Here is a 60,948-nt window from a genome sequence, read left to right on the forward strand (position 1 = left end):
TTCTCTCTCCGATTATGACCGGTGTGTGCCGACGGTGTTTTCTTTAGAGAACAGTAGCCAAGCCAAACATTAAAGCCCGTTGTAATAAGTTTCAGTAAGATGCCAAGAATCCAAGCAGGCAGGCTGCGTGTCGGATTCCCAAACAATGCTCCAGGACGTCTTCCGGGTGGATTATTATGAGGTCTTGTGCTGCTGTTGCTATAACAAATGTTACGATTGACTACGTCCAGCGGTCCAAGAGAATCGTTGAACATTCGATTTGAACAGAAGTGAGTGTATCTGTTGATGTCGACCAACATCTGGAACAAACAAATAAGCACGAACAGGAAGGCAAACAAATAACTTTGGCAGCTGCATGGCATCCTTTAGCCTTTTCTCAGTAACCGCGCTGAGAGTATCACGCCTAATAGAAACAGCAAATTATAACCGTGCACACTAAATAGGGAGTCTGTGGAATGATAAGCAGAGCTTTCAAGAACCCAACACAATATATATTTTATGCTTTCGACGGTACCACCGCGCACAGTCTGCACATTGACATAATAGGTGCACGTCTCTTCTACTCGCAGTGGTAACAATAGATCGGCAGCTTTGCTTCAGAAAGCTGAGGAAGAGAGGCGGGTCTCGCTCTCTAATATCGCACACCCGATTTGCTTGATGCGAGTGCAATATAGGCGAGAACCGTGAAGAATTGTGTTAATGCTGACTGCAGACGTCTACTACATGCCCACCGAGCACGGAAAGTCTTTTGACTTGTCTCCGTATCAAACAAAAGAAGTATTTGGAGAGAAAAGTAGATCTTGAAATGACTCCTATAATGCATGTTTGCTCAATATAGACGCGCAATAGACAACTACGATCACAAGAAGCCGTGATGTCAAGGCGAAGTGTGTATAACGCGACGATAGTGTCTGGCTACGCGAGGCTATTTCATACTACTCTATACTGCTCTGATCAAGCCCATCAGCTACCGCTTGTCTCTATATTAATTGTCCGCGAACGATAGCGATATTCAGGACGTGCTAGATGAGACAGCTAGATAATGTTCCCAGTTTAGCACTTGTTGATTCACTCATTTGTTTGCCGACGGCCATTGAGAGACGAGTCAAAGGCTCTTCATGCTCGTCGGGAATTTACAAAACATATGCAGTCAGTATTGTCACAATTCATCGCGGTTCTTGCCTATTTGCACTCCCATCAAGCAAACTCGAGTGTCCGATAGTAGAGAACCAGTCCCGCCCCTCTTCTTCAGCTTCCTGAAGAGCAACGTGCAAAGCTGCCGATCTGCTGTTATCATTGCGAGTAGAAGAGACATGTACCTATTATTTCAAGGTGCAGACCGTAAACTGTAGTATTATCGAAAGCAAAACCGGCGGCTGTCCGATATTTGATAGGCGTGTCCGATATACGGGAAAAGTAGCGGAAGTCACCGTGAACAGCAATACGCCAAGTGATCAAGCTGAATCTAGCACGTCGTGTTACCGTGTGACTACTCTCTACATTCATGCCAAGAAATCTTCGTCTGGTTTCCGGACGCCAGTATCCGATATTGGGGAGAGTCAGACAATTAGTCATGACTCTACTATGACAAACAAACCGAGCTCACCGAAAGTCACCGTCATAGTTGAGGCTGCGTTATTGACAATGGATGTAGATACCGGGGCATCTATGACTCTGATACTCGTGTACATATACAAACCATGTCTGGCACACGCTAGATTACTGAAAAGTGAAGTCAAGCTTCAGACATACTCAAGAGAAGCACGTTACGGCGATCATACCGCACGTCCGAAACAAGCCAGCGGTCTTAAGGCAAAACTGGCTTTCAAAAATCCGACTGGATTGGCACACGTTATCTAGGGTTGACGGATTGACTAGCCCACTAAAGCGGAATATACAAAGAAGTACCTGCAATTGCATGAGAAGAGAACTGGAACACTGAACAGATGGGAAACATGCATTACACTACGAAAGAATGCAGTGCCAAAGTTCCACAGACGGCGACCGGTCCCCTACACTCTACACAAAAAAAAGTAGGCGAAGAACTGGACCATCTACAACAGGAAGGAATAATTCGACAAATTGATAAGAGCGAATTGGCATCACCTATTGTTGTTGTAAAAATGATGGCGGGTCAATACGTGCATGCGGTGACTACAGAGTTAGTATCAACCCTTGCCTAGAAACTGAGTGCTACCTATTGTCTAAAAATCCACAAGATCTATTCTCAACCTTAGCAGGAGGCAGAGTGTTTACTCATTTGGATATGAAACAGGCTCTCTGAGATTCATTCACATCGACAAGTTTCTATATGGTATGGAATAGGGACACCATGAATTTGAGTTGGAATCAAAACAACAGATATATCACCATAGTTATATAATGCATAAAGCACTGCTGATGGTAATGAATAGGATATCTCACGCTTTGGTTATTTTTGATTAAAATTTGGTGGTTAAGTGGTTCCTAGGTACATTTCAGTAGCACAGAATTTGTAGTTTGTTCCTAATCCCCGTTCAGTAGCATAAAAATTTGACGGTTCAAAAAGGTCAGTTTGGTGAGCATGCACATGCAGCACGTGCTAAACGCGGCCATTTTCCGTGCTTGTAAGTGCAGCTTCTTTAATTGACTTGACCTAAGTCAGTCCACGGATTTTGCGTATCATGGAAATGGCGATTTGGTGATGAGGATGTTTAGATAGCAAAAGGAGGAGTCTTGTAACCTGACATTTCCGGTACAGCAACATCAGCTTTCACTTATCTACCAGTAATAGGGCAAAGTGCATTACTCTGATCTTCAAACTTCTGTTTGCTGCGCCCAAACTTCTAGTCTAATACGTATAAACACTCCATACACATGTAGGCTAATGTAAACAAAATGTAATTAGCCATAGTTTCGGTGGCCTCTGTTGTTCAGTAGATATATATGAAGGTAGACTAAAAGGTCAGTTCACTTGCACTACAGGAAACAGCTAATTGTAGAGCCACGCTTGGCTAAATTGAATAGGTGCTCGCTGATCTGACTCTACCTTGACAAAAGCTTTCTAATAATATGCGTAATTGCTCTTCGGGACGTCCCACTGCCTAGCTTCATGAGTTTTTCCATGGTACGCAAAATTTCTGGATGGACTTTAGTACGCTGTTCGTTTGACTCAAAAAGGAGGTAGAAGAAAAAACCAATTTTGGCATCACAACTGAAAACCGTTTAGGACAAACATACATGCAACACGTTGAATTGACAATTATTCTGAAATCGCTCTTTCATATGATAACAAATGGTCTTAGAAGAAATACGCATCGGAACTTCTCCAATTGCAATGGGTCTCCCGTTCTCTTTCGCTTTCAGTAATGCTACAAAACGGGATTCTAACAACAACGTTGAGATTGACTTTAAATTTATCGAGAAGCAGTACAAAAACAGCTATGCAAACATGGTCAGGAGATCCAAGCGCAGACACCAAAGTATCAGATGATAGATAAATATTATAAATACAAATGTAATAGTTTCTATACATTTTGTCTAATTCGTAGTGTTCTGCTTCAAAGCTTCTCCAACTTTAATGAGCCTCAAGTAATCCTCATGTCTTGGATAATGCTATACAACGAGCCTCTAGCAGAAAAATTTTTGATTGGCCTTTGAATTTCTGAAGCATCTGCTCAAGAACATGCAAACATCAAGCAATTCCAAGATTACGCATGCACCAAACCTCTCAGATAGTCAATCACAAATTATGAAACTTTTAATGTAATAGTTACTTATAGTTAGCAAGTTTAGAGAGTTTCAGGCACTAAACTTGGAGCTATACATCAATCAGAGTAAGCTTTACAGTCAACTGCTGCAACGCAACAAAAAGAGATATGGTTAAAATAGAATTGGTTTAAATCAGCGTTCACACGTCTCTGACAACATATCTACTTAGAAAGTCCTTGTAGGCTCAAATGAAGCAATATTGGAATGGTGCTAGATTATCTGGAAAGTAAATTAATAATAAGGTATTATTTGCATGGACGCTATAACTGCGCGACAGTCCATACTATGCATTGACAAGTGGATTTTTAGGTCACTCTCCAATCTCGATCACTACCCTAACTCGGGGAAGTCTGAAGTCTGCAGAGTTTGCTGTACAGAAAACAATTCAAGTCAAATATCGGTAATCTCTATAACCTGTATGTCCGAAACCAAATCCTCGCTACCAGTCTAATTGGAGAGAAACATAGCATACTTATCCAACTAGGGTTTATTCGATTGGTACCTTCCGAGAAGAGAAAATGACTAGAAAAGCGGGTTAGACTGTTTGCAAAGAAGGGCGATTACTAACGTGCGCTAACGCCCAGTCTATACTTTGAAGTAGCTAACTTTGCTCTTTGTAAGAACTTTCTAGCATGGTCCTGCATCTAGACATTGTCTAGACAATGCATTGTGTCGACGAAATCGCTGGCGAAGTACTCATACAATACTTTCATTGTCTGTGAGAGTTTGTTCCGTTTCTCTGTGGTTGCAAATGCTAGTTCTTCTATTGTCCACAGGAGAAAAGAATAAACCATTGCTGATCCTACGTGGAGATTCAACCTATGACTTACCTGTCGTTATTTGCGTTAGAGCTAGGCTAGCCAAGCCCTTCCGAAATGTAAGGTTAGCGCTGAGTCTAACTGGGGTTAGCGCTTGTCAAAACATTCCAGTGTATTCATATTGCGTATCACAGATAAATCAAAGTAGATTGCTCTACTTTGTGTTGGTCTGGCAGTTTTTTAGCAAATCGAATCCGCAGCACGACTTGCGGAATTCTGTAGTGAAAAAACGCTGTCGCATCCGTAAATTCAGTCAGCTGTTGCTGTTCTATCACCCACATGTGATCCCTACACCTGAGGAGAAGGCACTCGATGACGGAAAGCGGTCGGAATACATTTTAATTCTTGTGCGGGAATTGAGTAGTGTAGCTCGAGTACATCATACAATCAGTCCATTCTGCTAGAGTTTACACAGCTATTATGACTAATTAGAGTCAACTAGACAAGCTCAACATGTGAAAACACACCTTGGCACTGCAGCGTGTTATGATAAATTAGCGCAAACCCGAGTTGCTATTCTAAGTGTGACACGGCCTTAGATACTATCTTTTGCTCCTCCTACAAAATATGGTCTCCTTGCCAGGCAGTGCCAGGTACAAATTATATATATATATATATATATATATATATATATATATATATATATATTTGTCATTTACATTATAACCGCTTCCTGTCTAGACACGACATCTTTCAATTTAAGCTAAAGAGCATTCCCGGAAAACCACCAGGGCTTCAAAGCATATCGCTCACGTGATGAAGAAACTAGCTTCAGACAGAGTCAACATTCTCATCATTTCCTTCACAGACATAGAATTCTTCGTATTCTGAACTTGAATCTTCTTCTTTGCCTACCTGTATAATGATTCCCTCTATCGCTTAAAGCAACAAGTAATCAGACGCAATTAGCGACCCCTCCTCTATGCATCTAAACACTTCACCACAACTCCCACGTTGTCTCTTAGTATGGACTTTAGTTTACATAACGCAGGTTCTCGTGTGCCAAAAACCGACCGCAGCTATTCGCACAGTACCTCGCAAACTCTGCTTTTCACCAAACGCCTTGCTTTTACAAGCGATCTGCAACCGTCGAAATACTGCGTAGAAACTGTTCACTTGACCTAGAACTAGAGAAAAACGTGAATGCATGTTAGTTCCAGCAAACAAACATGAAACTTGAGCGTGCAACTACCAACATCTCCTAGTTAATCGAACGCTCGTCTTTGCTACAAAGGCAAAACTAGACAGTTTGACGTCCACAACGAACAGCAAACCAATTAATCCAAGAGACTGGTTGAAGCCAACTTTATAATGGGGACAAACTTAAACACCCGTATAATCTAACGTAATTTTATATGTCTCTCTATTGACAATATGGATGAGGTCGAGTTAGGTTACACAGCAATCAGTTTTTATTTGCCATTGGCGATATCCGTTACTCTCAATGCTGATAAGATGTTGAAGATGTTTCTCCAAATTACGCAATGTCACATTCCACAATTGAGACTAGACAGACCTGCTGTCCTGTCTGCTGACTACAACGATTATACAGGTAGTGCATGGCTCTCCCTAGCTCCTAAGATTATTCTTGCGGCTGTTTGTGGCCTCATAGGGGTATGCATATTTCTCTAAGGTACAACTTGCTTTCTCTGTGAGACTTCAAACAATCGCGTCCACGACCATAAGATTGGTATACCTTCCTTTGTTGCTGCTATAAGTGTCCTAACCTCCTGGCCACCACTTACCTAGCGCTTTCAATTTTTTACACTAGAGACAGCCGGAACTCTATGTCTCTAGATGGTCTTTTCACTTTCGATAAGCGTTGTGGTCTACCCCAACGCGGAAGCTTTAGACGGATGCAAACCATCTGTTCCAATTATTTTAATCGACTGCGTTCTCACTATGTCTCGAATTTGCAGAGGCGGGAACTAACGCGCCAGATAGTCAGCCAAGCGACAGATAGTGTACTTGACGGATACTCTGTGCAGTTCCTTACTTGCATTTTGTGGCAGAACGAATACATTTAGAACTCGTCCTTTTCTGTGAGCCAGCTCACAGTGACTATGTAATATCATCTCTCCAGTGTCAATCGCTATGCTGTTTGTCTTCATCTTTCCCTCTGCTAAGGCTGTCTGCCTTCGAGTGAGTCGACTGCCAACGGCAGGAATAAAAATCGAATATCTATGCAGGTTTGACGTTCATTCCGTCAACAGGAAAACTGAAAGTAGCACAGCTCGCTAGAGAAACCGTCGGCAGAAAGCTCTCCTCTAATACCGACGTCATATTCAATTTCAATTCGACCTGACGCGGACTGCTCCACTTCTGAGACAGTCTGTATACAATTTACAAGTTCAGAATACACCTCGAAATTCCCTCATCCAGATCGGAGATCGTCGGTTTGTCAGCAGAGCAGACGCACCGGCCAACAATAAACAAGGAAACAAACTAAACAACAACAGAAGCCAACACGACGTTGATGAGATGAAACTGAGCAGAGTTTTCAAACTGCTACACGATCCTGTGGCAAGCCTACTTGGCAAGTTATCTCGAGCCTTGGATGATGCGGGCGTCTTCGGTCACCCATCTCCCTGCTCTTTTTAGACCTCTCCACGCAACTAAACTCTTCATGCCACGCCGGCTATCAATCAACGATTCGGACGAAACAGATCGAGGCTGTGAGCCACAACAAGAGAATCGTGGACGTTCAAGGCAACAGGCTGAAAGCTGTTTGTTGGAAAACGACCCAAACAATATCATCTGCCCGGGAATGTGCGGTGACTGCTGTTACAAGGGGTGTACGAGCATGACCCGTGCTGCGAAGCTAAATTGTCAGTGCAAGCTTCTTTAATATATAGTTAAGCCTGTCGTGAACTTCAGCTGCAGTTCTTATGGCGACTATCCCAGCTGCCTTGATAGCTGATGCATCCATGCAACAAGATTCAAGTTGAGATACGTAGATTAAAGAGACAAAGACAGATATGTTCACGGCTCTAGCGTTGTGCTGCTGTGCTGTCTGTAACGTGTAGCTCTTATGCTAAAATAGTGATCATCAGTAGTTATCGAATGAAAGTGTGTTCAATTACACTTTGCCTATACGTATATACAGTTTTGATGAAACGGACACACGTATCCTATTCTAGGCATGAGCCACTAGAACGGAACTTGTAAACGTATCCTTGTATACTCAAAGGCTTGACTGTTGCACTTCTGGTCCGCATGATGGTATACAGTACTATAGATAGGCGTATGAAGAGCAAGCAGACAGTCTACGGAAACAGCCTGCGCGTTATCTTTCAAACAAGACCCGGATTATATGCATCTCGTTGTGTTACAATGTCCTATATTCGGGTGCTTGATATGTCAACTACTCTACTGATAATCTGTGTAGCCACCAGAGCTTTTTCTTCTCCATTGTCGCAACGTGTAGTGAAAAGAAGGTTTGGAGCATAAATTCAACGATAGGTAGGATGCAACAGAGGACGAGTTTTCGTGGGGGGGACGGAAGTGGACGCGCTTTGATGCTGTCACCGCCATGGCGCCTCACTTCGTGAATGTCGTCCCAGGAAACGAGATGACCAGCTACCCTGTTTCGATCAGCATAGGATGCAGTGTATCTTAGTCGATTGCTAACAGCAGTTTGCGTTGGTCTCGTGATTTCTTTTGCACAGGAGAAGATGATTAATCGGCGGAAATGACTGATCTTGAAATGCACGGTGTGCGGTAAGTACATTCACTACGAAGTACGGGCGCTTTGTATGAATATTCAGGCCTTCAGGTGTGCGTTGATTTTTTTGGAGGAGATTTATTGTCGTCTAGGGTACAGGCAGGAAGATTTATGTCTAGATGGTTTTGCGCCTTGCTGCCAACTTGTGAACTTCCTGTGCATTTAGCTCAACCGCTAGAAGGAAATTTGTTTGCCTCATGCTATTGCATTGATGTTTTCTTTTCACTTTGCAAGAGAAGCACCAAACCGTTGCTTGTAAGGGTGTCTATCGGTTGCATGAAATACGAGCTTCGTCGACTCGGGTCAGCTCTTGTGACAAACAATAGGCGAGGCTGACGGTAGTTGGCCTGACGTAGGCTTTTGAGCTTTGCCAAATGCTTACTCGTTGTTCCGTGTATTTCAGTCAGCTAAAGTTGTACAAGCACTCTGACAAGTTGTACAACGTTGTACGAGCACGTTTACTCTATTGCACCTGTAGCTGAACGTTGATACGTCGGGAAGAGAACGTCGAACACCTAAAGGGGTCCTTGTCGTGAAATCTTGCCATAGCAGTGCAAGTAACCCAGCGTGAGCATTCACATTCGATAACAGCTATAAAGTCAAGACAACCGATTGTTCTCGCTGATGTTTTGCGCTTTGGGATTAAACGGGTACTTTTGAAAGATAGGCTACGGGGTTGCTCCGTGTACTGTATTGGTGCACAGATGACGTGACTCTAGGACACCACCCACTCCTAGGAGCTGGTCCGCGTTCCATTTCTTCGCCTCACTCATTATGCAGCTGAGACCAACTCAAATAACATTTGTAGTTGCCTTTGAAGTCTTGGTACGTCAAAGTCATTTGAAGAATGTTTCAACTAGGATAGTGTATCAGGAATTGCAATATCGCCTTTCAATGAATGGTTGCAGGCGGTAATCAACAGTTCTTTGATTGCTTTGGGTAACGTCAATGATGCTTGATCAAACTTTCTGGAAATCTCCTCACTAACTAGAAGCAGAGCCTCAAAGTACTCAACTCAACATTCTTTTGTATTTGTGAACTGACGAGGCACAACACTGTCATCCAAACGTTGTGCAATTCTCAAGTAGAATCCTGGATCTAATATGGAATATGGGACACTGGCACAAAGCTTCAAAGCAAGCTACCTCTCCTATTTTTATATCAAAGTAAAGACTGATCATTCATAAATCATTTCTGTTAGATTCAAGCTAATTGGTTTAATTTTTGTACTGCCACAACCTCTCACAGGGAATCCAACAGAAAACCTCGGTGGGGTTTTCTTGGGGTTTCTTGGGGTTATACAAGAAACCTTTCTAGAACCTTGCAGGATTACTGATACAGTTACCCTGGTAGGGATTGTCCAAGACTTTTTTCGCTATTTTAATGTAAGTGAAAACAGATAATCTCGTCTTTACTGCAGCTGTGTCATAGCTAAGTAGTTTCTCTAGTTAATGTGTAGAGCTACTAGAGCTTTACTCGAGGAAGCAACTGACCTAGAGTTTACAGCCATGCAGGACTCAAAGTCAGTTGAAACATTTCGGTAGTTGACTGCAGTGAAGATGTAAATATTAATGCTACTAGTACTCATCTAGCTATCTAGAGCACCGCAGATTTGCAATTAATTAATTAGTTATTTAAACAGGGCAAAGAAGTAGCTATCTGCTTTATTACATGCCTTTATAAGAACTATATGCAAAAACAATATGATTAATTAAGTTGTGATATAGAACCAGGGGTTCTCATCTGAGTCGATCGATATCTGTATCATTTACACATTCATCATCTTCGTATGTCATCTCGGAAATAGCAAGTCTGGTCGCCGTCAATATACGTGATTATTTGATCACAATTGTCGCAGGCTTTGCATCCACATACATTTGTGCGTAGTATGTAGTAGCTGATTATTGAAGCAGGCAACTGGTAATCCACTCTTGCAGTTAACTACGCATCTCTAAAATTGCTACAGGAGCGGGAGGCTGCCTCGTCCATTTGACTGATTTCGTTAGTGACTCTGTTTACAATCCAGCCATGACCATGAGGCTGGGATTGTTGGATTAAGTTCCAGGCCGTGTTTCCAAAGTATGCCTGGTAATTAGTTCATCTTAAAATTGATATGTTGGTCCAAGGCATCTTTACTTGAAGCAACTCTTCACACACAGAATCTTGGCACAGAAGGTCTTGTAGGAGGTCTTGTATCTATAGCTTCATTTACGGACACATAAGTATGCTAAATGTACTTTACTGTCTGTCAGGCCACAGTCGTCATCCAAGCATTGCATATAGTTTGATATTTCAGCAACGTGCGTAATGAGTGTATGCATGTGTTTCTAGTCCCATTTACAAAAAACTCCTTTTGGCAAAAATATAGCTGTCCTTCAAAATGTTGACGGAGACAATGCTTTGATTTTGCAGTACTGTAATCAGCATTAAATAGCAATATACCATTCAAGTCTAGCAAAGAGTTGTATTGAGAGCAAATGTCTGCCATTGTGCCTAAAGATTGTCCGAGAAAACCGTTAATTTGTCTTGTTTTCAATTTTAAATTTCAATTGTTTTAAAAATCATCACACAGTGCTTCAAAAAGGCTTCACAAATATTTGGTTAGATTCAGTAGGCTAGTCTTAGGCTAGCTGTATTGGTAAATTGCTTGTAGAATAATCGATGATATCCCACATCCGATGCAATTGCATCCAAGACATCTAGAAAGATGCAGCAACAGTTTATCTTGTTGCATAGTGATGGCTCTAACGAGTGCTTATGGTCTATGTAGCTGTTGGCATTGAAAGCGGCTCTAGTTTTCGACGATCGCCTGGCACTTTTTTATGACTCTGACAGATGATGTACAGTGACAAGTTTTATCTTCAGATGTCTAGCTGTAGTTGCTCTAGTCAGTCAACTCATTTTTCATTTATAACGGTCTTTGGTGACACAGAATCAGGTCTATCCGGTTCGTCAGTAAAATTAGTCTGTATAATGAAGATTTAGTTAGTAGTACTTGAAGGAATGTACGGTACCATATTGTGCATACCAATTGTATACACAGCACTATATGCATGTTTCTAATCTATCGCTTTACAGACACTGGCAATTGCTGACATTCTGGCAATCACGCATGGTCGCACTCACGTGCAGCAATACACGCGTACTTATTTCCTACTAATAGTGCTCATGACTTGCTTGCTAGTCCTAGGTCGAGTGTACTTCTTGTATTATGCTTGATGGTAGTAACCTATCGTCCCGATTCCCAGTGTTTACGAACAAGGAACCAAATGTTATCATTTTGCATCCCTGCTCTAGACACTGTTTGAAAAGACTGAGTATTTCAACAAATTTTATAACTTCTGAGAAACACGTAAGTTTTAACGACTATTCGTACAATGGCAAATGCAACGTAAGAACTATGGTTGGCAGACCTTTTGCTAGCGGGATGGATGATCAACGCTATCGTTACCGGTACCAGCCAGTGTCTTAATTCAACAGTCGAAAACATTGTATAGAGTACACAGTGCTGCATGCGCTTAAAAATTAGTAGTACACAGCTATGAAAAGATCTTTTTAGCATTTAGATAGTCTAGCAATTAATTGCACATCTAATACTCAGCTTTGTACTTGAATACTACAGTTTCCCATTACATCGTAATTTCTGTACTAGAGTTTCTATTAGATCATAAGGTTCTAAAAGAAACCAGCCGACTTACACTAACAGCTGACATTATACAGTACCAATGCACTTCCGCTATCTATAGGTTACTAAAAACATAATTGCAGAGGTCAGAGGTTGACTATTGCTACCTGCTGAAAAGTCCCAAACCGCATAAATAGTTTTTATCACACTTGAAACAATTGTCTATAGAAGTTATATTGTTTAACACGTGTTAGTTACTTCATGTGTTGCTGTAGAAAAGCATCGCTTCTAGAGACCACACAATAGAAAAAAAACTATTAGAGTTTGGGATAAATGGTTAATCTTTTTTTATTATAAATACGTTTTAGTCGTTAGAAAATGCATTTTCATTTGTGTAAGTACCACTGATTCAAACAACGGCGAAGCTGACCTCGGAATCCGTGATGTCGGCGCTGTTAGTAGTAAAATACGCAACTGCGAGCGATCGGACAACTTTTGAAATGGAGATAAGTGGAAAATAGTTGCATTTGGAACCATCTAAAGTTTGGCATAGAGAAACTCGTGTCTTAGTGTGGATACACAGGGAGTCAATTTCTGAGCGTCTTTTGAGACCTGGCCCACGGACTAGTTTGGTAATTTGATCTTAGACCAGGAGTGCACTCACGGTGGTAAATTGGCCAACAAAACCTTGTAATTTTTTGTCTTCCAAAAGGTTAGAGAGAGAGAGAAAGAAATAGGGAAAGTGCATCCCTCTTGAGGGTGTAAAACTATTGAGTTTGTGTGTGTGTGTGTGTGTGTGTGTGTGTGTGTGTGTGTGTGTGTGTGTGTGTGTGTGTGTGTGTGTGTGTGTGTGTGTGTGTGTGTGTAACTGGTGTAGAAATAATAAGAAAGAGTACAACTGGATAGCACCTTGAGGGTTTAGCACTATAGTTCTTCTTCATTATTATAGACTGTATTATTGACTACAATTTTTTATTAGTTTATGATTGAGGCAAAATCTAGCTGTTGCAATTGATGAATGTATGGGCAATTGATAATCTTTTGAATGGACTGATGCTTAAGTAGTCTGTCATTTTCTGTCGTGCTGGTATAGGGTGATAGTTGATATCTAATTACTAACTCAAAAGATCAGACTATAAAGCTGTGGAACATTCGGCATCCTTCAGATACCGAAACTTTATGAGTAAGAACAATATTTGGCAATCGCGTCAATTTTGTAACAGTTTTGCTTTATAATGCAAGACCATCTGTTACAGCAGCAGCAAATTGGGATTATATAGGTGGCAAGCAACACCTACGTTATGTGAGTAGCTGTAACCCTGTCTTTAAGTGAGTGTAATAGGTTTTCTTATTCAGTTGACAAGCAAGCTGAAATGGCTGGTGATGACTCTCTGATGACATACCGAGGACATCAGGTGTTGAAATGTCTTATACGTTCTCGGTTTTCACTAGTCCATGTTACAAGCCATGTAGATCTATTTGGTTACCGTTGATTTAGACATGATTTTAGCTTAAGTAATGTGTATGTACTTTGGTAGCAATATTTCTATTCTGGCTGCTCTTTAGGCAATGTGATTGGTAGGATATTTGAGTAGATGGAGATATCAAATTTTCTAATTGATAATTTTTATTTGATTATTTAGTATATTATGTTCTGACAGGAGAAGTTGCGTCTCAACTTAGAAGTCGCATATGCTTTACTTTTAATTTGATGAACAATTAATACTTTTAGTGATAACAGTTAACGATTTGCAAGATGATGTTTGGAGTCATGGATACGTAACCTAGTTATTGTTTAGACTTTATATTGGTAGGTATCTATCCTATTCGTGACATTATGTTTCTCAGTTTGCTTTACTGAGAATTTTGTTCTTTTTGGTTTGTACGTGCTTTTCCGCTTGGACACTCATGCTTTACCACATTTTAGAAAGTACACTAAGTATACACTTGAGTTTCACTTGTTAAGGCTCTTCTCAGACACAGCTTAAATTTACTGCTTACTACTCTTTAAGATTATTCTATATTGTATGTGGTTCCGCAACGTACATTCGTGTGTCTACTATGTATGTATGTTTTTTATCTTTGACTTGCTACTACAACTGTAGACAAGTACAGTTCGTGATGCGTCCTGACATCCGTATGAGCAGGTCATTTGCTCTTCATCGTTAAGATAGATTTTGTATCATATGAACTGATCACATGTTATAAATGTAGTTGCTGAGTATGACTATTTGCATTTAGTGGGAGGGTACGCACGCATGGTGGGAATATGTGCCTGAAAGAAGAGACGTTGTGTACAACATGGAAAAATGTCAAAAACTGCTAACTGATATTAATGTTTGTTTTTAGTTTATTTCACTATTAAAATGTGAATTCTGCTGCCGTTCCTCGTTTGATTGTTGGTTTAACCTGATGAAAGACATTGATTCTAACTATAAGACAACATTCTTACTTTTATTAGACAAATAATGACATTGTGCAGAACTCTTGAAAATTCAAAACGTTTGTGAAATTTACTTTCTGTATACGTAGACTTTGATAGATTTAGTGGACAACAATGCCTCCTTTTTTGTTTGTAAGATTTATGCTACGGTGAGCAGTTTGTTTGGACCTTGTAACCGAATGTTCTAAATTTTCTACTTTGTGTGTACCTAGGCAAGGATTTTTTACCGAAAACCTTGTAAATAGGAAGCTTAGGCTGAGTACTTATTGCTGCGCACTTTATATACTGTAGTCTGAATGAGCTCTACTTTAAAAAGCACTTTTAGCAGAGGCAGAGGCAGATCGCGTAAAGGGCGCGCAAGCTTAATTTTGAAAACGCTACGTGACTAAATGATTAAATTGCGCATGCGTATTTTATTATACAGCGAGAAAGGCTGCACGTTTCCGGCCATGAACGAGTAGAAAACCTTTATTCGAACGTAGGAGACGTTGTATAGATGAAGAACAACCACATCCAGGAGAGGCTACCACTCTGGATTTACAGAGCCCTCTAGCAGGTACAAAAGTGTGTGGCTGCGTACTGCTAGCAATTCTGCATGAGATATATTGGTTATATGATTATAACACCCAGAATGGCTGAGAGCGCTTCTGAAGGAGGAACAATCTCTGTGTAGCTGTGTAAACTCAGAGCCGCAGTCTTCTACTCTGCTGCTGCTTGTGAATTATCAGATTCAGACAAATATACAGTACGATGACTCATTTAGATGAACACGAGTACCATAGATTTCCCAAATAGGGCCTATGTACTATATCATATCAAACTTGTAGTAAGTATTAGCGAGTTGACAACGACTTCATTTAGAGTGACGTCATAGTAATGGACAGGCTCCCGCCGTTTCGGAAATCCAGGATCCGCCACCGGGAGGATAACCACATTTCATATGAAAATAATGTACATGTGTTCTTGCATGTACTAAAATGTTTGAGGAATAATGCACCGTGGGCATACATGGCGTAGCAGTTGGAGAGTCTAACTAAAGCCTTTCCAATCTTTCTAAGCATTTCAAGCACAAGAACCATGTTTCTCTCAGGTTACCAAACAGTCAACTTAATCTTAGTGTTGTGTGTTGACGACGACTTTAATTATTTGTTTGTACATCAGCATTTCGATATGGTGAAAGCTGAAAGTGTTGAATAAAGTCGTGAGAGGTGAAGTGCGGGTGCCCATCACAATTTTTCGGCAATGGCGGAAGTCTATGCTGTGGTAGTAAAAAGTAAAATGGGGCATGGGCATAATTTGCAGTGTGATTGGTTCGCACCTCCAAACATGAGGATCACGCTACGACGGTGCTGTATGGCACAAAACCGTCATATAATACGTCCAGTTGACGTTACGCTGCGGTGCGCTGGTGTATGTTGAGGCGTCGTATTGTTAACCGGCCTTCAGTTGCTACAAAAAGCACCATCTTTATGCGGTCAGTCTATAATGCAACCAATTCTAAGCTCACTATCGTGACGTTTGACGAAAACGTCGCTCAAGCAGACAATCAGAGCAAAAAAACAAAGCAGTCAGAAACTGTTTAGTTTGCATGCCAGCTCCTATTTCTATGAGCCAGGATTGCACGATCCTCCACTGCAACTCTCCTGTGACGGAGGAGGACGCGGCAATGCAATGTGTGTGTCGGCATTGCAGTGACGAACACTGACCGGCTTACGTCGGTTTTTCATCAGTTTCACACAACTTATTTGCCGGCTTCTTGTGCAGTTGCTCGCGCACGTTGACCATTTGCCCAAAACGTAGCGGCATGGACGTCCACACCGACGTTGCACTCTTTCCTTCTTTCCAAAGTTGAGAATGCAGAATTGGTCGTCGACTTGTCGGTCTGTCTTAGTCGTCTTGTTTGTCTCGAGACAAGAAACCGTACGAGTGACAACTCCATCATCGCACACTCGATTGACCGAGCAGTTCCTTCCCCAATTACTCTTTACCCATCGGTAAGTAACTGCCGGAGGTCGACATAGGAAAGAACCTATTGTGTTTAAGCAAACGGCAGAGGTTGCACAGTTGTGTGTACCTGTCACACACTCGTCTATATCTACAGAAAAGAAACAGGTCTGGTATGAAGAATACAATAATATAATGAATTAGAATTCAATTTGCTAAAGTAGGTACCTTTGCATGTTCGTCTGTCATCAGCTAGTTCGTACCCCAAGCGACATGAGCAGTTGTAAGATCCTTTCGTGTTATGGCATATATGGTCACATAGCAATTCGTTATTGCATTCGTCAATGTCTAGGAGAAGAAATGTTTCATGAATGTTGATAGTCTGCGATTTTACTTGAATTGTATGGCAGCATCTCACCTATACACGTTGCGTTGTCTTCACCCAGAACGTATCCAGCCGTGCAATTGCACCGAAATGTTCCAGGTAAGTTGTCACACAGCTGCTCGCAGTTTTTAAGTCTTAGATCGAATGCTGTTGTGTTGCACTCGTCAATATCTGCAATTGAAATATGTGAAAATCAATGTAACTAACACTCTCTTTCATGATCGGAATCATTGTGATCAAATTTGGCGATCGATAATAAGTCTTTATATATTGTCATGAAAAGATTAAGGGTGGCGGGAAACCTTATGCAGTTTCTTGCAGTGATGTGTTTTGTGGTTTTCCTGGTCTGAACGCTAATAGACTTAAGCACGTGCATCAAGTGCTAGCAGATTGTTACAAAATTTGCACCATTGGTGTTTGCCTTTCTAGTCCTACACAAGTAATTGGACAATAGGGATTGTGCTGATTCATTTAGTTCACTGCAAGTAGACAATTTGTATACCTTCACATGTGCTGTTGTCGTTTAACAGCCGGTATCCGCTCCCGCAATTACACTCGTACGCTTCACAAGTATCAGTGCACAGCTGATCGCACGCGTGGCTTCCTGTAGCGCACTTGTCAACGGCTGCAAACAGCAATACACCAGATGTTAGTTGGCAACAAAATTTGACATGCTAAGGAATGAGAGCTGAATTAACCTTCAAATTGGCAATCATTGCCACAGTGCGTGCTTTCGCAAGAACACTGTCCTGGTGCTACGCATGATCCATGTGACGAGCAATTTCCTGTTCTGTTGTTCGAGTTTCACCAGACCATGTCGCAGAGAGGTCCCGTCCAATCCTCGTCACATTGGCAGCTGTCTAGACCCACACATTTCCCATGTCCTAGGCAGGCAAATCCATTATACGGGTCTACAGTTAAAGTTTGACAATTTGATGTAACGTTATTTACCAACCTGAGCAGTAATGAAGCTTTTGACATGACGGGACTGAACAATCTGCACCCGCCCAGCCCGAAATGCATGAACAAAGATCGGGAGCAATACATGTTCCTCTACCAGAACAGCCTTGTGTGCACTCGAACCTTTCGCAGTAATTGCCATAATAATTACTGTAGCACACACACGTCGTCTCGTTTTGACAGAAACCGTTTCCACTGCAATTGCGCATGTAAGGACAAGCAGTTGTTTTGTTGCAAGCTATTCCAAAGTAGCCAGTATAACACTGACACTGATTACTTTCCACACATTCGCCATTTTCGTGGCAACCGTTTAAATCGTTGCAAGAGAACAAGTTACACGCGCTGCCCTGCCAGCCTGCATTGCAACTGCATATTCCGTTCTCGCTGCATTGTCCATTGCCTGTAGAACATATTAGACCAATAGCAAGATGATGTAACGCTCGACTTCTAATATACCTGAACAGAACCCAAAAGATTCGCAATTCTTTGAATTACACGTGTCACCTCCCCAACCAAAATGACAAAGGCATTGACCTCCTCCAATGCATTTGCCATGAAACGAACAATTGGTAGGGCAGAAGGTGATGTCACCGCAATCAGCTCCGTCGTATCTTCATCATCAATATAGAATGAAATAGACAGCGAGTATGCATATATACCATATATGTGAGGGCCACGATTATACACGGTATGATCTGTTTCTTACCCTGGTCGGCATTTACAGACGTCTGGTGCAACACATGTTCCATGAGAAGGACTCGTGCAATTGTTTACATTTTCACAAAAGGCTGTAAAAGTTATGGCAACGGTTAGTGACAAACTAAACCCGAAACAAGATACAAATGTGTGTGTATGTGTGTGTGTGTGTGTGTGTGTGTGTGTGTGTGTGTGTGTGTGTGTGTGTGTGTGTGTGTGTGTGTGTGTGTGTGTGTGTGTGTGTGTGTGTGTGTGTGTGTGTGTGTGTGTGTATTGAATCTATTCGTACTGTAAAGTACTGTAAATTCTCCCTTTGTGTTTTTCACTCATTAATTTTTTGTAACACTTAGTAAAACGTTTAGAGAAACTGTGCATGATTATTAAAGAATGTCACTAATTTAGTTCATCATATGAGTCTGGTGTACTATGGATAGAAAACTCTAAAACTCTCTTATATTGATAGAAAGACCAATACTATTTTTACTATTTTAAATCACGATTTCTTTTAATAACAGCATCATTGACACAATGAGTAGGACATTTGAAGCTCAACAACGTTGTATACCTTTCTTACAATCTGGTCCAAAGTAACCGATATCACAAACACAGAATCCATTGTTGCATCTGCTGTTTGAGGGACAGCTGCTACATCCACCTGCAAACGATATTGGTAAACGAAAAGTTTATATCCCAATTGAAAATATGTAACCTTGGCTGCAGTCTTCGTCCATCCAATTCTTGACACAGACACACGTTCCGTTGTTGCACTGCCCGTGATTAGAACAGTCATTGGGGCATTTGCCTATACATATCACAAAATGTTTTACTTTTCTCAAAATTTTGCATCTTTTCTTGTAAAACACCTTGCTGAAAAGCTTGTTGCTCAACAAGCGTAACATCTTTTGTAAGACTGAAGTCAAGTACACAGTTTTCCAATAGAGTCTTGCTCAGGTCTTTTGCTCCACATAGTTGTTCAGCTTCCTATTAATATTGTCATGATACATGTACCATTGGCAACAATAAATGCTAGAATAATCTCGACAGACCTGGCGAACATCTTCCTTCAGTTGAGAAAGGCCATAGATAGGTCTGTGGCTTTTGTCAGTGTACGAGAAATCCAGTGGGTCGTCGTGATGAAAATTGGAGTGTGTCCATGACCACATTACGTCTCCATCGTTCTTTACTGTTTGATCAACTCTCCCTAAGCGAAAAAAGTTGCAATAACAGATATATGATGCGATGTATTAAATTTGTTTTCCTAGCCATACAGGCGTTGGCAAACTCGTCTGTATCTGTATACACTTTTCCGTCTGGACCAGTGAAATCGTTGATTTCATTATCGTCCATAAAACCGCATAGTCCTTCTGTTTTTTCAATAAAAGATGCCGTTGGACCGAATTCTGTATTCAAGTATTGGCGTTCCAGCATATTGCTATATCGAACCTCAACCGCGTAAGAAGCTCCATTTGCGAACTGAAAGACGTAAGTTGCAATAGAACCCATCGATCTGTGAGGCTCAATGTACATTTGGACTTGGCCTGATGCGAGTGTGTGTGTAGTTGGATAGGCATTCCAATCATTAGTAAGCAGGTCACCAGCAATTCTAGACATTCAGACAATGTGAGTGTTGCGCCGTTTGATTGATATTCAACATTATTTTTACCTCACTGTAGGAAGCGAGTCTGCACCATTTGTTGTATTGAGAGTACAAATAGTTGTCGACGTGTTGCCCGTTTTGATGGCTACAGCTCCTGTAAACGATGTCGCTTTGTATTGGAAAAATCGTATTTGTATTCCAAAGTCATTTTCCTGGCTTCTGCAATCCCAAAACTCTCCAATACCAAAGTAGTCAAAATCTATTCCTGAAAAGACAGACACAATGTTGTAATGTTATGGAATGTTATACAATAATTTTCTGCAACAATTCAGTGGATCAGTTAAAATACAGATGATTACGGTTACCATTTACAGGTTAAATCGATCAGCATAGTAATGCTGGTTTAGAATAATACCAAACGCTTTCGGTGCGAAAAGCGGCTGTGAGATAGTAACAGCCCAAAAAAAATTTGAATAGAGTTGGTATCGATCTAATTGGAATACCTTAGCACTTGGACTGTTTTTGATAAAATAGCCTTTCAGGCAGATCATCCTTTGCTATGTGATAACAGTTGTTGTCCTCATTGTACAGTTTTGTCTATATATACAGGTTGGGAAGAAGTCAGTCACAATTAAATGTTTTTCTCTTATGAGCTTTTTACTTGCTGTTTAGATTAGACACTTACTAGAACTTTAATAAATTAAGTGTAATGTATTGTACTCCCTTTTCGTAAGCAGCCGGAAGGTGTTGATTGATTGCTAACACAGCTCATCACCCGGATGATGTTCATCTGTTAAATTTGTCATCGATTGTTGAATAATGTAGGTCAACATGACACAAAGTCTTAGAGGGAGCAGCTTGTTTATTCATTACAAAGGCCGAGCACGGCGCACGGACTGTGGCATTAATCATAGTTAAACAACATCTGGTTCCTACTGTGCGTACCATCAACGGTTGTTAGATGAGGATCACCGGAACGCCGAACCCTTTGCCTTCGGTCACAGCATTGTCCCAGCCATCGAGGCTGACACGAACATTGAGGCTGCGATTCTCCAAATCTTGTCACGCAAACTCCTCTTCCAGAGCAATCTTGTAGTCCATCGCCTTTGCATCCACAATCGGGTTGATCGCAGCATGTTCCTTGCCAGCCCGGAAAACACAAGCAAAACGAGTCTTTGCCATTTCCGTCGATGATACCGTGACCGGAACAAACTAAAAATATGTACAATGTGACAACAACATCTTGAATCAAAATATTTAAATTACTAGCGCCGTCTGGACAAGCAGGCACCGTTCCAGAGTTTTGTGTGCATCGACCTCTTCTGCTGTCTAACCAGTCAGTCCATTTCCAATCATTCTTTGTATTTAGATTTTCTGATACGCATAAAGCGGCGTTGAAGTCGCATTCGCAGCAAAACTTTTTGCATTTGCTTCCTTCTTCGCTCAAGAGAATTTCTTGACAAAATCCTTGAGCATTCTCCCAGTAGCTGCATCCCGCTGAATAGACAGTACTGACAGTATTGTAACAATCGCAGTCTGGCGGTGCCTTGTCGTAGCACGACAGTCTCGTCTGACAGCAACGGTCCGTGGAATCGACCGGGTCTCTGGGTGATAGAGACCTGACTTGAAGTGATCGTTTGGGTACGCAATAACATCCATAGTTCTCCCATGCATTCGGATTTTGATACGTGGCACATTTAATGTGAAATAAAAAGTCGACGGTGATCTCTTTAAATTCGGATTTAGCTGGATCAACATTTCAAATAGAATGAGCTTATAATGTAAAATTTGTAGAGATGTGATCATGTACCTAAGTAGGGATATGGGTAGTAATAATCATAATCAGAAATCTCTGTGTCTGCTGCTATTGGAGGTACTCCTCCTGGGCATTTGTCTTCGGATGGTACCACACACGTCTCTGACTGACTGTCTTCAGTGCACTGTCCTCCACGAATGACATCGAAGCATTTCTCGAAGTTGGTGCACGCTCTTGTCCATCTGCTACACCACCTCTCTGATCCGGGAACTTCTAATGAATTTCCACGATCCTGCACAGATTTGTCGTTACAGGTTTCTTTGCAGTCTAAGAAGTAAATTTCGCTTGAAAATGGATTTGCTATATTGTCTAAAGCCATCGTAACACAATGATGGAAGAACCAAGTAGGACACTGCTGATCACTGTCTTTCGGTCCGCTTCCTGTTCCCGACATACACCGCTGTTGCGTCTCACACCAACCACAACCACTTGTAGATGTGCACGATGAGCAAGACGAGAAATGCGGACAAACGTTGACAGAACACGCAGAGCCGGCCCAACCACTAGAGAAATAGTAATTTGTTAATTGCAGTACCGATGGACATGATAACCTTTACCTTGCACATTGACACAGATTTGGTGCTATGCACGTGCCGTGTCCTGAACAATCGTTTTTCAGAGTACAAAATGGTTTTAAACATTGTGATCCAGCCCATCCCACAAGGCACAGACAAGGTCCATCGCTTCGACAAATTCCGTTAGGTGAACAATCGCAATCTTTATTCGACAACTCGCACGTGCGTAAGTCGGGTTGAATAACAAATCCGTTGTTGCATGCGCATTGGAATGATCCAACGGTGTTGATGCAAATGTGTTGACAAGGAGATGGTATCTCTTCAATGCATTCATCAACATCTGAAAGAGATAATGTCTAGATATTAGTAAACGCTCTAAAGTTAATTTATGGAAGGTTACTTGCAACCTTGAGTAACTGTAGTTTCAACGATGCACTCTCCATGAAGTTGTAAACCACCAGGGTAACCGTACGCGTCCCACGACGCATATCCGTAAGCAATTAGACCGAATTTGGCTCTCCGTATGTGATGAAGCCGATGACTTCCTATAGATACCAGAATGGAAGTACCTACTAGGCTTGTTTCAGGAATTGAGTGCCAAGTAGTGTCTGATGGCAATGGCTGGTCATCTAACCGCAGTCCAGATGTTTCATCGTTTTCTATTATTAGATTTACGTAGTTCGTAAATGCAACCGGCGAGGCAGCAGGTGTGCTGATTATATATCGGTGGCGATACTGCTCTATAGATGGTATTATTGCCATGAATGGATCCGACGTCACACCGTCGACAGTAGATCCTTTAGAAAACTGTACTAATAATATTGGTTCATCGGTTTCTATAGACGCAAAAGTAGTGCTGGAGGCATTCATTTCATAAAACTGACCAGAACTGAGCGTCGTCTCGACTATCCCATTCATTTTAACACTTGTTCCATCTCTAGCTGCCACCAAACGAAAGACATCACCACTTGTGCGAAGTGCTAAAGGAGATGTAACGAATGTAGTTCCTAGAGTTGTCACAGGTGGAATTTGCTCTGCTAGATGATCGCAATCAAAGGATCCTAGAGGTACAGTAGCGCACACATGTCCTCCAAATACAGACACGGGTTTGTCGGAATAGATTAGCGTGCCTGTCAGGTCGGTACCAGTTAGCTGCAGGGTTTGCAGTCTGTTTAGTGTATACGAAGCTTTTTCTCCTTGATCGTAGTTGTTCTTTCCGTCGGATGCTGTTGAAGATAGTTGAATTGTTAAGGTGGTGTCGTCGCGAATGGCTACAATAGCGAGAATGCTAGAATAGTCCCATGGCTGCAGTATTATGTATGAGGAAATTACGTATTCGTGTCCTTGAACTGAAGTTGGAAGTGCAAGGAAAGCGTCGGTACTATACAATATTTGATTTAAGCCATAGACTGTCATATCTTCCGAGCTTGTTACTAAAATGCCTTTTTCTTCAATTCCAGAAGTTAGGGCAATTGTATGCGGTAGCTGTACTGCTTTCAGTTCATTTGCTTGAAGAGCACCGGTCATCATTTCCCCTTGCCCCGGAACCTCTACTTTGTACGTCAGTGCTTTTGACGAGGTGAGAAAGAGCACGAGTGTTGGAGCTTCTTTGTAGTTACTCATAAATGCAAGTACGAATTCTTTCCCAGAATTACTGTTTTGCACACCTGTAAAATAGAGTACTCGCAGCAAGTGTGAAGCTCACTTGCTTTCGATTTACGTGTTCTTACAGCAATTTTCGTCTGATTTGTCATTGCAATCTACATTGCCATCACATCGTTTTTCTGATGATAAACACTGGCCATTTGTGCAGATAAATTGACCAGATGAACACGACTGCTGTGAAATGGCTAGTAAAATCACTAAACATTCAGACAATGAACCGTCGATTAGCTATTTTGAATATCTATTTGAATACCACTTATCAGCAATGATGCCAAAACACTTGTCCAGACTATGGCAAACGTAACAGAACGACTCATCTGTACATACAGCTAACAATTCTGATCAAGAGGCAGCGACAAGATCGTGTAGTGCGACTGTGGTGTGACTCAACAAGCGTTGCATATCGTTTAGCGGAAGCATTTGTGTGTTCAGCCAATTAACACCACTATCACCACAGCATCATTCTGTTTCTGACGTCCTTTATATGATAATGGCAGGTTAGTATTCGCTTAAATAAGTTAAATTCAGTAGAGCCAAACAACAACATAACCTAACATGACATGCGAGCGATGCCAAATGTTTTGCTGTACCTAGTGGTAGATCTCTATATATTTGCTGGTCGGGGTGTGTTGCATAAACCTTGAGAGTTTGGAGTGTTCCATAGACGAACAGCACTTTTGTATGTACAAAGTCTATTAAGCAATGGAAAGCTATAGATTTCATCAAGGTCAAGAAGCGGAACTGGAAGCAACATTCTTTGGCATCTGCCGCAGTACAAAAAGGATAAATATGTCAGTTCTAGTAAGTCTGTAATCGAGACTCCTGATTGTACTCTAGGCTATCACACCACAGTCGCACTACACGATCTTGTCGCTGCCTCTTGATCAGAATTGTTAGCTGTATGTACAGATGAGTCGTTCTGTTACGTTTGCCATAGTCTGGACAAGTGTTTTGGCATCATTGCTGATAAGTGGTATTCAAATAGATATTCAAAATAGCTAATCGACGGTTCATTGTCTGAATGTTTAGTGATTTTACTAGCCATTTCACAGCAGTCGTGTTCATCTGGTCAATTTATCTGCACAAATGGCCAGTGTTTATCATCAGAAAAACGATGTGATGGCAATGTAGATTGCAATGACAAATCAGACGAAAATTGCTGTAAGAACACGTAAATCGAAAGCAAGTGAGCTTCACACTTGCTGCGAGTACTCTATTTTGCAGGTGTGCAAAACAGTAATTCTGGGAAAGAATTCGTACTTGCATTTATGAGTAACTACAAAGAAGCTCCAACACTCGTGCTCTTTCTCACCTCAGCAAAAGCACTGACGTACAAAGTAGAGGTTCCGGGGCAAGGGGAAATGATGACCGGTGCTCTTCAAGCAAATGAACTGAAAGCAGTGCAGCTACCACATACAATTGCCCTAACTTCTGGAATTGAAGAAAAAGGCATTTTAGTAACAAGCTCGGAAGATATGACAGTATATGGCTTAAATCAAATATTGTATAGTACCAATTAACTCTGATATTTAGAGCTAAATCAAGAGAAAGACTCTATGCAAACGAGGGAGTTCCCCTGGCAGGCCTCTCTGTATATACTAATGGTGTGACGTATTTCTTACAATACAGTCTTTACATGCAGGCTCGCAAGTTTTGAGTCTGTGTACGCAAATACCTGCAAACAGGCCAGTTCATCTGCCTGTCGGGGTGGTGTGGAGTGCGGTGGGAGCTTGTGTGTAGAGTAGTGTCTAGACCACACGAAGACTCTTGAAAGCAAATTGGACTGCCCGTAATTACGTAAGAATGCAGGTTGAGAATTGCCCAAGAAAAATTGTGGAATACATTTCACTTTGCTTTCCTAGGAAACTGAAAGACAACTTCAGTTGGGTAGACTGTCTAGATACGCCAATCTGAGCTGCCCTGCACTTCATATTAGACCTGCCTTGCTACTCAACGTTACTGATTTCGAGGCAAACAGCAGCATGTGAAATGAGGGTTCTATACCAGAGTGGCAAATGCTCCACAGTTGACAGTTCATTTACCATGTGTATTGGTTGTAGTTGTCCAGACAATGCACCTCGAACAACCTGCAGCGGACATCAGCTTGTGATGTTCTAGAGGTTACAAAAATGAGTAAATGCATGCATTTGTTGTGCACAAAGCGCAGACTTGGACAATCCATGGATTGAACGTTATCATTAATCCATGGATTGCCTGTACCAACCGTGGATCGCCAATACAAACCATGCATACCTCTATAATCCTAGCTAACAATAACGGTGCGTGACCATTTCGTCCATTCCATTTTCAATTCTCGGCAACAATTGAATATTGAATTAGAAATTGAAAATAGCCTACAAGTTGCTTGCAATTTCAATATTCAATTCTATTGAAAATTGAAAATTGATTGATCGACGTACTATAATTATTTGCAGATTAAAATGAATATTGAAAACACACCTAATTTTTAACCAATTTCCTTTTTCAATGCAATGAAATATTGAAATTACAAGCACGTTAGTTGAATTTTTAATGTTAAATTCAATATTCAATTTAATTTAAAAATTAAATATTAAATTTTGAATTTGAGTGGCCAATTCGTCTATTCCATTTTTAATTTTTGAAGCAAATTGAAAATTCAATGTCAAATTAATAATTGACTTGCGTTGCTTGCTCTTACAATATTCCATTACATTGAAAATAGAAATTGATTGAAGACCAATTGTCATTTCAATATTCATTTACTTTGCAAGTAGATTCAATCTTTCCATCCGTCCAATTTTCGTAAATTATGAATATTAGAATAGAGCCTCCGATGCAATTTTCTTTCTCCGTACTAAATGTAAATAGAAAGTTACCCGCAGCTGCTAGCGCGAGCGATATCTCATAAACGGCATAATGACACCGCGCGGGCGGTCGCCGGTGACTTCAATATTCAATTCTATTGAAAGACGAAAGTTGGTTCTAGCTTAGCCACGCCCAGCCACGCCTCTGACACGCATGCAATGTAATGCAATTAAGAGATGAATGAGAAAGCCTCGACAGGCACGCGACCGACCTCTCACAACAAGTCGGTAAGCACTTGCACCTGGCTCTCGTCAACGGTCACGCTTAGGTGTGAGATATTCCTTGCAGCGATGAGCGAAGGAAGCCCGTTGCATGGAGGCACGCGTCTAGGCCATCTATAATCAACGAGATCAACATCTAGCCTACACTGGAAAGTTGACGTCTAGTCGATTTGGAAAGACTCTAAGCAACTATCTAGCTACAGGACACTTGCGTGGATCATCTAGACCACGCCTCAAATATCTGACGGGGAAGCCCCAGCCGGTATCTATCATCTCACGATATAACGGCAGGTCGTGCATTCTCTCCACTCTCGATCTCCATGGACGAAGTTGACGAAGATTTTGTTCGGAAGCGAGTCGAAGTGGGTCATAGTCATGCTGTCATCAGTGAAGAATTACAGACGATGTTTCCAGGACTTCGGGGACCTAGCGAACTAGCATGACTATTGCCCTCTTCGACTCTCTTCCGAACAAAGTCTTCGTCAACTTCGTCCATGGAGATCGAGAGTGGAGAGAATGCACGACCTGCCGTTATATCGTGAGATGATAGATACCGGCTGGGGCTTCCCCGTCAGATATTTGAGGCGTGGTCTAGATGATCCACGCAAGTGTCCTGTAGCTAGATAGTTGCTTGGAGTCTTTCCAAATCGACTAGACGTCAACTTTCCAGTGTAGGCTAGATGTTGATCTCGTTGATTATAGATGGCCTAGACGCGTGCCTCCATGCAACGGGCTTCCTTCGCTCATCGCTGCAAGGAATATCTCACACCTAAGCGTGACCGTTGACGAGAGCCAGGTGCAAGTGCTTACCGACTTGTTGTGAGAGGTCGGTCGCGTGCCTGTCGAGGCTTTCTCATTCATCTCTTAATTGCATTACATTGCATGCGTGTCAGAGGCGTGGCTGGGCGCGGCTAAGCTAGAACCAACTGTCGTCTTTCAATAGAATTGAATATTGAAGTCACCGGCGACCGCCCGCGCGGTGTCATTATGCCGTTTATGAGATATCGCTCGCGTTAGCAGCTGCGGGCAACTTTCTATTTACATTTAGTACGGAGAAAGAAAATTGCATCGGAGGCTCTATTCTAATATTCATAATTTACGAAAATTGGACGGATGGAAAGATTGAATCTATTTGCAAAGTAAACGAATATTAAAATGACAATTGGTCTTCAATCAATTTCTATTTTCAATGTAATGGAATAGTGTAAGAGCAAGCAACGCAAGTCAATTATTAATTTGACATTGAATTTCAATTTGTTTCAAAATTAAAAATGGAATAGACGAATTGGCCACGCAAATTCAAAATTTGATACTTAATTTTTAAATTAAATTGAATATTAAATTTAACATTAAAAATTGCACTAACGTGCTTGCAATTTTAATATTCCATTGTATTGAAAAAGGAAATAAGTTAAAAATTAAGTATGCTTTCAATATTCATCTTAATCTGTATATAATTATAGTCCGTCGATGAATCAATTTTCAATTTTTAATAGAATTAAATATTGAAATTGCAAGCAACTTGTAGGCTATTTTCAATTTCTAATTCAATATTCAATTGTTGCCGGGAATTAAAAATGAAATGGACGAAATGGTCACGCACCTTCCTCGTTTGACTGATTGATTTAACTTGACAAAAGACATTGATTTTAACTGTAGCAGAACATTCTTACTTTTAATAGGCAAATAATGACATTGTACAGAACTTTTGAAAATTCAAAAGATTGTGAAATTTACTTTCTGTACACGCATACTTTGATAGATTTAGTAGAGAACGTTGCGTTCTATTTTTGTTCGTAAATTTGATTCTACGTTGAACAGTTTGTTTGGACCTTGTAACCAAATTTTGTAAATTTCGTACTTTGCGTATATGCATGCAAGGATTTTTTTACCGAAAACATTGTAAACAAGAAGCTCAGGCTGAATACTTAGCGCTGAACACTTTATATATATATATATACTGTACTCTGAATGAGCTCCAATTTAAATGAGCACTTTTAGTGGTTGCAGTGGCGGATCTACATAGTATGGGCGCAAAAGACGCACGCGCGCCATTTTGAAAACGCCACGTGACTAAAGGATTAAATTGCGCATGCGTGTTTAATTGTGACCTTGCACGTTTATGGCCATGAAAGAGCAACACTTAGAACTCTTCTTCGAACGTAAGAGACGTCACATAGATGAAGAACAACAAAATCCAGGACTGGCTACCACTTTAGAATTACAGAGCCCTCTACCAGGTACAAAATTGAGTAGCTACTGATATCAATTCTGGGTGAGATGTATTTGTTATATGATTGCAGCACCCAGAATGGCTGAGAGCGCTTCTGAAGGAGGAACAATCTCTGTGTCGCCGTGTAAACTCAGAGGCACAATCTTCCACTCTGCTGCTGCTTGTGAATTAAATTATCACATTCAGACAAACATACTGTACGATGACTATGTTAGATAAACACAAGTACCGTAGATTTTTAAAATAGGGCTAATGTACTGTATCATATCAAAGTTTTAGTAAGTATTAGCTAGTTGACAACGACTTCATGTAGAGTTACGTCATAGTAAGGGACATGCGCCCCCGTTTCGAAATCCTGGATTTGCCACCCAGAGGATAACCACTTTTCATGCATATACTAAAATTTTTGGGAACAATTCACCGTTTGCACGTATCGCGTAGCAGTTTGGAGAGACGAAAGCTTTCCCAATCTTTCTAGGCATGTCAAGCAGAAGCGCCATGTTTCCCTCAGGTTACCAAACAGTCAACATAATCTTAGTATAGTGTGTTGACGACGACATTAATAATTTGTTTGTACATCAGCATTTTCGTACGGTGAAGGCTGAAAGTGTTAAATAAAGTCGTGACAGGTGAAGTACGGGTGCCCATCACAATTGCTCGGCAATGGCGTACGTCTATGCTGTGGTAGTAAAAAGTAAAACTGGGAATGGGCGTAATTTGTAGTGTGATCGGTTTGCCTTTCCTTGAGGACCACGCTACGACGGTGCTGCGAGGCACATAATCGTCATATGCGATGCATTGAACTAATAATACGCCCATTTGAAGTTACGCTGGTGTATGTTGAGGCGTAATATTGTGAACCGGCCTTTAGTGGCTACAAACAGCACCATCGTTATGCTGTCAGTGTATAACACAAACAATTCTAAGCTCACTATCGTAACGTTTGACGAAAACGTCGCTCAAGCAGACAATCACAGAAAAAAAACGAAGCAGTCAGAAACTGTTTAGTTCGCATGCCAGCTCCTATTTCTATGAGCCAGGATAGCACAATCCTTCAATGCAACTCTCGTGTGACGGAGGAGGATTCGGCAAAGGAATGTGTGTGTCAGCTTTGCAGTGACGAACACTGACCGGCTTACGTCGGTTTTTCATCAGTTTCACACAACTTATTTGCCGGCTTCTTGTGCAGTCGCTCGCGCAAGTTGACCATTTGCCAAAAACGTAGCGGCATGGACTTCCACACCGACGTTGCACTCGTTCCTTCCTTCGAACGGTGAAAATGCAGAATTGGTCGTCGACTTGTCGGTCTGCCTTAGTCGTCTTGTTTGTCTCGAGACAAGAAACCGTACGAGTGACAACTCCAGCACCGCACACTCGATTGACCGAGCAATTCTTGCCCCACTTACCCTCTACCCATCGGTAAGTAACTCCCGGAGGTCGGCATAGGAAAGAACCTATTGTGTTTAAGCAAACGGCAGAGATGGGACAGTTGTGCGTACCTGTAACACACTCGTCTATATCTACAGAAAATAAACAGGTCTGGTATAAACAATACAATGATATAATGAATTAGAATTCGATTTGCTAAAGTCGGTACCTTTGCAGGTTCGTCCATCATCAGCTAGTTCGTACCCCAGGCGACATGAGCAGTTGTAAGATCCTTTCGTGTTATGGCATATATGGTCGCATAGCGATTTGTTATTGCATTCATTAATTTCTAGGAGAGGAAATGTTTCATGAATGTTAATAGCCTTCGATTTTATTTGAATTGCATGGAAGCATCTCACCTATACACGAGGCGTTGTCTTCACCCAGAACGTATCCAGCCTTGCAATTGCACCGAAATGTTCCAGGTAAGTTGTCACACAGCTGCTCGCAGTTATTAAGTCTTAGATAGAATGCTGTTGTGTTGCACTCGTCAATATCTGCAATTGAAGTATGTGCAAATCAATGTAACTACCGTATTTCCGCGCTTTAAACGGCATGCCGGTAAAACCGGGGTTTACCAAGAACAGTGTCAACCCTTTCTGGTACCCTAAACCGGCATGCCGGTATAGAGTGAGGTATGCCGATATAGAGTGGGGTAGCCTTGGACTCAGGTCTCGAGTGCGCGACCACGTAATGCTAGTGCGCATGCCTGCTGATGGCGGACGACGTCCAGTCGACGACATCCTGCTCTTCCAAGAAAGGAAGAAAATCGTACACGATTCAGAAGAAGATGGAAGTTTTGTCGAGGTTGGCAGAGCTGGGTGGAAACGTGGCGGGAACAGCTCGGGAATGCGGAGTACCGAGAAGTTGCGTGCAAGACTGGTCGAAGGCTGAGAATCAGATCGAAGCAATGAAGAATGACAAGCAGATTTCAACAAGAAAGAGCAGAAGATCCTCCGCAATGGCTGGATCAGATGGAGCCAAGAGAAGAGCTTGGTATCCTGAACTAGAAACGGAGTTGTCGTCGTGGGTAGACAAAAGACGTGCTGAGGGCATAACTGTCAGTGGGAGATGTATCAAGCTACAAGCTCGAAAGCTCTATGACGATATGTCTGAGGACGAAGAAGGCGTTGACTTCCATTTTTCCAACGGCTGGCTGGACAGATTTTGTAAGCGCCATAACCTAACTTCAAGGGCTGTAACTTCGCAGGGTCAAAAAGTTCCTAGTAATGCCAAGCAGCTAGCAGAGGAGTTCTTTGCTTTCTTGGATGGAAAGTATGCCGAATATCAATATCCCCTGAAAGCAATTGGCGGGATGGATGAGACACCCCTCTACTTTGACCTACCGAGTTCAAGGACCTACGACACTCGAGGTGTGAAGTCAGTGAAGGCGAACACTACCGGCAAAGAAAAGGTACGGTATACAGTGGTGCTTTCAGCTATGGCAGATGGGACAAAGCTTCCCTCTATTGTGATCTTCAGAAACTTGAAGAACATACCAAAGGGAAAATTTCCAAAAGATGTTGTTGTTCAAGTCGCTACGAAAGGGTCAATGACGTCTGAATTAATGAATACCTGGAAAAGAGGGGTATGGAGCAAACGGCCTCAGGGTATGTTTAAACCTAAATCTCTCATAGTTTATGACAGCGCAACAAGTCATGTCAAGAAGACTGTCCTATCTTCATTCCATCAGCATTACTCTACGGATGTGGCAGTCATTCCAGGAGGAATGACACCACTCTTACAGCCAGCGGACGTTTCTTGCAATAAACCTTTCAAAGGTCTAATGAAGGATAAATGGATACAATGGCTAGCTGATGGTAAAGCTCATTACACCAAAACTGGAAAGAGAAAACCTGCTTCTTATGAGATCATAGTCAATTGGGTATCTCTATCTTGGAAGGAGATATCCGAAGACATCATCAGAATGTCCTTCGTCAACTGTGGCATTCTCAGAAATCAAGGAGATGCTGGTAACTACCACTGCAGACTCGCAAGTATATTTAATGACCTTCCACCACTGGATGAAGCTCTGCCATCAGTGGCAACAGAAGAGCACACCGGCATTTCCGACGATGAATGCTCTTCCCAAGAAAGTGACGACGATGACAAAGACTGTCTGTAGTACGTTACAGTAGGGAGTGCATGCTTCTCTTTCTGTATTAGTGTTAATGTTAAGTATGTCTGTTTATCCACACAAAGCTCTGCAACTTTCCATTTCAACACTTGGTGAAGGATGTTTGTAATTTTACCCCTCTAGACACCGGCATGCCGGTATGCCCCGGGGTATAGCGGCACTTGCTAGACCCCGTTATAAACCGGCATGCCGTTTAAAGCGCGGAAATACGGTAAAACTTTCGGTCATAATCGGAAATTGTGATTAAGTTTTGGCGACGGCGACTGATGATAAGTCTTTATATATTGTTGTATATATAAGGATTAAAGGTGGCGGGAAACCTCATGCAGATTGTTGCAGTGATGTATTTGGTCGTTTTCCTGGTTTGAACGTTAATAGGACTAACCACATGCATCAAGTGCGAGCAGATTGTTACACAATTTGGACCATTGGTGTTTGCCTTTCTAGTCCTACACTAGTAATTGGACAATGTGGATTGTGCTGATTCATTTAGTACACTGCATGTATATAATTTGTATACCTTCACATGTGCTGTTGTCGTTTAACAGCCGGTATCCGCTCCCGCAATTACACTCGTAACCTTCACAAGTATCAGTGCACAGCTGATCGCACGCGTGGCTTCCAGTAGCGCACTCGTCAGCGGCTACAAACGGCAATATAAGAGATGTTAGTTGTCAGCAAATTGGACATGCTAAGAAATGAGAGCTGAATAAACCTTCAAATTGGCAATCATTGCCACAGTGCGTGCTTTCGCAAGAACACTGTCCTGGTGCTACGCATGATCCATGTGACGAGCAATTTCCCGTTCTGTTGTTCGAGTTGCACCAGACCATGTCGCAGAGAGGTCCCGTCCAATTCTCGTCACATTGGCAGCTGTCCAGAACAACACATTTCCCATGTCCTAGGCAGGCAAATCCATTATACGGGTCTACAGTTAAAGTTTGACAATTTGATGTAACGTTATTTACCAACCTGAGCAGTAATGAAGCTTTTGACATGACGGGACTGAACAATCTGCACCCGTCCAGCCCGAACTGCATGAACAAAGATCGGGAGCAATACATGTTCCTCTACCAGAACATCCTTGTGTGCACTCGAACTTGTCGCAGTAATTGCCATAATAACTACTGTAGCACACACACGTCGTCTCGTTTTGACAGAAACCGTTTCCACTGCAATTGCGCATGTCCGGACAAGCAGTTGTTTCGTTGCAAGCTATTCCAAAGTAGCCAGTATAACACTGACACCGATTACTTCCCACGCATTCGCCATTTTCGTGGCAACCGTTTAAATCGCTGCAAGAGAACAAGTTACACGCGCTGCCCTGCCAGCCTGCATTGCAAATGCATGTTCCGTTCTCGCTGCATTGTCCATTGCCTGTAGAACATATTAGAACAATAGCAAGATGATGTAACGCTCGACTTCTAATATACCTGAACAGAACCCAAAAGATTCGCAATTCTTTGAATTACACGTGTCTCCTCCCCAACCAAAATGACAAAGGCATTGACCACCTCCAATGCATTTGCCATGAAACGAACAATTGGTAGGGCAGAAGGTGATGTCACCGCAATCAGCTCCGACGTATCTTCATCATCAACATAGAATGAGATAGAGACAGCAAGCATGCATATATACCGTTTATATGTGACGGCGACGATTGCAAACGGTATGATCTGTCTCTTACCCTGGGCGGCATTTACAGACGTCTGGTGCAACGCAAGTTCCATGAGATGGACTCGTGCAATTGTTTACATTTTCACAAAAAGCTGTAAATGTTATGGCAACTATTAGTGACAAACGAACTTCGAATATAGATTCATATATATATATATATATATATATATTGAATCTATTTGTACTGTAAAGTTCTGTGAATTCTTACCTTCTGTTTTTCATTCCTTTAAATTTTTATAACACTTAGTAAAACGTTTAGAAAAACTGTGCATGATTATTGAAGAATGTCACTAATTTAGTTCATCATATGATTCTAGTGTACCATGGATAGAAAAATCTAAAATGTTAGCTTATTGATAGAAAGACCTATATTGTTTTTACTAATGTACAATTTCTTTTGATAACAGTATCGTTGACACAATGAGGAGGACATGTAAAGCTCAACGATGTTGTATACCTTTCTTGCAATCTTGTCCAAAGTAACCGATATCACAGACACAGAATCCATTGTCGCATCTGCTGTTTGAGGGACAGCTGCTACATCCACCTAGAAACGTTATTGCTAAACGCAAAGTTTACATACAAATTGAAAATATGTAACCTTGGCTGCAGTCTTCGCCCATCCAATTCTTGACACAGACACACGTTCCGTGGTTGCACTGTCCATGATTAGAACAGTCATTGGGGCATTTGCCTATACATATCACAAAAGGGTTTACTTTTCTCAAAAATTTGCATCTCTTTTTGTAACACCTTGCTGAAAAGCCTGTTGTTCAACAAGAGTAACATCGTTTGTAAGACTGAAGTCAAGTACACAGTTTTGCAATAGAGTCTTGCTCAGATCTTTGGCTCCACATCGTTGTTCAGCTTCCTACACGATTTCTGTCATGATACATGTACTATTGGCAACACTAAATGCTAGACCAATCTCGACAGACCTGGCGAACATCTTCGTCCAGCTGAGAAAGGCCATAGACAGGCCTGTGCCTTTGGTCAGTGTACGAGAAATCCAGTGGGTCGTCGGGATGAAAATTGGAGTGTGTCCATGACCACATTACGTCTTCATTTTTCTTTACTGTTTGATCAACTCTCCCTAAGCGACAAAATTTACAATAACAGATATATGATGCGATCTATTTAATTTCTTTCCCTAGCCATACAGGCGTTGGCAAACTCGTCTGTATCTGTATACACTTTTCCGTCTGGACCAGTGAAATCATTGATTTCGTTATCGTCCATGTAACCGCAGAGTCCTTCGGTTTTTTCAATAAAAGATGCCATTGGACCGAATTCTGTATTCAAGTATTGGCGTTCCAGCATATTGCTATATCGAACCTCAACCGTGTAAGAAGCTCCATTTGTGAACTGAAAGACGTAGGTTGCAATAGAACCCATTGATCTGTGAGGCTCAATGTACATTTGGACTTGGCCTGATGCGAGTGTGTGTGTAGCTGGATAGGCATTCCAATCATTAGTAAGCAGGTCACCTGCAATTCTAGATAGACAGACGATGTGATTGTTGCGCCGTATGATTTAGAGTCAACATTATTACCTCACTATAGGAAGCGAGTCTGCACCAGTCGTTGTATTGAGGGTGTAAATAGTTGTCGACGTGTTGCCCGTTTTGATGGCTACAGCTCCTGTAAACGATGTCGCTTTGTATTTGAAAAATCGTATTTGTACTCCAAAGTCATTGTCCTGGCTTCTGCAATCCCAAAACTCTCCAATACCAAAATAGTCAAAATCTATTCCTGAAAAGACAGAGAAAATATTGTGATGTTATGGAATGTTATACATTAATTGCTGTAACATCTCATTTTAAAATAATGATGATTACGGTTACCATTTACAGGTTTAAATAGATCACCTTAGTGATGCTGGTGTAGGATAATGCCAAAAGCTTTTGGTACGAAAACGACTGAGCGATAGTAACAGCCAATGAAAACTTGGATAGATTTGGTATCGATCCAAATTGGAATACTTTAGCACTTGAACTATTTCTGATAAAACAGCCTTTCAGTCACATCATCTTGAACTATGTGATAACAGTTGTTGTCCTCATTGTACAACGTGGTTTAGACATACAATTTGAGAAGGATTCAGTCACAGTTAGATGTTTCTCCTATGAGCTTTTTACTTGCTGTTTATGTTAGAAGGCTACTATAACTATAATAAGTACAATGTATTGTAATTTCTTATTCGTAAGCAGCCGGAAGGTGTCAATCAATTGATTGCTAACACAGCTCATCAACCCGGACGATTGTTCATCTGTTAAATTTGTCATCGATTGTTGCATAATGTAGGTCAATATGACAGATAGTCTTAGAAGGAGCAGCTTGTTTATTCATTACATTTATTCAATAAAAAGGCCGGAGTACGGCATACTGACTGTGATATTTATGATAGTTAAACAACAACTGGTTCCTAATGTGCCTACCATCAACGGTTGTAAGATGAGGATCACCGGAACGCCGAACAGTTTGCCTGCGGTCACAGCATTGTCCCAACCATCGAGGCTGACACGAACATTGAGGCTGAGATTCTCCAAATCTTGTCACGCAAACTCCTCTTCCCGAGCAATCTTGTATTCTCTTGCCTTTGCATCCACAATCAGGCTGATCGCAGCATGTTCCTTGCCAGCCCGGAAAACACAAGCAAAACGAATCTTTGCCATTTCCGTCGATGATACCGTGACCGGAACAAACTAAAAATATATACAATATGACAACAAGATGTTGCATTAATATTTTTGTATTACTAGCACCGTCTGGACAAGCTGGCACTGTTCCAGAGTTCGGTGTGCATCGACCTCTTCTGCTGTCTAACCAGTCAGTCCACTTCCAATCATTCTTTGTATTCAGATTGTCTGCCACGCAGAGAGCGGCGTTGAAGTCGCATTCGCAGCAAAGCTTTTTGCATTTGCTGCCTTCTTTGCTCAAGAGTATTTCTTGACAAAATCCTTCAGCATTCTCCCAGTAGCTGCATCCCGCTGAATAGACAGTACTGACAGTATTGTAACAATCGCAGTCTGGCGGTGCCTTGTCATAGCACGACGCTCTCGTCTGACAGCAACGGTCCGTGGAATCGACCGGGTCTCTGGGTGATAGAGACCTGACTTGAAGTGACGGTTTGGGTACGCAATAACATCCATAATTCTCCCATGCATTTGGATTTTGATCCGTGGCACATTTAATGTGAAATAGAAAGTCGATGGTGATCTTTCTAAAGTCGGATTCATCTGGATCAACATTTCAAACAGAATGAGCTTATAATGTAAAATTTGTAGAGATGTGATCATGTACCTGTGTAGGAATCTAGGTAAACATGATCATAATCCGGAATCTCGGTGTCTGATGCTATTGGAGGTACTCCTCCTGGGCATTTGTCTTCGGATGGTACCACACACGTCTCTGACTGACCGTTTTTCGTGCACTGTCCTCCCCGAATGACATTGAAACATTTCTCGAAGTTGGTGCACGCTCTTGTCCATCTGATACACCACCTCTCTGATCCGGGAACTTCTAATGAATTTCCTCGATCCTGCACAGATTCGTCGTTACAGGTTTGTTTACAGTCTAAGAAGTAAATTTCGCTTGAAAATGGATTTGCTATATTGTGTAAAGCCATCGTAACACAATAATGGAAGAACCAAGCAGGACATTGCTGATCACTGTCTTCCGGTCCGTTACCTGTTCCGGACATACACCGCTGTTGCGTCTCACACCAACCACAACCACTCGTAGATGTGCAGGATGAGCAGGACGAGAAATGCGGACAAACATTGACAGAACACGTAGAGCCTGCCCAACCACTAGAGAAATAGTAATTTGTTAATTGCAGTACTGATTGACATGATAACCCTTACCTTGCACATTGACACAGGTTTGGCGCTATGCACGTGCCGTGTCCTGAACAATCGTTTTTCAGAGTACAAACTGGTTTTAAGCATTGTGATCCAGCCCATCCCGCAAGGCACACACAAGGTCCATCGCTTCGACAGATTCCGTTAGGTGAACAATCGCAATCTTTGCTCGACAGTTTGCACGTGCGTAAGTCGGGTTGAATAATGAACCCGTCGTTGCATGCGCATTGGAATGATCCAACGGTGTTGATGCAAATGTGTTGACAAGGAGATGGTACCTCTTCAATGCATTCATCAACGTCTGAAAGAGATAATGTCTAGATATTAGTAAAAGCTCTAAAGTCAATTTATGGAAGGTTATTTGTAACCTTGAATGACTGTAGTTTCAACGACGCACTCTCCCTGAAGTTGTAAACCACCAGGATAGCCGTACGAGTCCCACGACGCATATCCGTAAGCAATTAAACCGAATTTGGCTCTCCGTATTTGGTGAAGTCGATGGCTTCCAATAGATACCGGAATGGAAGTACCCACTAAGCTTGTTCCAGGAATTGAGTGCCAGGTACTGTCTGATGGCAGTGGCTGGTCATCTAACCGCAATCCAGATGTTTCAGCTTTTTCTATTATTAGATTTAAGTAGTTAGTAAATGCAACCGGGGAGGCAGGAGGTGTGCTGATTATATATCGGTGACGATACTGTTCTATGGGTGGAATCATTGCCATGAATGGATCGGACGTCACACCGTCGACATCAGTTCCTTTAGAAAACTGTACTAATAATATTGGTTCGTCGGTTTCTATAAAGGCAAAAGTTGTGCTGGAGACATCGATTTCATAGAACTGACCCGAACTGAGCGTCGTCTTGACGATCCCATTCACTTTAACACTCGTTCCATCTCTAGCTGCCACCAAACGAAAGAGATCACCACCTGTGCGAAGTGCTAAAGGAGCTGTAGCAAATGTAGTTCCTAAAGTTGCCACAGGTGGAATTTGCTCTGCCAGATGATCGCAAGCACTGAATCCTAGAGGTACATCAGCGCACACATGTCCTCCAAAGACAGACACGGGTTGGTCGGTATAGATTAGCGTGCCAGTCAAGTCAGTTCCAGTTAGCTGCAATGTCTGCAACTTCTTTAGTGTATAAGAAGCTTTTTCTCGTTGGACATAATTTGTCGTTCCGTCAGATGCATCCGAAGAGAACCGAATCGTTAATTCTGTGTTATCACGAATGGCTAAATGGCAAGAATGCTTGATTGGCTCCCCACTATCGTGTACGAGGCAATTACGTATTCGTGTCCTTGAACTGATGTTGGCAGTGCAAGAAAAGCATCAGTAGTATACACTATTTGATTTAAGCCATAGACTGTCATGTCTTCTGTACTGGTGACTAGGATCCCTTTTTCTTCGATTCCAGACGTTAGCGCAATTTCAGGCGCAAGTGATACGGATTTTAGCTCATTTGCTTGAAGAGCACCCGTTATCATTTCTCTATGCCCCGGAACTTCAACTTTGTATGTCAGTGCTTTTGACGAGGTGAGGAAAAGCACAAGTGTTGGACTTCTCCTGTAGTTTTGCATAAATGCAAGCACAAATTCTCTTCCAGAATTACTGTTTTGCACACCTGCGAATTAGAACTCGTAGCGAATGTGCAGCTCACTTGATTATGATTTACGTTTCTTACAACAATTTTCGTCTGATTTGTCTGTACAGTCTTCATTACCATCACATCGTTTTTCTGATGAAATGCACTGGCCATTTGTGCAGATAAATTGATCAGATAAACATGATTGCTGTGAGATAGCTAGTAAAATAAATAAAAATAAGAACAATAAAAACCGTCGAATAGCTATTGCGAATCTTCAACTGAATCCTACTTATCGGCAGTGTTAGCAGGTATACCAAGACACTTGCCCAGGTGACGCTAAACGTGACAGGACGTCTCATCTGTATTCAGGTCTAAAATTCTGAGCAAGAAACAGTGGCTATAGATCGTGTAGTGCCACTGTGGCCTGACTCAACAAAAGCGTTGCATATCGTCTAGCGGAAGCATTTGCGTGTCCAACCAATTAACACCGTCACCACAGCATCAGTTTGTTTATGACCGTCGTCTAGCCCAGAATGGGAGTTTATTCGATTAGCTTTAAGTTAATTAAATTCAGTAGAGCTGATAGGCCACATCTCCGACAGCAGCGCGACTGTTGCGAAATTCGTTGCAGCGACGTCTACAGCGAGCTGAAATCATATTGTGAATGGCACAACGCGCGTGTGTCACTCACACGCAAAGCGATGCGATGCACGCGCTCAAGCGTTGGCATAGTCTCGCGTAGCCAGACCCCTTTTTTCTTTTTTCCTTGTAAGGTACTGAGGCTCTCATTTGTTTTTGTGGCCACTTCCTCTTGATATCATTACTTATATGTGAGGCGATAAATAGGTAGTACGATTTGGGATGCTGCTGTTTACTGAGAGGAATTTGTCTAGACAGTTACCTAGTGTGCACTCACTGCGTCCTGTCTCTAGGACAGGGTATTCACCATCTACCACTTTGGCAATGACCATTACAAGTTCAAAACATAACGAAAATTTCATATTTTGTCTTAGTCCATAGGTAGCGTACGTACAGAACTGTTTATGTCTAGCACATGGATTACGTGAACGCGTAGTGTCAACAAGAATAAAGTTCAAAACTAAAAATGCAACTTTATAAACTAGCTCTAGGTCATATTAAAGTCTACTGCTGCTGCTACTGTACGTTACGAACAACAACCTTCTCGACACACACAAGAGTCACCGCAGCCACAGTTCACTTTGCCAGGACAAGAATCTAGAAAAGCACTTGACCATCAGCACACTCTCCTAGCACACCAACGCCACTAGAGCCACTAACCGTTGCACTGACACACCGGACAGCACTTTCCACGACAACCACAGTCTACGGCACACTTACAGTCGCCGCATCCACACTGGTCTCCTACAAGTACAAGTAAAAGAGACACTCAGACATTGATAGCAAGTGGTGACAGCGCGAAACACGTTTTTGACACCGTGTAGCAATTCTCTTACGTTTGCAACAGTCACAGAAGTCAGGCATCGCTACTGTACTCGACACTCGAACAGAATGAATTGAGATAGAACTGAATGAAGTCTGCTGGTGCTTGCAGTCAGTTATATAGCTAGAGAGGTGCTGCACAACGCCGGGCGAGTGCATTGGCGTGGGCGCGGGGTCAGGTGCGCAATGCGTGTGCAATGCGTGTGCACTGCGCGCTTGCAGTGTGCAATGCTGTGCACACGCAGCACAGGAAACTTCGATTATTTTGCAACTAGAGAGCTAGCTGCTGGTTATTTGAAATCAATCTCTTTGCTAGCATCGATCGATACTGTTTTTGTAGTCAGTGGCCACAATCGACGACGCGACGATTTTGTTTGTACACCTACTATCTAGGTCTGTGGCGATTGCGTCATGATTGCGTGCAGCAGTCGAGTTGCAATTTCCTCTATTGCTTTAGCACACAGACAAGCCTCGCCCCTGACGCACGTAGATTTTTAGTAGATGATGCACATGTAGTCTCTAGTTATAATTCTACAGAGAATTCTTTGATACCTCTAAGTCTTAGCTAATTAGCACTCTAGTTCGCAGCTTTGCGTACCCGCAAGCTGCACACGCATTGCACTCTGCGCAGTGCACACTCATTGCACACCCGCCGCCGCGCCCACACTATCATGCAGACCTTTTGATGTCTGATTCTTGTGATCTTTAGATTTACTTTTTAAAGTTTGATTTTTTAAGCACTTATGTGCTAAAAACTAGAAACTTGAACGCGCAGTTCCCTTTCTCAATTTCTAACATTAATACAAAATTGAAATAACTGAAGACACTTGACACAGCGGGGGGTTATCACCAACGCGTGTCTCAGGAGATTACATTTCCAACACAAGCAGGTGTTTGTTTTTACTTTAATTTCCGTCACGTGCTAAACAACACACAAGGTATTCACAACGCTCTTAATTTATCTTAATTTAGAGCAGACCGCACTTGGCAATCGACAAGTGTACATGTTGTGACTTTACCAATGGTAGGCATATATATATATATATAACTAACAGACTACAATACTTAATCGTCTAGTAAACTGCGCCACTCTGTTACCATACCATGTGCAAGCGTGGGCGTGGTAGAGCGTTTTGGCAACCTTAACGTTTACCTGTAAACTTTATTTAAACTCAATTCAACTCAACACATCCTAGCTTATACAATTCAGCTAGCTTATTAAACAACTTTACTGCAGTACTGTGCAATGTCAAAACACTACTCTAGTGTCAATGATGACCATGTACGCGTACACTAGATAGATCTAGCTGTATGATCTTACTTACGACCATGCAGGCATGTCACTCGATTAACTCCGGGCTGTCACTGCCGTTGGCCGTCAACCTGTGTGATGAAGCACCGGCTTGGGTTGTGTCAGAAGCAGCAGAAACAGGTGCAGTTCAAACACAGTTGGAAGCTCCGTGTCAGACAAGCTGTTACCGTGAGCCGCGTCGTTGCCCGTCTCTTGTCGTATTTTCTCTTCCTCGTTCCTTCAGGTCGTTCAGACCAGTGGCGGATCTAGGGTAGGGGTTGTGGGGGTTGCAACTCCCCTTTTGTTGGCCTCGGAGATAAAGCACAAGGTCTTGAAGCCGCAATGTGCTCATTTTCAGTATTTAATTAAAAATAACTAAGCGGATTCTTGACGAAGTGAGACATCTGGCAGCGAAACTCCAGACTCGTGACCAAGATAATTTTGTTGGGTAGGGAATGGTTCACTCAGTACGTAACTGAAAGAATGAAGGTAACAAGGCAGGATATACGCAACCTCTTTGACATCTGGTATCAAGACATTCTGCGACTCGCAGACAGGATTGGATCCGTTGAATCTTTTCCAAGAAAAACGAACTTACAGCGAAATCGGGGCAATACACCTACTAGTAGTCGGAGTCCGATTGAGCACTACAAACGATCCGTTGCGATACCCCTCCTAGACTTCTGCTTATTCAGATGCACGAACGATCTAATGGTGAGCAAGATAATGTCCGAGCATTGTTGTGTCTAGTGCTTACCCTTCTGGTTCGTTCCGACGTTGACCCAATGAATGGAAAGCCGATCTTCCATTCCCGAAGTCTCTATGAGGTGAAGTGAGAAGACGGCAGTCAGCATGGCAAAGCAAATACCACGAAATGCAAAAAGCAAGGAAAAGAGTGCAAGAGTGCTAGAAGGCCATACCCAACAATTTGGTAACCTTCTCCTGGTCATGGGAGCCTGTGACTCTCGGTTGTACCCGAATGTTCATCGTCTGCTATTGATAGCATGTAAACTGCCTATCACAAGTGCAGATGCAGAGAGGTCATTTTTTCTACTGAGGAGACTGAAGACTTCAGCAAGGTCTACCATGGCAGAGGAGCGTCTTGCACACCTATCAGTTATCGCCATGCATTACCAAGACTGGGTACCAGCAGACGAAGTTTGTACAAAATCATCCACGGAGATTGTTCATACAGTCTTTGTTTGAAAGAGACATAGTTGCACCGTAGTTTACTTAACATTTATTTAGCAGTAGTCTATGCATTAGGCAGTTAGATTGAGTTAGACAGTTTTGATGATTTAAGGAGTTTATAACATGACACATTGCTAGAGATACGTTGCCATAGTTGTTGCCATTTACTTTAGCTAAGCTGTAAGAAGCCTGGGCCATTTGCAACTCTAACGATACAAATGCGTTGAGTGAAGTAGGCGTGGTCTATCAAAATTTGCAACCCCCTCTTTTCAAAAATCCTGTATCCGCGCCTGCAGACCGTGGAGAGTCAGTGGAAGTTGGTCGTCTGACGACGTTGAATTCCAGAGCGTCCATCGTCTGCCTTGATTTGTGCAGTGCTTATGCAACCGAGCCATTGGACTAGATTCTCGTTAGGATATGGCACATTTTGCAGCGGAACATCCTTGCTGCTATCTAACGTACTAATCTAACGTATACCTCCAGTTCCTTCGTCGACTGCGTACGGTAAGCCACGACTGTCGACAGGTACGATCCTGTCGTCGAACGAAACTACTCCCTGGACCTCGAAACGACCGGTTTTGCAATAGGTCAGTTATGTGTGCAGTAAACTGACGTCCGTCTGAGGGGAACGAACGTACGTCTGTGATCGCACGTCGCCTTTTTTTGCTACGACTGTACCTGTTCGGTCAGTGCACTTTTCGGCCATTCAATTTTTTAGTTTGGTTAAAACTTGAAAAGTACATCGTGTATTTCAATTTTTGGACCAATTTTTTTACCCAAAATTAAAAACTAAAAAATTGAAAATTGATTTACTACATACAAGAAAATCAAAAATACAAAATTGAAATGACGGCTGCACTTTCCGGCCAAGCATATTCTATCTAAGTCTTCAGTGACAGCACCTAGACGTGATAAAGCAATTTGAGGATTAGCACTGTCTCCTTCAAGGTGTACACTCAAGGTGACAGTCTCAAGTAACAGGCTGATAAATAGGGATTAGCAGTAATGATCTAGGATTCTATAGGGAAGCGATTTTTTGTTCAGCTGATGTGGCGTCTCGAATTTGTTGATTGTACACACTTGCGCTGGTAGAGGGACTCAGTTTGTAACACACTTGCAGGTATAGAAAAGATGCACCTGAACTTGCACCAAATCGATTAGGATTGCTGTACAGGTTTAACTTAATTAAGCATATCACAGTTCACCTGCCATTGCCCTAAGTGATAAGCTGATTAGCTTTTGTAGCACAAATTACTCAACACAATAAGTGCACAACAGTGATAATTGAACTGTATAAATCAGCATTCAGATAACCATCTCCTGGATACAGTGCAGGTATTGTTCCTGAACATAATAGTAGATCTGACCATAGGTGTAACAATTAATTAATCAACAAGAACAAGGCGCTCGATTAGTTCAACAGAAACTCTCTCCATGTTCATCATGTGCTAATTATTAGCTTTGGAAATAATCATCTTTTAATTAAAATCAACCCCTGATAGCATGCTATATGTACACTTATGCCACAACCTTAATTGCTTTGTATATACCCGCAAGTCTGTTACAACTAATCCCTCCAGCGAAAGTCTATACGCGACGAAATTACGTCACATCAACTAAACAAGAATTTTCTTCCCTAGCTAGAGAATCATATAGATGGTTACTGCATAGTTATTAACTGCTATTTCATCAGCAGTAGGTGATAGCTATTTGAGCTGTTTGTCTGTCAATTGTCACCTAAAGTGTGTACACCTTGAAGGAGACAGTGCTAATCATCAAATTGCTTTATCATGTCTAGGTGCTGTCACTAAAGACTAGAATTGTATTTTGATTTTCTTATATGTAGTAAATCAATTTTCAATTTTATAATTTTTAATTTTTGGATAAAAATTGGTTCAAAAATTAAACTGCACGATGTACTTTTTAATTTCTAACCAAACTAAAAAATTGAAAAATTGAATGGCCGGAAAGTTCATTGACCCTGTTCCTGCTGCTTCTGACACAACCCAAGCCAGTGCTTCATCGCGCAGTTTGATGAGCGACGCAATGACAGCCAAAGTTAATTAATCGAGTGACACGCCTCCACAGACACACACACACACACACACACACACACACACACACACACATGCCTACTAAAGTCACAACATATACACTTGTCGACTGCCAAGTATGGTCTGCTCTAAATTAAGACCAGGCTCGAGCTTTCCTATCTCTTTCCCTATTTATATGCGTTGTCATAGAAGGTGCCATTGTTGTCAGAGATGTGCATGTACACTGTACTATGTATACAGTGCACACGCGGCCTGATTCAATGCCATGGTGTCGCAGCAGAGTACGTCATTTGCAAATCCGAGTAACATTATCTAGCCTAACACGTGATTGCAAGGCAACAATCACTTCCTCAGCCGTTAGAAATGAGATGCCAAAGCAGACACGTTGGAATGAGAGCCCCGCTAAAGCACCCCTCTGTGCAAAGTGCGTTGGGTCCTTTCAATTTTCAAGTAGTGCGAGAAATTGAACGGCAGTTCAAGTTTCATGAATATGGCGTATGCATGGATCATTGTCTGCAGCACAAGCGCGCATGAACTTATACGTTAGAAATCAAACCCTAGGGCACAAAATTAAAAATTAAAAATTAAAAAAAATGAAATTGAGAAATAAAAACATTAAAACTGAAATGTAGAAATTAAATGGCCCGACCATCAGCTGACCAATGTAGGTTGGATTTGGTGCAAATGCAATCAGAATCTAGAGAGAAAGTTTAATAAGCAAGAAATCTCCCATCACGGAGGCCAGCGACACGTACACAGTCTCCAAGGGACTGGTGAGGGCGTGTGTTCAAAACTCCCTCTATAAATAGAGATGTTCTCATACGATATTTTTTCACTTTCGAAAGGCGTTGCCTGTGTTGCTATGCGTAAGATCTAGACAGCACCCACCTGGATTTCACAACGTGCTGAATTTGCGGGGGCGCGAACTAACAAGCAACATATAAAACGTACTTGACGGTACACAGTCCCCTAGTTGCATCACTGTTGGGTGAGCAGAAAGTACGTTCCGAACCGGTCTCTTTCTGTCAACAATCAGTGCATCAGCCAGTTCACAGTGATCGTGTACAATGAATATCATGTCTCCAGTGTCACTCGTTACGCTGTTTGTCTTCATCTTTCCCTCTGCTAAGGCTGTCTGCCCCCGAGCGAGTGAACTGCCAACGGCAAGAACAAAAATCGAATATCCAGGTTTGACGTTCACTCCGTCAACAGGAAAACTGGAAGTCGCGCAGCTCAGTAACGAAACCCTCGCTGGAAAGTTCACCTCTAACACCGACGTCATCATCAATTTCAAATCGACCAGCCACGGACTGCTCCACTTCTGGGGCACAAACGGTTCTACAATTTACAAAGTCGAGAATACACCTGAAAATTACCTCATCCAGTTAGGAGAGCATCGGTTTGTCAGCAGAGCCAACACACCGGCCAACAATAAACAAGAAAACAGAAACAAACTAAACAACGACAGAAGCCAACAGGACGCCGATGACATGAAACTGAGCAGAGCTTTCAAAGAACTACTAGACGATCCTGTGGCACGCCTGCTTGGCAAGGTATCTCGAGCCTTGGGTGATGCGGGCGTCTTCGGTCACACATCTCCCAGCTCTTTACCTCTCCACGCAACTACCCTCTTCATATATCGCCGGCTATCAATCGACGATTTGGGCGAAATAGATCGAGACTGCGAGCCACAAGAGAATCGCGAACGTCCAAGACGAAAGGCTGATAGCTGTTCGTTGGAAAACGACCCAAACCATGACAACTGCTTGGGAATGTGCGGTAGACTTTGCTCGTGCTGGAGTGTGGTGTGTGGTGACTGCTGTTACCACCAGGGATGCTACGAGCATGACCTGTGCTGCAAAGCTAAATTTGTCAGTCTAAGCTGCTTAGTTAAGCCTGTCCTGAACTTCAGCTGCAGTTCTCATGGCGACTATCCCAAATGTCTTGATAATTGATGCATCCATGCAACAAGTTTCAAGTTGAGATAGACTATATAGACAACTGCAGATACGTTCACTGCTCTAGCGTTGTGCTGCTGTGCTGTCTGTAACGTGAAGCGCTTACTAAGCTAGTATAGAGATCATCAGTAGTTATGGACTAATATTGTGCTCAATTAAACAATTACACTTTGCAATTAAATTACAGCTTAGATGAAACGGATATATATAGCTCCTATTTTCAGCATTAGCCATTAGAACGGAACTTGCAAACGTCAATTGACTTAGCAAATAGCGTACTCTAAGGCTTAATTGACTCATGCACTTCTGGTCCGCGTGACTGTATACAGTAGATAGGCATAGGAAGAGCAAGGAGACAGGGCACACAGATAACGTGCCTCTAGGACACCACCCACTCCTATGGCCTGGTCAGTGTTCCATTTCTTCACCTCACTCATTATGCAGCTGAGACCAACTCAGGTAACATTGTCGTTGTCTTTGAAGTCTTCATACATCAAAGTCATTTGAAAAACGTTTCAACTAGCCTTACATATCGGGAATTGCAACATCCCCTTCCACTGAATGATTGCAGGCTGTAATCAACAGTTCTTCAATTGTTTTGGGTAATGCCAATGATGCTTGGTCAAACCTTCTGGAAATCTCCTCACTAACTAGATCAAGAGCCTCAAAAGAACTGAATTCGATAATATTCTTTTGGATTAGTGAACTGATGAGGCACAGCACCATCATCCAAACGTTGTGAAATTGTCAAGTACCTCGGTAGCACTGTATGGTTCAGTTGTGTACATATTTGAATAAAGCACCGTTGTTGAATAGAATTGCTCAAACATGCAAGGTGATTTCTTTGTTTACATTGTTTGTTATCAGGGGCACCTTCGTATAGGAATCGGTAAAGGTGTCAAAACATGTACAGTCATCAGAATCGAGGCTTCTATATAGCAGTCGTTCTAATGTTGCCACCAAAGGGCAAAATCTATGGAGGCATAGTGCCCCTACCACCCCATGCTTCCTATGGCTAGCAATGCAGTATGTATGTAATTGGGTAGATGTGTGGAGTGTCTATGTCCTGTCACGCTCAGAAACGCCCTAAGTGCATGCGGTCCAGTAGGAGCACTATTTGCATTCACTCATACATGAGTCTGGGATACAGATCTGCTAAAAGCGTTTTTAGCAAGTCTCTTGCAGTCTTTGAATTCCCTGCTGTAGCAGATCGATAAAACAATTAAATTGCGCATGCGCGTTGTTGCACCATAAATTCTGATAGCTCACCAGACACCACTAGACACCTCGTATGCTAACAGAATGTGGTGGAATAATGAGAGCGGCACTACAACTATATCAATGGAGTTCCCCAGACCCCTAAGACACAAATGGGCTCAGCCCTACCCAACACATGTACTCGCATGCACATGTGTAAAATGTACAACAATATATATATTTGTAACCAATAAATGTCTCAAATGTTAGTTTTCAATAAAATTCAAATAAACCAATCAAAGTTAAAACTGTACAGGTGTCATCAGACCACATCTGAAAATATACTGATCTCAGAGTACATCAGAAACCAACAAACTGAACCTAATGATTGCGATAACAAAAGCTACTACATACTAACAAACGGACTGCATCAATCATAATGATCAAGTGTGTGGAATTCTCGAAAGGTAAGAGAAAGAAGCTGATGCATGATATTCATCTCACCTCGATGGCTGGTGTACCTTGGGTCTTCTTCTTCTTCACACTCTTACTCAAAATTACTCATCTTCACACCCACAAGGATTGCCACATTGCTGCAAATTTGTCCAAAGATTAAGAAAGGAGTGAGGATCCTGTTCTGGTATGGTCAACATATCAAAAGAGCAAGTAGAGAAACACTGCCATCTAGGATCCTAAGCAAGAAACATAAACTAGACACAACAAAGTGACCAGAATGTATAAGACCTGGTAACTACCTTAACAAGATTAGGACAAATTGCAGATAACCAAATGCCCATGCACACATCTTCACCCTGGTAAACACATTCATATTAATCTTGATCATTAGTGTCATTGAAACCATCTTACCTGATATAATTTCAAAGAATTTGAGTTATTTGCTATCCATTGGATTAAGTCATATGACGTCACATAGCCAGAGCCACATGCAAAAGCAGGATATGCAGGAGCGGTGTAATCGACTTCTGCCCACTTACCAAACTTCTCCACTGCCCAGTGAGTTCGAAAGCTATGAAAGAACCAACAGAGAATGTATATCCTAATATGCCTATACAAGATTAGCTCCTAATATGGACAATGAAGAGCATATCAACTACACAGCAAGATTCGAGCATCAGTTAATTGAAGACCCATAACACGGACAAGACAAACAGTGTCATGTCGGACCTACACACAACATCAATAGGTACAGTGTACTATGAATCCTTAAGACAAAATCTCCTCACTGAACAACTGAATAGAACAGAATAACTGCAAATACACACTATGCAGACTTTAGTAAAGTCTAAGTAAAGTTATTAAATATTTAGCAATAATTCATTTTAGAAAAAGATGAAGTAGCCAACAAACTCTTGCTTGTTTACATTATGGTAACGTTTGTAGCTGGTTATTTTAATGAGAGATTGGTCAATTCCTGTGAACTGTTTGCCAATGAAACGCATTTCCTTTACCCTAAACAATTCAATAGTACCAGGAGCGTAGTGTGGTAGCCTCAAATTTCCAGACCAGAGAGCGCGCGAACTCTAGTCTGGACCAAGTCGATACTAAAATGATTTCGGAAATAGCTCTTCTTAGCCAATCAACTTCTACAACCCAAATCTCGGTTGTAAATTCTGATTGGCTTAGCAATAATTGGTTATGGCAAGTGCACTAGCACTGATTGCACCCGTGTAAAATCCTCATGGAAGGCTAAGTGCACACCAGAACAATGACTAAACTCTGCATGCCAGAACAATGATCAGACTCTGCACACACACATCTTAATTTTAGTTTCAGCTTCAGTTCTTTGATATTTTCAAGGTTTCGGGAACAGGACATGCACAGCAGCGTCGCTAGACCATCACCTTTGACAACTGGTCAAGCGGTAGTCTCACTAGTCGAGCGGTTAGACTAGCTAGCAGTCTGCCGAAGAATCAAAGAGTCGTCGTTTCATGCCGTCCACCAAGATATCGCCGCAAACACGGCAGACGTCTCTTTGTTCGTGAGATCTCATGGCATTTACAAATGACATGTTGATCTAGGTAAAACGATCCTACACTGTTAGACACCATTTACCATCGCTTTTGATAAATACTTTCGAAATCATTTTAGTATCGACTTGGTCCAGACTAGAGTTCGCACGCTTCGCGCAGTCTCTGGTCTGGAAATTTGAGGCTAGTAGTGTGGCATTGGCTAGACCAGGCTATAGCCCATTATTTCTAGGTGTGGTCATAACAATTGTGAATTGTAGCCTCGTGTGAGGACCAAAGCTGTATATAGCATATACACCACTTTTTCCAGTCTGGATCTGCCACTAATCTTATCAGTCAATTAGAAACCAATAAAAGTAGGCATGCTTATAAAAGTGAGCGTGTCTTGTACTATCATGAAGTTTAGCCCCCATTTCTAGAGGTCACGCTACGCCCCTAATAGTATGATTTCTCCTACCAACAAAGCCACCGCAATGAATACGAAAACAAGCCATTCACACAACACAAAGGCACGGTGGCTATCAAACAGACTCTATTTAATCAGCATTAATTACCTCAGTAAGGGCAAACAGCTACTAATAAGTTTTCATAACTTACTTGCCCCACCACACTTTATTATAGTCTTGCAAATGATTTTTCTCTATGCCCTGCAAAACCAAGTACATAACCGTTGACCATATACATTCACCTACTTTACTATCCATTAAATTAAAGCATACTTTTAATATTTCTTCAATGTGAACAAAGCAGTCGTCATCAGATTTAAGAAGATATTTAAATTTGACGTGTTGAGATAACCTAAAAATAATTAATTGAAATTTTAAATAAATTGTGTAATGAGCTGATGCTACAGTTAGTCTACTGTACCATTCATATGCAGCTTTCATCTTGGCTGGAATATTGCGGTAAACGTCAACAACGTCGACAAACAAGATGTCGCCATAAGCAGTAGCTTCGTTTTGTAAACGTAGATTTTCTTCGTTTATTGTTTCCAACCACAAATCACGGTCAATGGAGTATTGATCAACACACTGAGATTCTGTTCTATTTTCAACTAAAGCAAGCAAAACTTATCAAATTCCAAACTTTCACAAACAATTCGTAAACTGTACAACAACCTATTTGGCGTTTATACTTTGCCATACAAGCAATTTACAACATTTAATAATACTGTTCCACACTGATTCAACATAACCATCACCATGTATACAATGATTGTACACACACAGAACAATATCCACATGTCTTCATTAGGTTTGCAAACTAATCTGTCCAAACTGATCTGTTTGCAAGTGCAGGTATAAGCAAAGATACAGTGATACTCATTTGCAGTCAACATGCATAACAGCATGAAATTCCACCCTCATTTGTACAACAGGGGCATAGAAAGCAATGTATGGCCTAGCGCATGCTAAAGTGTAGACCAATGTAGCATTTGTTATTAGTGTGCAAGGTACTGCCATGAGTAAAAATATAGTACACATACTTATTTCATTGGCTACACCCTTAAAAGGGAAGTCGGTGCCATTGAGCATCAGCAAAACGTGCTTAAAACTGGTCTGGCCATGGCCGGACTAGAGGCTACAGATAGGTATAATCGAAGATAAATCAATCATTCACATAAACAGCTTCAAAAAAGTGACAAGCAAAGAGACAAATGAAAGAGAGACAACTAACAAAAGAACAAAAGAACAACTTCATGAAAAATCTCGTCCTGTATATCAACATCAGGGTTGTACCCAGCATACAAAAGGAACGGCGCTCGCTCCGCCATGCATTCACTTCCACTTGGTACAGGCCCACCATGCTTTACTGCATACGTAGACAGTGATTAGCTATGAAGATAATGGACTTGTATTTGTATTTTGAAAAGTGAGAAGTTGTCTGAGACTAACAAGTAGTTCCTGAGATGCTCGGTTTGAAGATAAGACCAATTAGGGCAAAGACTGCCATGTAGTATAAACTTAATTATAATCTAGGTACTCAAATATCAACAGTGGTTGTTAGCACGCCCCCTATGTAGGTCAGTATCTGAGGGTAACAAACAATTTTGTAGATATCTGGGCCTTCCTATACTACTAATAGGTTCTCAGCTTCTTGAGGTCTGGAAATTTTCCAGCGGCTGTAAGGCTTATTATAGCCATCATGTGGTCAAGCACAGTGAACTAAGACAGAGAGAAACTTTCTTTAAAAATAAACCACTTTGTTCTTTTGTGCCTGAGCATTTCATGACAACAGTTTGTGGCATCGAAGGGGTAAGCAAACCCACACCAAAGCTTTCCTGGAGCCTGGCACCACAAAAATTGGAATGGGCGTGATTATAGCAATTTCCGCCATGCCTTACAATAATCTTGGGGACACCCCTGAACATGTTACAGCAATCGCTTTTTAAACAGTACCCATCTCATGTAAATCCATACCGTTAGTCCCCAATTTGTTGATACATAACAGAAATGTTTTAACCCTCAAAGACATGAATAAATGTTCTACTAATACCACACCAGATGCAAGGCCCTGCATAAAATTAGAACATTGCCTACTTACCATGAGCTTCAAAAATAAAAGCGCCAGCTGCAAAGTACATTGGAACTTTCATCAACGAATTATCAAATTCAGGAAACACTCCGTGTGTATAACTCACTCGACTCACCTGCAAACACATAGTCAACCACGACAACAACTAAGTCTACAAACTCACATTGAGATAAGACACAAGTCCTCCCCCTGTATCAAGACTAACGTGTGCAGTAGAATACACAGCACTAGGATCATCGACTGAAAAACCTTCAGCAACAACTGTAGCACGATAATCCTAGTAAATTATAATTGCCACTCTATACCAGAAGTCGAATCAAAGTGTAAAGTAAATACTTTGGAAAGTATAAAGGTTGTAGAACACAGCTTGAACCGTATGCCATTGGTCAACGTGCCAGGATCATCAGGAGTAAATATAACAGAAATTATTTCTTTCTGGCACAAAAGACATACTATACTGCAAATATTAAAGAAAATAAGATAAATCTTACTTGGGTAGTTGTATCATATAGAGTAACATTTAGATTTGATTGAAATCCATCACTCAAATGATCATAAACTCCTAATCCAATGACTGCAACAGGAAAATTGACCTAAATGAAACAAAACATTATCATCAAGCCAATGATGCACTACCAATTTCAATAAGGTAGCCCGTTTCACGTTAGGTAAGTAAAGGCCTGTCCACACTGGCAACTGGATCGCAATCCGATAGTGATCCGTCCGATCCACATCACGAGGTGGTTTCGACTGCGATCAAATCACGATCGGTCGAATCCAATTAGAATTAGAAATAGTGGGCATTACCTTCACGTACGCTACACGTGTAGTCGGAACATCTAGCACTCCTCACTCATCTTTGTTCTCGCTCACCTTACGTCGCTGTATCAGCACTTTTCACAAGCAAAGAAGCCACACGTACGCATCGGTCATCAGTCACGTGATATGCAGTGCAGTGTGGACGCTCGCTAGCCCGATCGGATCGCAATCAGCAGGATCGCGATCCATTCTGGTCTAGTGTGGACAGGCCTTAAATCCTCGTGTACTTAAATTTTACTTAGACTGCATGTAAACGTTAAAGTCGATGAATCTAGATCTAATGCTGTACTATGTCTCAAGTCAGAAATGAGAACCAATGGTGTGCCTTCACTACTATCTGATTATGGTATGTAATTATGTAAAAGAGAGATGTCAGACTGTTACAACCAATGCAAGACTGCAAGTATGTACTATTTATCACACAACATTAATGCAAACCCGAGTTTCTAATCCTCAGCATTGCACCACTGCTGTTATAGGAAAATTAAACGTATTAATAAATACCTTGAAGCTACAGCAGATCTGTGTACATACCATAGAGCCACACACAATTGATAACACAGCAAAATATAATTGGACTTGAACCAGTCTCACGCCACTCTCGTCATTCCTGAATTGCGTTTCCTCGGCAGAGATACATAAGCTGAAGAATGCCAAGGGCAGAGTGAGACTAGGTCAAGTGTACAATAAAATTAAGTTAGTGCAGACCCTGAAATAAGGATTTCAAATTGATCGGCCACTTGGTCAGAGCCACAGCCGCCATTTTGAAGCTTCACCACATTGCATCCGCCATTTTGAAAAACAAATGATTAATTACATAACCCTTCTTTGAGTGTGATGCATGTCATGACTCATAAGTGTTCGTGTGATGCGAGGTGTGTCTCCTAAGCTGGATATGTTTAAGTTGAACAATGTTCTTTCATAAAAATATTTAATCAGCTCAGCTATAGCTATAGCAGTATTGTAGAGTATGCCTATATCGGAAGCCTAATTTTGCAAATGCCCTGTAACATGTGTAAAATACTGACGGTATTCTATCATAGTCATTTGTGGACAGTCTCACTGGCTGTACAGTGAATAATATTTTAGGCAATGACACTATATCTTCATGGGCCAGGTTGGGGAGAGACCTCTTCAAAACTCTACCCACCTGATTTATAACATGGCAACACACGGCAGAAAATGATTGGGAATCCATATTCCAAAGTGTAATCAACCTATTCAAAAGCAACGGCTATTGTGGAATGTGCAACTGTATTCAGTACAGACATGATTCCTGGCATGGGGCAACGTTGGTGTAGACACTATGGAAGTTGCATGGAATCCCAGATGCCACATGCTGTAGTATGTTCATAATCTGGTTGTGGCTTGACATTCATTCGGCATTAATACGAATCGTCTCATCATCTTTTCTGGCCTTGTTGAGAACTTGCAAACCTCAAACAATCTTTATGTTTATCTAAATTGCTATACCATATCGAAATACCACAATATCCTAATTCAATTATGATGCCTTTAGTTGAGTGGTCATGCTCTGTAAAAGATCTGCCAACTGCTAAAGTACACAACACAAGAATGATAAGGACTCAGGCCACCAACAGGGTAAATAGCACACTTGCTGAAACCACAGCTTCATTAGCACATCCTGGTTAGGAGTGACTGAATTACAGAGTAGAACGTGCATGTAGAGAGTGTTAGCATTGTTAAAGAGCACCATCACGGTGATGGGTTTTGCAGTGGGTAACTATCATCAATTATCATGTCAAATGGCCGTACAATCTTCTCATAGGTCGGTCAATGGTGTTGTTTGGTCGGACATTGGCCGATGGCTGGCCATTATTTCATGCTCTGTTAGTGCATGGGTCAAGATCAAATATCCTCGCCTTTTACAATCAATCGAAAACACATAGCTTGGCTCAAACCGTTCTGCACCTGACAGCTTGGTAGCAAAACTTAACAGTTTTATCTTTTAATACGTATGTTATACTTGCAATGTGATTAATTCGGTCACAACAATTAAGCAACTATACGCATGCAAACTTACATACCTTCAAATTTGGTACAGATAAAGCAATGCAGTAGTCTTACTGATAACTAACATATTGTTTCTGTCACCTAGTAACTGTAAAACCAAAAATTTGCACCCTATCAATTGTTTAGATGTTGTTTCCCATTCTTGCATGGCATCAAATTTTCATCTAAAAGCACTACTAATTTCTAGTTACAGTAGTACACCAAAATATCCATACAATACAAAGGAAGGCTGCACCGAAAATTGTCTGATTGGGGTAACATGCAGCAGAAAAAGACGGGCGGGCGGGCAGAGTTTCTATTTTTGAACGATCATCTAACTCAGAGTCTTGTTTGGAGGAAGTGCCTGTAGTCGGACAATTTTGAATCGGTGCTACACGGGTCTGGGAGGCCAAGGCCAGCAGTTCACACGCTGAGTACATCGTCTACTCAATCACCGAATACAACATCCTGCAATACCTCATGAAGACAAAAGTCACCAGACACACAGAATTAAAGGACTCGATCAGCAGCCCTCTAAACACGGGAGGGCGGGTTACCATAATCAGACAATTTTTTCGGTTCGGCCTAATTTAGTAGATTTCAAACCTCAAAATTTAAGTTCAACTCAGTCAAACCCAAAATGCTGAGACTTTAGAGTACATGAAGGTTAGAATATAATCGTGCAGGTAGAATTGAATACATTGGTTCAGTAGCAATTACTGACTGTTAATAAGAGTACAGAATGAAAAGATGCCAAAACAAAAAATGAACAAGCAATTAAAATTTCCTTAATTTTAGCAGAACTGTGTAGTCTGTATGCCTTCCAAACACAATGAGAGCAATCCAAACTAAATTTCCCCCAAACTCTGAATAACTTTCCTAGAGTCATATTTAAGAATTAGATTTAGTTACAAAACTAGGTAAACCTTGACTAAAATCTCACAAACAATGGTTACATCTTGCAATAATAAAAGATCAGCTAGAATGGCCAATATCAATAACTGATTCCAAATAACAGAATTGCTAGAACGTATTTAACCTTAGCAATCGTTCCTAGACAACATACGCTATAGACCATTAGTATTTACCTGAAAGTCATAACCTGCAGCACCATTAGGAACTTCAACTTCAGGCTCAGAACTCAATAATTTCACGGACATCACCGTGTGCTGCACAGCTAAGTAAAATAACTCTTTCAGTAACCAACAATACAAGCAAGCAATAAAGCAATGGAACATACTTGGGCATACCAAGTCCGATCGTTGACAAGCAAAGGGAGTGTGTCGTTTCGCAGGATGAATGTGGCATGACTGTGAACCAATAACAAATACAGCAAATATTCTGGAAACAAACAACATCAAAATAACTACAAGAAGCTATGTCTCTTGTCTTAATGTAGTAAACTAAAGGCAAAATCACACTTTAATATCTGCCTATGTGCAGAATTCCACAGCTCTTAACACTACAAAATACCCAGATTTTAATAATGCAATCTAAGTTCATAACAAAAGCTTATTATTGTTAAAGTACTCTTTTACCGCATTTTCGCACATTTAGCTGCATGCTGGTTTAAGCCGGGTATTACAAGGGTGCCGGGGTATATACCGGTAGGCCGGAGAAAGAGATGTGATTTGACCAACCTCCCTTAGACTGGACCCATAGATCTATGCTGCATCTGTTCTTAGATACTGATTGAACTACCAAAAATAAGACGTATACATTTTCATCTAGATGAATATTATCAACCCTACAATGATTTTCACTGTCTTAATCCTCCTCTCTTCCATATCTGTCAGCCCTGTGTGTTGTTATGCTTGCTCAAACCTAATCCCATACACACTGACAAGACACTCCACATTCTCTGGCAACTTTCCACCGAGCTCGTCATACTTGTGTAGAACTGCTAGATTTTTCAATTGTGCATATGTATGACCTTCTGCCACACTAGGAATATCCATTCCCGATATCTTCTGGCTGTTTGACTTTTCTCTTTCTAGCTGCGCTTCAGGGGAAGCTGCATTCTCTAGGTCAACAAATCAAATTGCGACACGTGTGCAGCAATAGATGAGCTTTTGAAAGTATCTCAATGACACAGAGTCATACAACCCAGACAAATAGACAGCAGCTGCTCATAAAAAAAAAAACTAAATGCAAAATTAGGAACACTTAGCACAGAAAAGTTACAATTTTACCAGTATTATCAGCAAATACCTAAGTAGAGAAAGATACTCAACCTAGCTTTTACAAACAAAAATTGTTGGTCATCAACACAGACTGCTAGCATGTAACACATCTTTCACGACCTTAGCCAGGATAAGCCAAAGGCTTTAGCATCCTCTAATTTCTTGAAAAAATCAAGGTGCGATCCTAGATATCAACAAACAAAGTATACACTCTGGTGTGTACTCGCCTAGGACAGAGAGCCGCGTAAGTCTATACATACTAGTGGTTTTTTCAATTGCATTCAAATTTCACTTTCTTGCAAGCTCAACTTGAAGTCAATTCTCAGCTTGCTCTAGGCACAAGCCCTAGTGTAAAAAATGTATGGTGTTAAGCTCGCAACAGACAGGTGGAAGTTTAAGGCTCTGGCATATAACTCAAACTGATCAACATCCGCGACCGTCTCCTCTATCTTTTAGGTGTGGCTATGGCCATGAGTCTTTGCCAAGATTGTTTTTAGATATTTATTCTACTACAAGAAATAAGTTTCACTACCATAGAAGTATAACCCTGTGCTCCAATATAGCCCAATAAGAAACAGATCATGGAGACTGTCAATGTAAATACAACATACCCCATGCTTGAATAGAGACACATAGAGTAATGCTACAGAGCAAAAGTGTTAAAATTGTGCTGAACCAAAGGACAAACCAAAAATGAAGGATCAGAAAGAGACAACTACGTAACCTTAGCAGAAAAAGAAACATTCACCAAAACCAAGATGAGTGAGATCTCAATTGACAATGAAGAAGACATCAAACCTGTGATTGCAGCTACTAGTAATTATATTGCCATTATGGGTTACCCAAGACATGACTGTAGAGAAATAAAATTATTAGAACAACTTGCTCCAATAATGCCGCATTGTCCAACATGTTGGAAACTCAAAAATCTAAAGGGGTCCAATCACAACAATACAGTACCATAATTAGACAACAAATTCTTGTAAATTAATCCAAACACAATCCACATGTCTCCAGTAACATACTCACACTCAGGGCTGCAGGTAGTCCACCTGTGTAGAGCCACCTGCATGTGGCATTGAGCTAGTGCATGCACCCAATGTGAATGTAGACTCCAGATTCATTGATATTGTATATTCCAAAGCTAATTTTAAGAGATCTGGAAGTTGGCTTCTGTGGAATAAAATATTAAAAAACTGAGTCATGTTGGCCTCAGGTGCATTAGTGCCTAGCAAAGCATGAATGACAAGAGAAAATGGTACGTATACTGAAGATTGGCCTTGCAACTTCCTTGAGCCAAGGTTGGCTCCATTGCAATGGTAGCAACAGCTCTGAGAATCATCATGCAGTACTTGGGTGACAATCTTTTTTGTCATAAGACCTTAATTAATTGCATGGCAAGAAGGCCACTGTGACTTACAGTTGCAGGACATTCACAAAAGCAAATGCAAAGACAATAACAAACACAATCAAACAAACACAAGCAATACAAGCAAACGCAAAGGCACAGACACAACACAAACACAAACAGCTTCCAATACAATCGTCCTACTTAGTGTATTGAAAGACGCATCCCTGCACTACACAACAGTCTAGTACACTGACATACCTGCGCTCAAAACGTCTCTTTACATCACCAAACCAAGTGTCTCTAAGAGCACGACGTAATTCAAAGTTACTTCTCGCAGATGGGATGACAACAGCCAGTTCAAATTCAGTAGAAAAGTCTAGGTCTGGTACAAGCAATTTGTAGCGGAACAAATGACACACACCAAAACAATAAAAGCACCTCTGTTCCTGAATACAATTTCGATTAGGACTGCTGGAACTAACATCAGAAACAAAATGCGAATCATAGCACCACGTGACAGGCCCTTGAGAACCCAGACTGTTGGTGCCGTGCGCGGACAGTAACCGCACTTTCCAAATAAACAACTAATCAGCACCAACTCGTTCTCATGCATTCTATATGTACGTAGGTATTGGATAAGGTTTTAAAAATAGTAATAGGTGCTCATTGCATTCCCACCTGTGCGAGCGAGCACGTACCAGACAGCTGCAGAGTGATATTTCAAAACAACGTCTAGAATACGTTGTTCTAGACGCGTAAACTACTGTTTCTTTAATTCGCTCGTGGGGTGGATAATTAGGAGTTGTGAGCAATGCACAGTAAAACGCTCATGCTTAACAGTAAGTGAGCAATGTTTCCATGACGATGTTACCAGTTCTTAACTTTCACTACATTAGCTAATTATTATTATGAGCTAAGAACAGCATTAACTGTCACAAAAACACTTATTACAGCAATTAGCTCAGACGCTCTAGAAGCT

At 41.5% G+C, this 60,948-nt stretch overlaps 6 protein-coding genes across 8 annotated transcripts; 1 reads left to right on the forward strand and 5 right to left on the reverse strand.

Moving 5' to 3' along the window:
* Window positions 1–15,964: 15,964 nt before the first annotated feature.
* LOC134178468 (fibulin-1-like) lies at window positions 15,965–17,405 on the reverse strand. Its single transcript, XM_062645345.1, has 6 exons — window positions 17,388–17,405; window positions 17,251–17,314; window positions 16,723–16,860; window positions 16,533–16,652; window positions 16,435–16,455; window positions 15,965–16,389 (listed from the first exon to the last, which is right to left on the reverse strand). The coding sequence occupies exons 1-6, from the start codon at window positions 17,403–17,405 to the stop codon at window positions 15,965–15,967; spliced, it is 786 nt and encodes a 261-aa protein (XP_062501329.1).
* LOC134178289 (IgGFc-binding protein-like) lies at window positions 16,992–24,290 on the reverse strand. Of its 2 annotated transcripts, none has more exons than XM_062645140.1 (18): window positions 24,192–24,290; window positions 22,681–24,123; window positions 22,316–22,613; window positions 21,753–22,261; window positions 21,209–21,688; window positions 20,888–21,154; window positions 20,009–20,207; window positions 19,614–19,948; window positions 19,392–19,546; window positions 19,209–19,326; window positions 19,055–19,147; window positions 18,911–19,000; window positions 18,356–18,437; window positions 18,106–18,260; window positions 17,645–18,049; window positions 17,388–17,573; window positions 17,192–17,314; window positions 16,992–17,120 (listed from the first exon to the last, which is right to left on the reverse strand). In XM_062645140.1, the coding sequence occupies exons 2-16, from the start codon at window positions 23,894–23,896 to the stop codon at window positions 17,494–17,496; spliced, it is 4,482 nt and encodes a 1,493-aa protein (XP_062501124.1). In that variant the 5' UTR covers window positions 23,897–24,123; window positions 24,192–24,290; the 3' UTR covers window positions 16,992–17,120; window positions 17,192–17,314; window positions 17,388–17,493. The 2 variants fall into 2 exon arrangements, with proteins under 2 accessions (XP_062501124.1, XP_062501123.1); XM_062645139.1 differs by having other exon boundaries at window positions 22,681–24,135; window positions 24,192–24,266.
* Window positions 24,291–30,074: 5,784 nt separating this feature from the next.
* On the reverse strand, window positions 30,075–35,171 carry LOC134178290 (tenascin-like). The gene is made up of 10 exons (XM_062645142.1): window positions 35,083–35,171; window positions 34,939–35,028; window positions 34,492–34,573; window positions 34,238–34,392; window positions 33,777–34,181; window positions 33,520–33,705; window positions 33,325–33,447; window positions 31,027–31,164; window positions 30,837–30,956; window positions 30,075–30,759 (listed from the first exon to the last, which is right to left on the reverse strand). Exons 1-10 carry the CDS (start codon window positions 35,102–35,104, stop codon window positions 30,269–30,271), a joined length of 1,812 nt encoding a protein of 603 aa, XP_062501126.1. The 5' UTR covers window positions 35,105–35,171; the 3' UTR covers window positions 30,075–30,268.
* Window positions 35,172–40,910: 5,739 nt separating this feature from the next.
* Window positions 40,911–41,852, reverse strand: LOC134179121 (metallothionein 20-III-like). Its single transcript, XM_062646018.1, has 3 exons — window positions 41,404–41,852; window positions 41,228–41,311; window positions 40,911–41,164 (listed from the first exon to the last, which is right to left on the reverse strand). Exons 1-3 carry the CDS (start codon window positions 41,546–41,548, stop codon window positions 41,094–41,096), a joined length of 300 nt encoding a protein of 99 aa, XP_062502002.1. The 5' UTR covers window positions 41,549–41,852; the 3' UTR covers window positions 40,911–41,093.
* A 5,021-nt stretch (window positions 41,853–46,873) lies between these two features.
* LOC134178743 (uncharacterized) lies at window positions 46,874–48,130 on the forward strand. The gene has a single exon (XM_062645630.1). The coding sequence runs from the start codon at window positions 46,993–46,995 to the stop codon at window positions 47,878–47,880; it is 888 nt and encodes a 295-aa protein (XP_062501614.1). The 5' UTR covers window positions 46,874–46,992; the 3' UTR covers window positions 47,881–48,130.
* Window positions 48,131–49,309: 1,179 nt separating this feature from the next.
* LOC134178669 (UDP-GalNAc:beta-1,3-N-acetylgalactosaminyltransferase 2-like) lies at window positions 49,310–60,470 on the reverse strand. Of its 2 annotated transcripts, none has more exons than XM_062645555.1 (14): window positions 60,408–60,470; window positions 60,228–60,351; window positions 57,676–57,776; window positions 57,524–57,612; window positions 54,095–54,196; window positions 53,940–54,038; window positions 53,767–53,880; window positions 53,613–53,718; window positions 51,936–52,122; window positions 51,788–51,866; window positions 51,666–51,715; window positions 49,948–50,107; window positions 49,836–49,892; window positions 49,310–49,764 (listed from the first exon to the last, which is right to left on the reverse strand). In XM_062645555.1, exons 1-14 carry the CDS (start codon window positions 60,451–60,453, stop codon window positions 49,735–49,737), a joined length of 1,344 nt encoding a protein of 447 aa, XP_062501539.1. In that variant the 5' UTR covers window positions 60,454–60,470; the 3' UTR covers window positions 49,310–49,734. The 2 variants fall into 2 exon arrangements, with proteins under 2 accessions (XP_062501539.1, XP_062501538.1); XM_062645554.1 differs by having other exon boundaries at window positions 49,310–49,772.
* Between the last annotated feature and the right edge of the window lie 478 nt (window positions 60,471–60,948).

Source organism: Corticium candelabrum, chromosome 4, assembly GCF_963422355.1.
Source record: "Corticium candelabrum chromosome 4, ooCorCand1.1, whole genome shotgun sequence".
Taxonomy (NCBI): domain Eukaryota; kingdom Metazoa; phylum Porifera; class Homoscleromorpha; order Homosclerophorida; family Plakinidae; genus Corticium; species Corticium candelabrum.

What these genes read in the sequence shown, in the direction of transcription:
- LOC134178290 (XM_062645142.1), bottom strand. Translation starts at nt 35,104, where the DNA reads ATGGGCGAAGACTGCAGCCAAG. An exon ending in CAATGATTGCCAATTTGAAG is followed by an intron (nt 33,448 to 33,519) that starts GTTTATTCAGCT and finishes TGCCGTTTGTAG; the next exon opens with CCGCTGACGAGTGCGCTACT. An exon ending in TGATGGACGAACCTGCAAAG is followed by an intron (nt 30,760 to 30,836) that starts GTACCGACTTTA and finishes TATTTTCTGTAG; the next exon opens with ATATAGACGAGTGTGTTACA.
- LOC134178468 (XM_062645345.1), bottom strand. An exon ending in TGCACTGATACTTGTGAAGC is followed by an intron (nt 16,861 to 17,250) that starts GTACGAGTGTAA and finishes TTTCAATTGCAG; the next exon opens with ATATTGACGAGTGCAACACA. An exon ending in TATAGACGAGTGTGTGACAG is followed by an intron (nt 16,390 to 16,434) that starts GTACACACAACT and finishes TAAACACAATAG; the next exon opens with GTTCTTTCCTATGTCGACCT.
- LOC134179121 (XM_062646018.1), bottom strand. Translation starts at nt 41,548, where the DNA reads ATGCACTCGCCCGGCGTTGTGCAGCACCTCTCTAGCTATATAACTGAC. An exon ending in CTTCTGTGACTGTTGCAAAC is followed by an intron (nt 41,312 to 41,403) that starts GTAAGAGAATTG and finishes TTGTACTTGTAG; the next exon opens with GAGACCAGTGTGGATGCGGC. An exon ending in TCCGGTGTGTCAGTGCAACG is followed by an intron (nt 41,165 to 41,227) that starts GTTAGTGGCTCT and finishes GTGCTTTTCTAG; the next exon opens with ATTCTTGTCCTGGCAAAGTG.
- LOC134178669 (XM_062645554.1), bottom strand. Translation starts at nt 60,453, where the DNA reads ATGTTAGTTCCAGCAGTCCTAATCGAAATTGTATTCAGGAACAGAG. An exon ending in AATTGTATTCAGGAACAGAG is followed by an intron (nt 60,352 to 60,407) that starts GTGCTTTTATTG and finishes TGCTTGTACCAG; the next exon opens with ACCTAGACTTTTCTACTGAA. An exon ending in CTGCAGGTTATGACTTTCAG is followed by an intron (nt 54,197 to 57,523) that starts GTAAATACTAAT and finishes TGTTTCATTTAG; the next exon opens with GTCAATTTTCCTGTTGCAGT.
- LOC134178743 (XM_062645630.1), top strand. Translation starts at nt 46,993, where the DNA reads ATGAATATCATGTCTCCAGTGTCACTCGTTACGCTGTTTGTCTTCATC.
- LOC134178289 (XM_062645140.1), bottom strand. Translation starts at nt 23,896, where the DNA reads ATGAGTAACTACAAAGAAGCTCCAACACTCGTGCTCTTTCTCACCTCG. An exon ending in CTACCCATATCCCTACTTAG is followed by an intron (nt 21,689 to 21,752) that starts GTACATGATCAC and finishes ATGTTGATCCAG; the next exon opens with CTAAATCCGAATTTAAAGAG. An exon ending in AGACGAGTTTGCCAACGCCT is followed by an intron (nt 19,547 to 19,613) that starts GTATGGCTAGGA and finishes TTTTTCGCTTAG; the next exon opens with GGAGAGTTGATCAAACAGTA.